The sequence below is a fragment of the Anomalospiza imberbis genome, chromosome 12 (assembly GCF_031753505.1).
Source record: "Anomalospiza imberbis isolate Cuckoo-Finch-1a 21T00152 chromosome 12, ASM3175350v1, whole genome shotgun sequence".
Taxonomy (NCBI): Eukaryota; Metazoa; Chordata; class Aves; order Passeriformes; family Viduidae; genus Anomalospiza; species Anomalospiza imberbis.
This window is the reverse complement of record NC_089692.1, coordinates 18304583-18376442: the sequence shown is the minus strand read 5'-3', so window position 1 is coordinate 18376442 and position 71860 is coordinate 18304583. Positions and strand designations below refer to the sequence as shown.

Genomic DNA, 71860 nt, shown 5'->3' with positions numbered 1-71860 from the left:
GTAAATTGTCACTCTCATATTCCTTGTCAGCTCCCTTAAGGTACCAGCCATCCCTGCAGTTCGAGGTTAGGCTTCAGATTTGGGGGAAAAAATATATAAAACCAACCAAAACCAGCACTGAGGAACCATTCCCCACCCCAAGGAACAGGTCTTTACACCTCCCAAATTCCTCTCCCACTTTTCAGCACATACAAACAAACTTTGCCATCCTGACCACAGTATCCCGTGTCATCCATGCCAGGATTATGGACTTGTGACAAATCACTGGGGGATCAAACTGTGAAAATCCCCCTCAGGAGGCAGCAGCCCAGTACAAAATTACTCTGGCTGCAGCTGGGGAGGAATTTTGAGCAACACATGGCAGTTCCCCTGGATCTGTTGGCCATCTCCAGCATGCTGCTCTTTCCTTACCTATAATCATTTTTATTAAAACTCAAACAGCACTTCCTAAAGCACTTCTGTCATCTGAAGGCTTTGACCTGGTTGAAAAGTTTATTGTGAATATTATTTTCAGACCATTAACAGAGGGATCATCATCTGTTTGGGGAAAGCAAGGTGCAATAAAGCAAAAAATTTAACTGGGGTTACTGAGAGACTCATTGTCAACACTGAGATTAAATTTCCAACATCAAAGACCACCTCTTTTGTCATAAGGCCACATAAAAATAAAGAGATTGTAGCTGAAAGTGGGTTTGTGAGAGAGGCTGCTCCTTTTCTTAGACAGGTTTTGTGTCCTTGGAACATCACAACTACAGCAAAAGGCCTCTGGAGGGCTCGACTCTGACAGTAGTGCTAGAAGGTTTGAGTGGTCTGGGAATAATCAACCTCAACTCCAAAAATAATACAGTTTAAAGGATTAGTCCCTAATTGTTTCACCCTCAGACAAAAGCCAAAAGAATGGTGCTGTCTCAAAGTCTCAGGCTAATGGCTTAATATTAGTGTGTTTAAATTGAAATTATTCATTTTGCCAAGAAATTGGCTTAAAATTTCTTGCTTAATAGCTGAGCCTGGTGTGTGCCTTTTCCAGCTACAACACTTCCTCAATAAGACCACATTCCTATTTCTGAATCCCTGTCTTGCTTTTGTCTTTCTCCCATCAGAGCACCCTCAGATTAGGTGCATCACAAATTAAGGTCATAATTAGCTCCTCTGGCATGTTTTTCTTGAGAAGGTGATTGAGCAGCTACAAGGGACAGATACACCCAGGAGATATGCAGCTCCCTGGGAAAAACAGCAGAAATTTACATTTTTTGCTTGAAAATTCCCAAGTGGAGAGGATTTGCCAGTTCATTTTTTCATGTCCCTGCCCTGTCACTCACCCACAGCCAGGCTGGGTTACACCATCTGCACCTGGCCCTGCAGCTTCACCTGCAGCTCCCTTTGGACACACACAGCTCCCTTGGAGAACAGCAGGGAAAGCCGTTCCATGGAGAAATCCAAAGGACTCCTTTGGGTTTCTCAGCACCAAAAACTTCACTGAGCTCCCACACTGTAACGAAGGAATTTTTAGCAACCCTGCATATAAAATTGGAGCAGGTGCTCTCAATAAAGAAAATTCTTAACCTTGCTCGTATTTATTTCAGTTCCTCTCTGTCTGGGCATCAAGCCACTATTTCAGGTTTCAAGCTTTCCTGGCTTGCTGGAAAGGGTGAAGGATAACCTTTTTTCCCCCCTCTTTTTTCTTGGTTTTTTTTTTCCCCCACAAGAAAATATGGAAACAGATTTTAACATCAGCCCTGGAAGCAGTTTGGGTGATTTGCCAGCAAATGAACTGCAAGGCCACCTAATTAAACAAACCTCCAGCATTTTTTAAACTCCTCTCTCCCAGAGTGCACAAAAGATGGATTTTGTCCTTTTGGAAGGTGGCATGAAGGAGGGAACTCAAACAGCCTGATCTTGGTTGTCTCCCAGATATGGATTTATTTCAGAGATGAATTCCACCTGCAGAAATTATCCCTGGATCCAGACCTCGACGGCGGTGTTGGAGCTGCTGGTGACGGAGAAAGACTTTAGATCTGGGTTATATTACAGTGTGTGTTTAAATTTGAGCAATTATTTTAAGCATGTCAGGTGCCCAGAGTCACATCTTAAAGAAAAAAAAAAGCAGTTCCTTGTCCTGCACCTTCTCAAAAAGAAGAAATTTTGTTGTGAAAAAACCCCAACCTGACAAAACTTTGGCAGACTGGGTACAAATCATTCACATTTCCATAATTCCTGAAGCTGCCATATCTGCTAATCTGCTTTGGGCCACTGGACAAGTGTGGGGTGAAAAAGGAAGGGGGAAATAAATAACTAATTTTAAAAAAATGGGCTGGCAGGGGAGAGGGAGACAAACAGTGCATTCATAAAGGCATCGGGGCTGCGCCTTCCAGCATTTCACACTCGCGGAAGGAATCACTGGGAATGCTGCAGGGAGGCTCCGTGTTACCCATGGCAGGGGCTGCAACTCTCCTGCTGCTTAAAAAGAAATGTTTGCCCCCAAAAATAAATGTTTTCCCCCCCAAAAAATGTTCGCCCCCACCCCACGCCACTCTCCTCATGCAGACCCCACTTAGCGATGCTCCGGGTGGGTGTTCAAGGGGAAAGTTTGGCTTTCCAGGCATCCAGGGCATGTTTGCAGCTAAATCCTGCTGCTGCTTTTTGTAATTTATAAATCCTAAGTGCAAAAAACAAAAGGGCAAAATGAAAATAACTTTTATTTATTTGAGGTGCTGTGTATGAACACTGAGTTTTCCTTACGGATTCCGCAGACACGGGATTGAAGGAAAATATTTCTTGCTTGAAATGATTATTTGAAAGATTTCACAGGAATCTTTTCTCCTCTGGAATGGATGGGCAAATTCCCAAAGCAATACTATCAGCTGGGAAAGAGATGAATATAATTTGAGTCAAATAATTTATGAAAAGACTGTAAAAATCTGCCAAAAGCATTGTCCTGTGAATTTGTTCAACAGACTCCAATCACTGGTGGACCAGACAATAATCAAAATACTGCAATGATTTTCTCTGCCAAGGAAGCAGAATTTTTAAACAATTGGTAAAATGCGATTGAAAAAAAAAATCAGAAATTTTTATCTGCATATATGAAGCCTTCCGCTGGTAGCAGAACTAACTTAATCCCCCACCCCCCAAAATAGAAATGTTTCTTTAAAAATTTAATAGGAGAAAGAATTGAGTACTGTCACCTGAAAAAGAGAGGACAACCTGACACAAGTTTAATTCAAAATTAAGAGTCCAGCCTGTGCCACTGCCATATTATTTTTTATATATGACATATATATTTCATCTTTATCTTATTGCAATATTCAGGCTTACAGATAACTTTTTTCAGTATGTGAATTAAATATAAAAAAGGGTGTCACTAATAAGGAAAGTACAGGGAATATTAGGTAAAGATATAATTTGGATAAGAAGTGACAGTCTATAATTGTGAGGAAAACAATACTCAGAGGAGCAGGGAAAAATTGAAATATCAGTGAATTCAGGAGATTTTAGTTACAAACATCCCATTAACAGCACTGAAATTCAACGGTGACTGTGAATCATTTTTAGCTTGTTTTCTTTTATCAGAGAGTGAACTGCAAGTTAGAGAATCTATTTTATCTTTTCCTTTCAGTTACAATTTCCCCCCAAACTTAGCCCCAGTAAAACTATAATAAAGTATTGTTTCATTTTGTTATTTCATGAAAATATTAACTTGAAGGTCTGCCCACAGTGTCTGACACTGAAACAACACTTTCAAGGTATCAAATATTTTGGTGTTGCTTTCTCTAGAGAAAAAGAATCCATCCCCTCAAATCCACCAATACAGAAATATCTCAACTACACCAATTTTGGGGGAAAAATAGTATCTCCTTAAATGTAGCTGTCAGTTTCTCAGTATTTGTACATCTCATTAGGCTTCTTCATCTTCATCATCAGCTAAAATTTGTATAATTGTAACTTCTTTTTTTTTTAACAGCAGCTACAATTCTGTGCTTGAGGAAAATACCTTGAAATCATCATTGAAAACTCAATGAGCCCTTTGAATCTCACAATTTAACTCTGAACAACCACTGCTGGGAAGCAGCACAAGACTTGTCTGACTTCATGGAGGGGGCAGCCTGGTCATCTATTTTTAGCTGGGAGACGAACATTTGCTGACATCCACATGGAAACAATTGGGAATGCAAAGTGCCTGACGCTGGGTCACGGGCTGACACACATTTGTTAATCCCCAGTTTGGCCTTCACCTGGAATTGGGAAGAAATGGTGCTCACACTTGGGGCTAAACGTCTCCAGCAAGATGAGAGCTGATAAGACACCCAGTTAAAGAGGGAATTGTAAAAAATCCTAATTAGGTTTAATTGTCGCGCCACAGTTTCATCAATGTGGTTGGTAATTAAGTGCAAATTATGCACATAATATATTACAGATGTGGAGCTCTGCTTTGGAAACATAGAGGCTATTATGGGATGGAGGAGAGGTTGGAGGGAGGGGAAGAAATTTGTTAAAGTTGTGGTGGAAACGTTGGTTCCCCCAGAGTGAGGTTGTAGATCTTGGTGTGTCAGAGTAGTTTTAATTTTAGAGCTCGTCCTATCAAGAACCTTCTTTGTTGTTGGGCTTTAAACCAGCAGAAAATGTAAGAAAACTCAAGCCCTAAAATATGGGGCATTGGGGAGATTTGTGATGGTTATTAGTTTTCACAGAACTTGAGTAATACTGTAAACACAATAAACTCGAGCTGAAAGAGTTGCTCCAGTCCAACCCGCTGGGTTTATATCTTCCCACATAACTTTAAAAAAAAATTAAAAATTTCCTTTCTGGTTACAATTTCTCATGTTTAATCTGAACTTAGAGGAGACTTTTGTTTCTTTCTGAGCTGCAGTACAATTAACTTGGCTACTGTAAGATTTAAGACATGAGGAAGATCATTACAGTGTACTATCTTGCCCTGTATATGCTGCTGGCATCACATAAATATCATATAAATATAAATAAATCATAAATTCCAACCCAAACCATACTATGAAGAAAATAAATAGCATTTTGGAAAAGGTTTTATCTAGTTTTCTTTTTCAGTTCATCCTGGAAGAGCAAAACATTTCCTGGCAGTAGGGTATGTTATAATGAAGAAAAGATTTTTAGAAGTGCTGAAGAAATTTCACTAAATTTAAAATGTTTCAGGAGTATTTCAGAAGAAACATGGTTCTGTTTTAAACATCACTCTGAAGAGGTGGATAGGACTGTGTGAGTACACAGAGCTCACCCTCTCTGCATCACTCATCTGTTTTCTTTTCAAGATTTGTGGATGCAGCATCATTCATCACATTGTTAATCTGAACAGCAGTTGGGTAATAGGATAAAAAAAAATACCTTTTACCAAAAAGTTCTGACTTTCAAATTATTTGAAGAAAAATTGAGTTCTCTCTCCTACTTTTGATCACCTGAAGTTTACCACTGACTACATGTTGAGAAAGTGAAGTTTGATAAATCCCAGTTTACAGTTTCTGTGGGGAAACTGAGGCACAGAGAGGGAAAAAAAAAAACAAAACCAAAAAAAAAAAAAAAAAACCAAAACGGGTTGATTATGGTTTCTCCCAGAAAGAAGTATGTGATAGTATAAACCTGACCAAACTTCAGCCATTTGTTTACCCATAACACTTGGTTTCTTCTATTATTTTCCCCACTTTTAAGTCAACCAAGCAGCACAAACACATAATACCAATTCCATCATTGGGCAGGCTCGTGATTTTAAGCCTTCTGTCAAGCTCCATAAGGCTTTTTAGCTGGAATATGAGGTGTGAACAAAAAGAACTGTTAAAACAATTGGGGTCAGCACCTGCCCACTGGATACGAGAACTCCTGTGGACTTTAATGGCATCGTTTGCGTGAATAAAAAGAGCAGGGATACCCCATGGCTTCCTCATTTACTTCCAGCAAATGGAAACCTGGTGTTATATGACCAGAAGAAAAGGAAAAAGAGGTGGTTGGAGTGTGGGAGTTCTCCAGTGATTTTTGCAAGCAGCTGAAAACCCCTGAATTCCCACAGAAACTTTCCTGTTTATTGACAAGCCCCCCAAACTGAACACTTTCCCAACTTTTAACAACTCCTCTTCAGCTACTCCTGGTTTCTGAAAGTTGAAGCATCTTCAGATATAGCCATATTTTTCTCCTCTTTGGTTTCCAACCACTCCTTTTTCACAGAACGCAGCAACTAAATCATCTTAGCAGAAATACAAATTTTAGCCAAAAAAAATTCAGTTAGGAATAAAAAGGCCTCTTTTTTTTTGTTCCAAAGAAGGCAGCTCCGCCGGCGACAATAATTGGAATATCAGACAGGTTTGAGGTTCAAGAAGAAGAGGTTCAAGAAGAAGAGGTTCAAGAAGAGGTTCAAGAAGAAGAGGTTCAAGAAGAAGCTGCTGCAGCCCAGCTCAGGTAGGGCTGTCATCGCTGTCACCGATGTCCCCCAGCCCTGGCAGGGAAAGGTCAGTGGGAATGGTGTCCCTGTGCCCTCCTCACTCCACAGGACAATCAGGTCCATATGTTCCGTGTGTGACGGCTGCAACTGGAGCAAGGTCAGCAATGCAGAATTGTGGGCGGGAAAATGGGAAAGGTAGAAAAGGTTTAAAAAGGCCAAAAAGCGAGGCTTTCATTTTATATTCAATTTGTCTTTTCGCCTCGGAAAAGGGCACAGGGGTTGGAAATTATGATGGGTTTTTTAAATTTTATTAATGACAGGCTTTGTGGTTGCTAAGGGAACTTGACCCAACCAGGGGGAAAGGAATGGCCCAACTCTGCATTATCAGGATTAATCTGCTGCCTTGAAATTGTTGGATCTTTCTTCGCTGGCCTCACGAGTCCTTCCTGCTCTGTCTCTATCTCCACGACCACCTTGTTGACATGAGCCTCCCGCTTAATCCTTGGGAGGAAACCTAACCCTTGGCCTCGGAGAGCTGTCCCTGGGAGAGGGTAAGCAGAGTGCAGCCGTGCAGGAGGTGAACCAAACCCTCCCGAGCCCCCGGGCTCGCTCCCGTCACACAATAAAGCAGCGAGAGCAGGGCGATGCTAATTTAACAGGGGGCTTGATTCCACCCTGATAGGCCCTGCTGCTGCCTTCCAACGGCCCCCTTTATAGAATCAGCATTTATCACACCCCGTATTGTAAGGCACGGGGATTTGCTTCTGTAGGGCACTTTGGCTGAGCCATGAAATGTAATGTTTTTTTTATTGCTCAATAAACGCCGTTCACTCTCTCACTGCCGCTCCAGCCCCGCTTTTGGAGGCCCGTTAAGCCTCTAACACAATAATCTCACAGCCCAGCAATGAGAGATCACAGCTTGTACCCCGTTCTGGCTACTTCTGAGGCCTCCTAGAGGCCAGATTCCAGGATAATTCGGTCTCTGAGACTTTTGCAATCCCAGTTTTTTAATTTCTAATTTTATTTTTTTTTTTTTAGGGAAAGGGTTTAGCCTTCAGGATAGTGAGGTTCACTGAGTTCTTCTCATTGAACGGAGGGTTTCTTCTCTCTTTCTGGAGAGTGTTGGCCTGAAGGACAGGGCAGTAGAGCCTCTGGTATTTTGTTTCCCTATCCATGTATGTCCACAGGTGGCTTTGCATCCCATGATTTAATTTAGGTGCTGACAAGAACCGTGTGGGCATCTCCCACACTTCCCTGCCAACAAACCCAAATGTCTCCCTGTGACATGCCCACCTCCAAGCTGGCCTTCCCCTCCGAGGAGCCCAGTGTCTGTAGCACATTAATTAACAGAGCTATGAAGGGTTCAGCTGTCCCACCACAGTCTAGAACAAGATTTTCCAGTGTTGACTTCCCTTTGGCATTAATTAATGCTTGGAAAATCTGTACAGCAACAAGCCAGACTCCTGCACTGTTCTTTCATCACCTTGGAGGGCTCCTGATGTGCCAGACCATTATCCTTCCTGCTGTGAGGGGATGCAGTGCTCACAAATGCACCTCTTTGCAATAATATTGTGGGTGGGGAGTGTTTGCAGCAGTGAAATGTAACTATTTTAGGCATTGGTTGTGTGGGGAAACTGATTAAGGGCTTAAAAACCCCACTGTGCAAGCTTTGAGGGCAGGACTAAACATTGCAAACTAGGCTAATAGTGAATACTAGGGCCTTTTAGCATGAAATGATGTTTTAAAATTCAATTTCACATTTTGCACTCAAGGCTCAAAGTATCATTCAATTTATTTTTTCCTTTTTTTTTTTTTTAATCATCAAAGAATCGTGGATCTTTGGGTTAAATTGTGTCAAAACCTCCAATGGGATTTCTGTTTACAATGATTTATTTATCATGAGTGGTGTGAGCTCTGTGTACCACTGGAAACTCTTGTAAGCAAGTGGGTCTCTCTCTGAATTTCTCCTTGAAACATAATCTGTGTTTTTCCCCTCAGACCGGGCCATTACAATTCTCTTTCTTCCTCTTTATTTTGGTCATTTTAAATAACCACTCTTGATCACCCATTCCCACATATCTGTAGATCATTTTAACGTCCCCATCGGTCAATGCCAAACATGACCACAGTGAGTAGTTTTCATCTTTTCTCTTTTTTCAGTCCATGCAGTTATCCCAGCAGGAAACTCATCCATATCATCATGCTTTAGGATGCTGTCCCCTCCTCTGCTGAGTGATCATGGTTTTGTTTTAATTAAACACTGCAAGTATAATGATAGAATTACTGTGCCATCTAAAGTGAAGGCCATGGCCATTTTCATACCTGCCATGATTCTGGCAGTTCTTTCCCAGAGATTATCAGGATATTGGATCTCTTTATCTGCCAATACACATGTATTTACATAAAATTCTACTGCCATGTTTAGCTATTTTAACTTATTTTTATGCTTTTCTATAAAGAAGCTATACTGGGGGAAATGTAAATCAACATTAGTGAAATTCAGGAAAAAGAGAGAAGAGTTAAGTTCCCATAACATGTTTTTGGCAGATGTAAATGGATTTAATTTTTTTAAAAAAATATAAAAAATTGGTGAACTATAGTTATAGCAACAGCTTCTCTGCTTGCTTCTAAGATGGTTTAGCTCTGTATAGAAAATTTTATCTTCCAACCAGGTGGCCCTGGTTCTCTGATTTCTAAATATCTCAAAGCCTCTTTAGGGGATGTTTGCTCTCATTTATTCCTCTAGAAATGGATCTGATTAAACCCACAGAGGTCAGCTTTTACTTCCCTGGGTTTGAGTGAGCCCAAATTAATGCTGAGTTCTTCTTTTAGTGTCCAGACAAGTGAACCAGGTTTAGTCCAAGCCCCCATCCATAAATGTGACCTCCAGGACCCCAGAACAGCAGCACCACAAACCCCTGCTGGTCAGAGCTCTTCCCCTTCCCAGAAACACACACCTCTATTAAACACTTTGTCCTGCCAGCAAAGGGTTAATAAATACCCCTTTGGAAAAGAATCCCTTTGAATATGGCCTGGGAGGGAGCTCAAATATTTTCTCAATGGAGAGTTAGCTGAGTTTTCTGCAGATCTGGGGTGAAAGAAAAGTCTTCAGAAAGTTTCAGAAGAAAGCTCCTTTGAAATGGCCCGACTGGTGTTATGATAAGCACTTCGATAAGCCCACCCATGGAAAAGTTATTAGGAATTTATTTCATATGGATCCCATTAACCTAAACGTTTGCTTTCAAAGTAAACTTCTCGGTACATGACTACCACTAAGTCCAAGCACTTCAGGTTGGAGGACTGTGTTTTTACAAAGGAATCGAGGGTTATCCAATCAATTAGCTGAATTCCCTGTGTAATTGTGCTTTAAATGAATCACCTGGTACTAATGAGGCTGCTTACCCATTAAAGGGGGGAAAAAAAAGAGTGTTGCCTTTAAGGGAAACACTTTTAAATCTGTGGAAAAAAATATCCCGCAGTTTATGGTTAATCTTTGGCACTCAGTGCCTTGGGATATACCCAAGGCAGGTAGATTGGGAAGATTAGGCAAAAGGATTTAGGTTGGATGTCAGTCAAAATATCGCTCAAGCCATTTTTAATTAATTATTACAAGACCATCTGAGATCATTATATCAAAGCCGTGTTATTTGGGTGACAATAAAAATATAGGCTAAGAATAAAGCTGTAGGTTATTCTTCAGTGGCAGGAAGCAGAGCAGGAGCATGGACCTGACAGAAAGAAGAGGAGGAAGGAACTGGGATTGACTGGGGCCAAACGCCCAGTGCTGGTTGTGCAGAAATTCAGCTTTAGAGCTTGGAAGAGAACCCAGTCATTTTCATCATCTCTCCTGCCACACTCTGCTGCACTTTTGAAGGGTTTAATACATTGGCTTTTGCCATGGAATCACTTATCTCTGCGCTGTATTATTGCACAATTTAAACACATTAGAGCCCTTGCAGAACCATAAAGGATTCCAGGCTAAACGGGTTATTTGTCTATCCCAGCCAGACAGCACGTAGCCATCAGTGGTTTAGTGAAGGATTTTATCATTAACTAATATCGTGTTTCTAAGTCAATTCACTTGAGCAAGAAGAGAAAGAGAAAAAAAAAGCAATTAAGGCCCTGCTCCACACAGCAGAGTCCACAGGCAGGAGGCTGCAGCAAATTATCCAGAGCATATTTCTCCCAACCACAACTGCATTGGAACAATTTACTGGATGTGAGCACTGAACGACAGCAGATCTGGATGACTGATGGGGGAGCACCCTCAGCCCTCCTTCCTCCTGCCCAGCAAACTCTTGATTTTCCTGCTGGGAAATGCTCCACACCTTGTCCTGCTCCGCTTGGTCACGGTGGGATGGCTTGTAATGCCTTGGATCCAGAAGGGCCTTCAAAGCAGATACTGAGCAGCTTGTTGGAATTATTGCTGGGCTATTTTTGGTTCGTTCAGAGGTCAGTGCCTTTCCGTGAGCAGGGAGTTATGAGATATTCCCCTGGACAAACAAAGAGATAATTGCTCAGCAAAATAAAAGAATTTGCTCGGGAGTTGGCAAACTAGAGAGGGTTCTTGCTCTAATTCAGAGAAATTTCTGCTGCGTGTAGCTGGGATTTCTGGCGTGTGAAAAGAGTCTGACTGAATGTATCCCCAACTGTTTTCAGTGAAGTGGAAAAAAATGAGAAACACGCAAGAAGTGCCCATTTTGATCACCAAGGTGTTTTGAACTCATAAATTATTTCTGAAATTAGGCGTGAACTGGAAAGTGTGAGAGTGTTTTCCCTCGGTCTGGGAGCTTCTTGTTTGGAAAGAAGGAGCAGTGTGCCTCCACCTTCATCAAATACCTTTTCTTTTTCCACCTCTGCTTTCTAAGAAGGAGGTTTCTGCTGCCATTTATCAGAGGGGTCATGAGTGTAGGATGGAGAAGCACCACATTCCTCCCTTTCTTTCTCCTCTGGGATTTCCTCTGTCTGAACCTCACGCTTAGCTCCAAAGAGACCTGAAAATGTTCCAGGCTGTGGAGCAGGTTGACCTGCAACCTAATCTCATCCCAACTGTCATAACACTGTGCTAGCCATGCACAGCTCATAAATCCCAATAACGCAGAGGTAATGGGGAGGGCTTTGACAGTGCCAGGATTAGAAGGGCACACAATAAACAAAGAGTGCCTGAGTGCAGAGGTACAGTTGAGCAGTGAAAAATCACCAGGTGATGCTACAAATCTTGTTGCTGGTATTTCCACGGGCCTCTGGGGGAGCTCAGCTCCCTCCCGTGATCCCTCTTTGGACACACCTTAAGACAAGGCATGGGAAGAGGGTTGGTGTAGGGGCTCAGCCTGGTGTTACGTGCAGCTGAAGGGACAGGTCAGGCTGTCTGGGAGGATATGAGAGGAATTATCTTCCCTCAAGCAGTGATTCCCTTCTTTAGAGCTAGGATTTCTCACCAGCAAGGCTGGGAATTCATGGCTTCGTAAGGAAGAGCACAATCTGTGCATCCAAGACAAAGCACTGCCCTAAGCAAGCCACCAGGTTCAGCTTAAATAGAACAAGGGGAAAAATCACCCCAGAAAAAGATGTTCATTTGTTAAAGGTTTCAGAATATCTGACTGAAAGCATTTTCCTTGTAACTTCTACAACTTCCACACCAAAAGCATGGATAAGTAGAAAAGCTGCAGAGAAACTTATTATCTTTTTTCAAGAAAGCCTGTGGTGCTGAATTGTGCGACTCTTAGATCCAGAAATAGATTTTAACATGGTTTTCTTCACCCTGGCATGGGTGGATTTTCCAACCTTTGTTAATGATGGACAAGCCTGAAGACTTCTGATAATTTACTTCACAATGGGTAAATAGCCAAAGTAACCTTATCTGAACCAGCCAGCATCATTTGGTCTGAATAAAGAAGCTGAAAGGCTCATGAGAATGGGACTTCTTACAAGATTTCCTTTATTTCCCTTTTCCAGTAGGAAAAGTGACACACAGAGGATATCCTATCTTTCTGTATTTCAGCACCTCTGCTTCTCCTCAGAGCTGGACTAAAAGCTGCAAAGTCATGTGAAAGTAGAGACTGGGAATCATTTCACTGACTTTTCTGGAAAGATTAAATGTGACCGTAGGTTTATCTGCATAACCACAAAGTGGTAGAGAAAAACATTTCTTTGATGCATTTTTCTTTTAAGTCTATTAATTTCATTGGTGTTATTTATTCAGTTAACATATTTTGTTAGGCAATGGATCAGATCCACCTTTATCCCCTGTTCTTCAGAACATTTTTTGCTGGTAAAATTGGGGCTTTCTTAGCTGAGGAGAAAGTTTAAATCCTCTTGCACTCACCCAGAGAGGTGAGAGAAGGATCTTAGGTTACAAGTTGAAAGAGTAAATCATCAACTCAGAGGAACTAATCTTAAGTCCAAGTGAGCAAAGTGTGGTTTAGCTTTCAAACGTGAACTTTTAGAATTGATGGGAACACCCCTTTGCTGCAAACCCTCTGTTTTCCAAAAGAAAAATAAAAGCAGTGCAGGACCTGAGTAATGGTAACACACTATTGCAGAGTCCTGAGCTAAAAGAGTAGAGAAGCTGGTGTCAGTAAAAGTGTGCACCTCCAGGAAAAAAAAAAAAAAAAAAGCTTTAAATACTGTGTATTCAGAAAAAAAAAAAAAAAAAAAAAAGGACAAGTAGGAAGAAAAAAAAGGAAAAGTAGGAAGAAAAAACCCAAAGGAAAAGAAGGGCCATGATCCATGCTGATGCCTGCATTTCTGTTATTAGTAGTGGCCCTGTCCCAGCCAGGCATGAATCACATGCAGAAATCAAAACTAAAAGTTGAGCAATCCTTTGGGGGGCTGGGGGTGGAAATCTCCACGTTTGGGTTTCCTCCAAGAGGAGCAGAATGGTGGGATGTGGATCCTCCCATGCTCCAGGGCCTCCAGCACAACCTGCTCGCTGGCATTCTGCTTATGGTGCCTGTCGATGTGGCCCAAAGATCTTTGAAATGAGCAGCTTTCAGAGTCTTCCTTATTTTTGGGATTTTGCCCTTGTGAGTATCTGTGTCCATAAACATGGATATATCCCCACATTCCTGCAAGGAGTCATCAGCAGTGCAGTGGCTGCAAAGATTTATAAATTCTGCTTCCGGCAAATTGGTAAATGTCTATTTTCAATTGGTGGCTTTTTTGGGTTGTTTTTTGTTGTTGTTTGTTTGGGGTTTTTCTGCTTGCTTGTTTTTGGGGGGTTTTTGTGTGGGTTTTTTGTTTGGTTTTTTGGTTTGTTTGTTTGGGGTTTTTCTGTGTGTGGAACTGTTGGAGGCTAAACCCTTGGATTTCCCTGGGATGTTTCCATGCTCATGTGACATCTACCTTTTCCACAGTCTAAATAACTCCTAACATTTGAGGATGCTCTGTTTTCCAGACATTCCCCTGCTGGGTTTTTTAGTCCAAAACAGCTCTGCCTCTTCCCAGAGACAATCAAGGCTCAGGCTGAACCTCAGGTAGTAAATCCCAAATGTTTCAGCCCCTGGAGGATGCCATGCCCTGATACCTTCTCTCATCCATCCAGTGCTTGAGCACCTGGTGAGTTCATTGCCCATTTTATGAGCTATTGAGTGGGGTGACCACGTGACTGGACTGTAATTGAGTTTTAACTGCTGGAAAAATATCTCATTTCTATTTGGGTACTGTGTTTATTGGTTTCTCAAATTTTTATCAGGTTTTTTTTTTTTTTTTTTGGTGGCTCTGCTGACTCAGAAATGGGAGAGGACACAGTGAATTAGGAACCGTAAAAGGGGGGAAAAGTAAATTACTTACGTTCTCTCCCTTCATAAATAAATATTTATGACTCCACCAATGGGTTCTCCTGCTTCAGCCCTGTGCAAACACTGTCTGCAGCAGAGGTAATGTTGATTTTAAGCAATGTGGTCTCAGATGCAGAGTCCTGTTCCTCAGTGCCTGGAGTGGGACTTAGCTCAACTGAGTTCCTCACAGACTCTTTGATGCTTGGGATGCATGTCCAGCTGCTTTTTAGGCAGCGGGGAAACTAATTTATGCATTGTCATTTCCATGGAATCTCCTGAACTTTTGTGGCATCAGATTTTGCAATCTTATCTGCAAATTTATCTGAGCTATTCAATAAATCGCCAAAATTCGCTCAAATTCCTTGACTTCTGTTCGCAGCACAGATGTTTGTTTAGGAGATCCCATCCCTTCAGGCTGTCCCTCCTCTTCCCTGATGTTTCAAACCCAAGTGGAACGCGGACTCTCCTCGTGGTTGGCACTCTGATTTGGGCTGGGAAGAGGGATGTTTTTCCTGCGAGCGCTGGAGTTTCCGAAGGCGGCCGGTCGAGTTTGTTTATTTCCCCAGCATTTCAAAGCCTGCCCTGTCCCGTGGCTCCTCGGCTTTCAGGCAGCTTTAGTGTCTGACACAAGTGTGGAGGAAAACCCTCCTGAGCACAGGGTGTTGCAAACTCCTGCAGAGGAGTGGCCAACCCCCCTCAGCCTCCCCACGCCAGACCGCGAGCACTGAGATGCTGAAATTTGTTCCTTCCTGGCACTGCTCAGGAAGAGCCAATTTCGTGGGAGAAGCTCTGTCTGTAAGGACTTCAGAGTAGTCTGATTTTTATCAGAAATGACAACAAAATGAGAGCAAGCCAAGGGGTGCTCCAAAAGCTTCATTTGTCTGCTGCATCTCTTCACTCTCACCAACATCAGGGAGAGATTTTCCTTAGGATTTCTCCAGGAGATTCCCTATAGAAAAGTTTGTTCCTGCTGCTGCAAGTCCTTATGTTTCAAAGGGGAAATGAGTGTTTTGGGGTAAATTATTGATAGAGCAAAAGTGTGACTGCTCTGAGGTCGTTTCAGTGCATGAGGCTACATTCTTCCTCGCAGAGCTGGTGAAAGTAAACAACATTATTGCAGATTTTGGTCATGCCCTGGCATCAGGCAGTGCAGTTTCTGTGTTTGCCATATGCTCGCACTGAGCTGGAACAGCTCTGCGTACACAGGGAAATTGTTTCAAGAGCCAGCTCAGCCTCAGAACTCGCTGTCAAAATTACAGCGTACACGATGCATTCTGCCAGCCACAAAAGGGGTTTTTGTTTGTCAAGTGGAATAATGTGCAATTGGGGATATCGTTTAGGATAGCTTTTTTTTTTTTTTAATTTCCTTATTTTAAATTTTTTTTTTTACTATTTTTTAATTTTTTTTTTTTTGTTTCAGATCCCACCACAGGCCTGGAGACTGCAGCATGGGATTAGTGGAGAGCATCCTGCAGCTTCCATGTGAGATGGGAGACGGAGGAGGCACAAGCCAAAACTTTAAACTGGGATTGCAGAAGGCGACTTGCTGAGCCAATTAAAGAGAAGAGGGAAAATTGACACCGCACAAGACATGGACAATTGCTGCCACTGGCTGGGAGGCCTTAAATTACAACCCCACTTTGTATATCCAAAAGCTTACACTTTCTATTTATATACCCCACTTCTTCTGTGCACCAAAAGTTGGATTTGGCAAATGCAGCTATTCCCTGCAGGCACATGGGTGGGGTTTGCTGCAGAGAAAATAAACTTGATTGTTGAAAACCTGTGTTTGCAATTACTCGGGGTTTCAATATTCTGAGGTCAAAATAGATCCTTTCAAATTCATAATGCTTTGAAACAGATTCATGTTCGTTCTGAAACGGTTATTGGATTAAAATGAAATATTGGGATATTTTTGGTAAGCGAGTTAAAGCAAAACCCTTCAATAGAAATAATGAAAATATGGAAAGAAAGCATTGGAAGCTTTGGGGGGTTAAAGAAGACCTTTTCTGTTAAAAATAATTAGTTCTAAAAATGACAACCACCTACATTAATCAGTTCAGCTACACTGAACTGGCCAAACCAGGTTTCCAATACATCTTTTGGGAGATTATTCTGTAGTCTGAAAGATCTTTGCTTGGCAAAGTAGCAGGTATAAATAGAAAGAGACATTTTCTTTGGGGACTTTGGGGGACTGGATGAGAGTCTTAGTTCATAAATATTGTCACAGAAAACTCTGTGACTGTCTTTGGACAAAAAGCCAGATTTTGCAGTGTGTTTAGTGTGCCTTAATTTCCTTAGGAGTGAGGAACATGGACTGGCATTTAAAAATAAATTAAATGTCCCACCAGGACTGAGCCAAGGAGGTCTCCTAAGTCAGGAATAATCCTTAAATTCTAAAGCAACCATTCAAGGGGACAAACTATTTTTAATCATTTATTGGCTATTTATATTTCAATGACATCTCCAGAGCATTTCAGCACAGCTTCCACCTTGGACAACCAAATTCAAGATGACTTTGAATGGAGAAAGTGTAAGAAATGGGGCCTTCAGGAACAGGAATAAAAAGCAAATTCAGGGATAAAAAAACCAAAAAAACAAACCTCCTGAGTAATTATTTAGGTCCTGGAGCTGTGGCAGTGCACTGCAAAAGAGCTCCAATAGGGCTGAGAGCCGGAGCCTTTCTCCTCCACCTCAGACTGGAGCTACATCTGGCATTTCCCCCTCGTAGGAAAACAGTGAGGGGCTTGTTCCAAGGAAGGTGCAAGGAGGGGAGCCAGACCCCGCTCTGCATGCTCCTTGCCTTGAAATATTCCCTCACTGCATGCCCACTTGAAGGCCCCTTTATGCTGAGGAAACTCCGTGTAAATAGGAGTCAGGCTCAAAGAGCCTGGAGAGCCGGAGCACGAGAGTTCAAACCTTTTCAATTCCAACGCTTTCAGAGCAGAGCAGCCCTGCACCTCCAGCCAGGTTTCACCCCACTGTACAAAGTGTGCTCGTTAGGGCTGGCTGATGAGCTCTGCTAATTACCCCGTGCATGGGGCTGCCATGTTATGGATGGCAAGAACACCAGGGGCATGTTTTCGGAGAAGAGGAGGGGGTTTCTCTTAGTTCTCCTCAATTTCTTGAGAAGAAAAAGCTTTTTTTTTTTTATTATTTTTTTTTATTAACCTTAAAGTGTTACTTGTAAATGGAGGCCAGAATTTAATTTCAGATAGTGTTACTCCACCTTGTGCAAGTGATTTCTCCTGACACTGCACTGACTGCCTGTGCACAAAAAGCCCTTTATGACTTACGCCAAAGAGCCTGAAGTATTTTTTGCCTCTCCAAAAATGACATTTCATTCCCCCTCCTTTTTTTTTTTTTTTTTTTTTTTTTTTATCACCTGAACACTGGCCTTAAAACCACAGCACGCAAAGGCCCCATGTGAAGTAGGGAAAGGCATTCAGCATCTGCTTATATCCCCAAACTGAAGCACCAGTGTGCCTAAAAAAGCTTGTATTTAAAGGCATTGCAGCTGCATCAGCTCATATTTCATCCAGCCACCAATTTCCTTTTCCCCCTGACAAACAGGCCTCAGAAAGAACCCAGGCCAGAAATTCTCCACGTTAGCGAAACATTTCCTCTTTCCCGTTCTCCCTTCCATTAATGTTATTACGCTGCTCCTGGGAAAAGATGACTTTTCCAATCCAGGCAGCAAATTTCTCTCTTTTCTTTTCTTTCTGTCTGTTTTCTCCTTCTCCTGGTTAAGGGAAAGGGAAGAGCAGGGGAAAAAAGGAATATTGGGATGAAAGGAAATAGAGATTCTTCAGGACGGACGCCCTAAAATCTGCCTCTCTTTCTGCATATGGATGCAGAAGGATAGCAATTCCTGGTTTTCCTTCCTCTGGATGGGAGACACAAAGAGGGAGAAAGCCACAAGGTGACAACATTCGAGTTCTCAAACACCACCTTGGTGACAGCATCCACCAAGGGTCAGGTGCTCCCTATGAAATCAAAAACTGCTTCAAGCCCATTTGACTGATCCAGGGGTTAAACTCATCCCAGACCTGGCTGTGGCTACTTACAGCTTGTAAACAAGTCCAAATTTGCAGTTGTCAGGTTATTTTTTTTTTCTAGGTGTCCAGCAGATTTCATGATCTGTGCAGTACCACTTCTGCACGTCCACCAAAGATCTCCATCCTCCCACCTTTCAGGACCAACCTTTTAACTCCTGGGTCTTCCCTGCCTGGCTTATATCAGGACCAAAGTTCAACTTACACCAGACCAAAACCAGATCTGATACAAGAATGAGGATTTATCCTGGCTATCACGAGAGCTGCACTCGCATCAAATCTGATTTTACCATGTGCATGTTCACTTCAGCCTGCTTTTATTTTCCTTCTCTCCCAGGACAGGAAGGCAGAGCCCCAGAGGACAGAAAGCATCTCACTGAAATGAGTGGCAAGGGACAGCCAGGTCATAATTCCTGGCCTCAGAGTGAGCATGGCGTGACTGAACCATAAACTTTCTGTAATGCCCATAAGAAAGGTGAAACAGCAGCATCTGCTCACTGAAAACCCTCTCCAGCACTATTTTAAAGTAATTTTGCCTTATTCTAAGGTAACTCATTCAGGAAATCCATTATTGAGGCAGCTTTTATAAGTTCTGGTAGAGAATTGTTTCTTCTTTCTTATTGTGCCTAAAAGCCATGAATCTGGGTTTGTCATATTTGGGTTTTTGAGAAGTGAACCCAAAAATCAGGTAGATTTTATGAAAAAGTGGCTTACAAAAAAACCAATAATTTTCCAGTAAAGAATAGGTTTGACAGAAGATTTCCTGCAGGTACTGGCTGTTTAATCATGTCCTCGTGGCTGGATCTGGTATTTTCAGTCAGTCCCATTTTATGTAGTGTTTTAGCACTTCTTGGCAATAAGAACTAAACGTGGCTTCGGAAATGGGTCAAAAACCATCATCTAAAAGAGCACAGGAATGGTTTATTTCTGGAGATCAGACTGAGCAAATGTCCTTTCTGCCGTTCTATTCCACTTGGACTTTTGTAATTTCATTCAAAAAACCTTCTGCAGAAATTGCAGTGAGAAAAGTAAGATTCACGTCCAGCCAGACCCCTGAAATTTTCCTCCAGGATTATTGGGAAGGGGCAGTTTCTCTAACCACTCTTTGTTTCCCTTTTAAAATTATTTTTTGTGTTCTTACTCACTTTTCTGCTTTTTTTCCCCCCCTGAGCTGGGAGCTTTGTTCAGACAGACCTTCCCTTGTGAATGGTTTCAGTTTCAACAAATTGCCATTCTGTGACACCCCGCCAAAAAAGTGCCTTGGAAAATACCCAACCACCTCCAGCCTGTGCTCTGGAGCACTTTTCATTCCCAAATCCTGGGCTAACCATGGACCAAACCATCCAAGGGTGTAGCTCCCTCCACTCCAGGGCATCCCCTCTGCCAGGGAGTTGGCCCCACAGAGCAGGGAAGGAATTTGTGTCCAAGGAGTGCAATCCTTCTGGAGGTGACAGCCTCGGTCTAAGGCTGGGGAGGGTGTTATTCAGCATTTCTGACAAGAACAGAATAATGATGCTGTGTCTGGTTTTGATTTAGAGCGAGTTGCAGTGCCACACTTTGGGAAAAAAAAAGATTATTCCTGTTTTTTAGGGCTTGAAATGATCAATTTTCTCTTTCGGAAGGTTAAGTGCGGGCAATCCTCTCCATTTTTTGGCTTTTTCATCAGCAAATAGAGAATCCTGTTGTATTCAATGGTTCACAGAGACAAGAACTTAGCAAGTTTTGAAAGAAATATAAAAGTATTGATAATCCCACCTTTTTAAAATAAAAATTAGTTTTCCAGAAGTGTCTAGCAGTAATAACATGAAAAAGATGAGATGAACTCAAATTATTTTTTTTCACTAGTGGTAAAAATAACTCTATAAAGTGCAGAAGATGCATAATGAGATGCAAATCATTAAATGAAAATGGACTCATTTAGACAACCCAGGTTAATTCTTTGCTGGTATGCAAAGATTTGTTCTTTTTATGCACCTCTCAGTGATTGAACCTCCTCAGACCCCCTGAATGTGATCCTCGACTTCATTTTTTTCTCTTTCAACCTACACTGCAGCAACTCACACAAAAATTTTGATCCGTGTTTTGACTGAATTTTCCTTCGTTTCACTCTTCCCCACCGTGGTTTCTCGGAGCTATAGGAATAACAAAAATAATAAAGCCAATATTCCAGTTATGCCTGGAGAAGTTTTATTTCGGTTTTACTTCCATCAATGTCAAAATACCAGTTGGAGCAGCCTTCCTTCCCCGTCACGTGCTCACAGATTTTTCCTTCATGCCTTTCTGGTTAGAGATGTCTTGTTGGAGGATTTTATTTTGTGCATGTCAGAGAACAAGTATGTTTTTTATGACATTTATGAATGTGACCAGTCTGGGAACATGCTGTCTGTCTGGGCGGGTTGCAGCCAAACTTGAAGTCATTGTGACCAGAATTTCCAATTTTGGGGATGGCTGATCCATCAGCTGGGGTCAATAAATTGGCAGAGTCATCTTTTATAGTATGGGAAGGGGACTTGGAGGGATTGTCAGGGCGAGGTTTTAATTATCTGAGATATTAAGCAGGACTATTCCTTGCACTTTTCTCTGCCTTTCCTTTTGGCTGTAAAATTTATATTAACTGCAGTAGTGAATAAAAAAACCCCATCGATTCTGAATGCCTGTTACAGAAACCAGTTTTGTCCTGAAGTGCAAGGATCAAGCCTGCAGCATCAAAATATCAAAGAATTTTAGGGTTTTTTCTGCTGCATGAAGCCTACCTGCCTTGTTTCAGCTGCTCCAGCCCTCTGAAATCTCTGACTGAGATCTGCTAACTCCCAACGATACCCTCCTGGCAAGCAGGCTTGAGGGTTGTTTTTTTTTTTAATATTTTATTTTAATTATTTTTAGTTTATAGCTCAGCGACTCGCCTGACCCAGGGGAACACTTAAACTAAATTTGATAGATGTCAAGTCAGGAAAAAAAGAAAGACAGCAGTGTTCTTTCTCCCTGCAATTACAAATGTTTGCTGGAGACTTTTCTGACAGGATTAAGCGGAGCAGAGACCTGGGGGGAGCAGAGAGGGATTGGAGCCCAGGGCTCAGCTCAGCCTGGCTGATGTTCTCCAGAACATGCAAGGGGAGCAGGACACCTCCAGTAGCAGTTTCCAACCCCAAAAAAAGCAGGTTTGCCTTTTTTCCCTCCTTTTCCCCTCAATCCTGAGGTGTCTTGCACCAACTGGAGGAGTCAAAAGGAGTGTCCGTGGTTTTTTAGATGATTTTGAGATGTGGAGATGCCCCCAGGCAAAATAAAAACCGGAGCTTAACGAGCTGCAGCGAAGTGGGGAAATGCTCCGGGAAACGAAGCAAAATCCCAATTTCAACATCGCCCCCCAAAAACAAATATCAGAAACATCCAAAACAATGAAAACAAAAAGAGGAAAAAAGTGAATCTGCTGTTGTCCAACCCATTTTTTTCCTTACAGACTAAATTTTTGCAGATAGTGTAAAACAGACTGATGTAATCAGTGACAAAGAGAGAAAAATTAGGCTCCTTGAAATTCTGTAGGAATTATTCAGATGGGAAAAATGTTGCATTTCTCCAGTATAATGTGCTGGCTGCACCAGGGAAAAGGAATGGCCTCTCCAGTTTTGTATCATTACATCACTGGCTCAAATCTTGCCCAGGAATTCAATCCAAAACTCAGAGAAATCAGTGGGAACCTCATTACTGGGAATCAATAGTCAGGTATACACAAAAACAAAACAAAACAAAACAAAACAAAACAAAACAAAAAAAAAGAACAAATAGAAATTGTGAGCAAAAATATTGAATTTCTATTTTGAAATTGTTCAGAGTTTTCTTTCCAATGGAATAAGGGAAGAAATTATTAAAAATTCTGATTTTTCCATGTTTCTTTTCAATAATATTTTTTTGGGAGATCCCTACTCCTTGGAGATTTACTGCTTACATTTTATCACTGGAAAAGAAGGGGAATTACAGGCTGGGAAGGAAATACTTAAATAGACCAAAATTAGGTTATGTTTAAAGGCTGGAAACACTCCTTTTTGCTTCTTTTCTTTCTATAATGAAGAAATCAAAATGCTGTCTATGGGACAGGATCATTTTTTCCCACTGGAACAAAAGGCTGACAAAGAAATTCTGCACAAATATGAAAGTGCTCCACGGTTCATGTGAAATCAGTTGAGTTTTGGGAATATTCTGAGCGAAATAATATTGCCAAAGTTGTGCCCATGGCACTCAAAATAAAAATGCTCTGAGTATAACATTTTTCGAAACCTGAGATGCATTTTCCTGGTGAAGATGCCCTTTCCATTGTGGGAACCAAGGGTGGTACTGCAATTGCTCATGATTTAAAGTGTTTTCACTGTCTATTTTCCAGTCTTAATTATTAATTCGAAGGAAAACTTAATGAATGGACAGGTGCTCTTATAACTTATTCAAGAACATGTACTTAGAGCAAAATCCAAGCTGATTTCTTTCTGCAACTGTGGAATGCAAGAGTAATCCCTCCGTATTTTTCTTCGCAGCTTTCAGACAAATAAATCAACACTCGTATATATATTTACAATATTTGATAACAAAAAGAAAAAAAGTGGAGGTTATCTGAATGTGTTCGTAATCAGGTAAAGTGCTTTAGCAGATGATGAAACCCCAAATTGTTCAGTGCTGATAATTATTTGCTCCTGTTCTTTAACTCTGGGTGGGCAGCGCTGCTTTTCCTCTGTCTGCTGGAAGAAAAAGCAGGATGGCTCTCCCTCTGCTTCTTGGCTTAACTGCACACATCTGGGTTTCCTATCAAAAGAAATAAATATCAGCCCTAATTAATCCTTTGAGGCTGCTGGGTACAAACTCCTGAGCAGCCCAGGCTTTAATTCCAGGCCCAGGGATGGGGTGGGCTGTGGAGGGCTGGCTGTTGATTTAATGCACGATATCATGTCCAAGAGGATCTGGAACAACACTGATTTACATCAGCTGAATATTTGGCTCATTTGAGACTCCCCGGGGAAGGAGAGGGGGGATACCTCCACACATCCATCCCCCCTGCTCTGCTCAGATGTGGTGTGTAGCAAACTGCTTTGCAAAATCCTTAGGAAACCCAGGGCATTTTTTATAAATGCAATTTGCTGAGGTTGTTTAATTGGGAAAAAAATATATATTCCTTCAAGAAATGCGAACTTATTGATTTACTAGTCCTTTAGAAAAAGTTAGTTATAATGATTTGACCAGAAGATAAAGCTCCTGTGTTTCAGACAAAGGAGTATCAGGATGGCAACACTCTGATTAGTTTTACATCTTTCCTAATTCAGCTAATTCAAAGATAGACCTCAGGGATTTCCTTGAACAGCAATAAAACTTGTTGAGAATGGGCTCTGTTACATGTTTTACAATTCAAAACCTGTCTGTCTTTTTTACTCCCTCCTTTTTATTTTTTTTTTATTTAAGAGAAAACTCTAAAATTATTTTTGATCCAAATATCTGAGTGAATTCTGAGCCAATGGATGTAAAGGGAATGTTAACACTGGCCGGGGCACAGCCAGGCTTTGTGCAAACTTCTCCCCCTTTCAGTGCTCCTCAAACCTAACCTGCAATAAACCTTGTTATTCCAGCCTTGGATTTACCCAGCAAAAAGCTGCCAACGGCTCCAAATCGTGTGGCTGATTTCTGTAACGAGTGCTAATGAGACCACCACACTGATTTTTCCCTGATTTATTATTTTCCTTCCCAACCAGAGCCCAAACTGAAACCCTCATCCCCAGAGGCTCAAACCTGGTGTATCAATTATTTGCAAAATTCCTGCTGCCTCCCCATGATGCCATGTGAAGTCATTCCCATGGATCCAGGCTGGTTTTGTTGTGCTAGGCAGCAGTGTGTTTGCATGACTATCCATCTATTAAAAGATATTATTTTTCCAGTGGAGAATATTTCAAATATTTCCAAAGAAGTCTTTTCCTTTTTTCTCTCTTTCCCCCATTGGGCTTATTGAAAGAAAAAAATGAAAAGCATAAAATCATACCATTAAAAAAACCTATAGTATAGTCAGAAAAGCAGGGAAATTTGAGAATTTAGAATTATGGAATCATTTAGCTTGGGAAAGACCTCTTAGATCATTGGGTCCATCCATTATCCCAGCACCAACCCACGTCCCCAGGTGACACATCCACATGTCATAATTCCCTCCAGGAATGGTGACTCAACCACTGCCCTGGGCAGCCTTTTCCAGTGCTTAACAAACCTTTCAGTGAAGAAATTTTCCCTAATATCCAACCTAAACCTTCTCTGGCACAACCTGAGGCTGTTTCCACTTGTTACTTGGGAGAAGAAACCAAATTCCACCTCGCTCCAACCTCCTTTAAAGACGAAGCTGATGCTGACACGTGATGGCCCTGGATGAAGCACAGATTTTAGTCAGAAACCTTTACTCCATGCAAAATTTTATGAAGTTTTTTCCATGTTCCTGAATTTTGCACAATTTCACATAGACCTGTCATATAATGGTAAAACAAGAGAATCCTCTAAACAAAGAAAATTAATATTCTAATTAAAAATGTGTGTCCAGTCTTGATTTCTGAAAGTATTTAATGAGTACAAAGGGCCAGATTAATAAAATAAGGTTCATAAAGTAAGGGCCAGATTTTTTGCTGTAATGGCAGGAAATCAATGCCATAAAAATCAGATTCCATTGCAGAAATCTCACAGAATTTTTGCCTTTTGTGCCATTTTTATGGACAATCCAAGAAGTGCCACCAGCTCTGATTTTCTTCAAATCCTTTGATAAAAGGAAGAAGTAAAATCACAACAAAATAAATTATAGTCCCTGTTATTGTTGGGCAAAAAAAGCCCTTGTGAAGGAAAATGAATGGCTGCAGGAAGGTTATTGCCAGGAAGTATTTGAGCACCATTAATCCTCCTCTATCAGTCCCTCCTGGGTGATAAGAGTCTCTTTAAACCTCAAAGTCAAGTTCCTCTCCAAGTGGTCACTGATATGTTCCTGTTTTCCACGTCTGGCTGTAGGTTTGAGTTTCTCTCCCAGTTTTTCCTTTAGCTCTGGAGCCAGGGCAATGTGGCCTCATTGTCTGGTCTTTTCTCCATTAAAAGTGAATCTATCAGCAAAAAACACATCTGAGTTTTAAATATGTGTGCAACCTCCATATTTGCATTTAAATGCTCATTCTGTATTTACCAGTGATCTGTGAGTGCCTGGCTGGGCGCGTACAGAGAATACAAAGCCTCCTTCCTCCGTGAATGGCATAATTAATTTGGATTTAATTTTATTCTTACCCAGAAAGTCATAGGTAGAAATGTGTGTTTGGGCCCCAGGGCAAAAGGTACCTAAGACTCCAACAATTAATTTGAGGATTAATTACTCAATTAACAAATTGAGTAATTGAGTAAACAATTAACAAATTGAGTAAACAATTAATTAATTTGAGGATTTTTCTTTTTATTTATTTCTCCAGCTGTTTATGGGGTCACACAACCAGTGCTATCCCACCCATGGGCAGGGACAACTTCCACTATCCCAGGGTGCTCCAGGCTCCATCCAGCCTGGCCTTGGGCACTTCCAGGGATCCAGGGGCAGCCCCAGCTGCTCTGGGCACCTTGTGCCAGGGTCTCACCACCCTCATGAGGCAGACTTCCTTTTTTTTCCTGAATTTTATATCTAATAATGCAACTGCATAATAAAGTTTTGCACAAACAGAGTCATTCAGATTTTGGTTGTGTTATCCACATAAAAATTCATCCCAACTAGATGTAATTTAGAAAGTGGAGGAGGGATTCATGATTATTGGTTACATCATCCAAACCTACTTGAGAAACTGTTCATGAACGTCAGAGTTTGGCACAGATTTGGAAAATTTCATTTTCCTTTGGCAGGGGAAGCTGACTAGAAATACCCAGTGATCAGATTTTCGAAGATGTTGAACCTTTGCAGCTCTTCCCATTTCCATAGCAGCATTCCAGTGCTCAGCTCAGCCTCTGTTTGTTGTCATGTATAGGTTACTTTTATTACTCTCTTTTTAAAAATGAATCTCTGTAAATGCATCTTCCAGAGAAGAAAATACAGCTTTGCCTGTGCCCGTTTGGGGTGCACACAAATCCCTGCTCATGCCAGTTTATATGCCCTGTAACCCCACAGCCTGGGCCAGCCTGAGCACTGCAGGTGTTTCACTCCCTTTATTATACAGCATATTTGAAACCCATAGTTTTATGAGCAAAATCAAGGATTTGCGCTGTGAGTCTCATTTGATGCCCTGTGGATTTGTGTACGATTTTTACAGCACAGACAGGCAATCCAGCTTTCCCTTTACGGAGGACATTAAGCCAAATTTCTGCCTCTGACTATTTTATGAAACGTGTAGGAAGTTAATATTTAGGGAGAGTTTGGCTCATTGATCCCGTTTGACAGATGGATACACAGATACAACCCAGACACAGGGACTGCATAAGCCTGAAATCCCTAAGGAGGGCAGCTAAAATGCATTTTGTGAGGAGCAGACTCACTTCTTCACAGGCAGTTGCAGAATTCCAGGTGGGATTTCACATGGACCATGGAGCTTTGGCTTCAGCCAGGGGTGGGTTGTCTGTATAAATGGAAAACGAAATGACATTAAAAATGGGTGAAATGGGAAAATCAAAGCATTCAGTAATTTATAATTAGGCTAAAAGAGGTGATTGCACACATCTAATATTCCTGCTCACTGTGCTGTGGGCTCCTCTTTGTCTAGGATGGATGTTTGGAAAAAAACCCACCAGAACATATTTACAAATGTCCACTGATAAATTTGCTTTTTTAGATTTCCATTACTTTTTCCCCTCTTCATCATAATCAATTCTTTCTTTTCTATGATGACTTGATTATAAATATGCCATTTTGGCCATAGGTGACAGGAGCACTCTGGGCCAGATGTGCTGGCTGCCTGTGAAGGGCTTGGCCATAGGATGCTGGTGGTTTAAAGTAACAGGAAACCTGAGGAATATCATAAATCAGCCTTTTCTGACTGGGTTTCTTGTACAGAGTATAACAAAATGTATTGAATAACTTAAGTATGTGTGAGCCTCCTGCCTACCAAATTACCAGGGGCTGCCAGTGGAAAACACACTAATTTAATGTTGGCCTCCAAGAGAAAATTGTTAAACGAAAATTAGGTTTCAGCATTTTAACACAAAAATCAACTTGGAGTTCAGTGTTAACAGGAGCCTAAGGATTTAACTAACTGCAAGGAAAACAAGGAGGGACAAAATTCCTGACTTACTAAACCCCAGTCCTGAGAAAAAAAACTTTTGCTTCTGGATCCCAACACAGCAGGAGGGACAAAGCGTGGACCAAAGGGTGGTTTTCTTTCCTTGCTCTCTCCTGCCATGGATTTCACAAGGTCACAGGTTGACATTTTGTACTTTTCCACACTTCTATTGACTTTCATTAACAATAAACAGAAGGTGCTGGGCCAAAGTCATCGAATCCGTGACAGAGTGTTCGAAAATATTAAGCTTCCCACATTCAAGGACATCAGAAGGGGCTGAGCTCAGAGATCCTCTCCCCTGGTGTCCTGGCAGGGCTCTTCAGGAGAGATATGACAACCACATCTGAGCTGTTCCCCTTCAAGGAGCTGTTTCCAACCCTCACTGGGGTTGAAGCAATCACATTCCAGGGATATTCCTGTGGATAAACCTGCCCATGGCAGTGCAGCTCCTTCCCTAACCAGCTCAAATAAGTTATTGCAAATTGATTCATCCCAGGCCTTAATTAAAAGATGCTCTGTTCGTATCATCCCATTAAAGAACATTTTAAAACCATTCATTAAGAGCAAAAATGCTGCCTGTTCCTCTCCCAGCTCTTCTCTGCTCTACTTAAATAAAATAATACTGAGAAACCAAATGTATTTTTTTTCCATCTCATAACCATTTTTTGGGTTTATTTTGAAGCAATAATTCTAAAGGTCTTTCAATCTCCTCTTTCTGACCATTTTGCGGGGACAGGCATGGCCTGGCACTCTTGTTCCCTGAAGGATGGCTCCCACATCAATGCTTTAGCATCCACACCTTCTCAGATGCCTGTGTTTTCCCTTGCAGAAACCACTCTGAAACAACTTTTAAATTTATAAATTAATGGCCTTGCAGTGGATTGGCCCAAGTTTCACTATTTCCTCCACACTGGAGATGTTTTTTTGGTCAGCCTGGGACATTTTCTTTCCTGCAGAGTCTCTCCCTTTCTCCACGGCGTTGCTACGTGATCTACTTGAACATGGACCTCCTCTTATATGGAATTCTTATGGCTGAGAGAGCAGTTCATACATTAAATATTAGAGAGAGCTCCTGCTTGAAATGCATCCACAAACCAGAGTCCTGAGCCATACTTCTTGTTCTCTTTTGAATCTATATTTTGGGTTCTGGCAGAGGCACAGGAGCGAGTGTGGCGTGCAGCGTTTCCCAGACTGTGTAGCTTGGCACCAGAAAATCATTTCTTAGGAGTTCCAAACCTGTCAGGATGCTCTCTCAAAACTGCTCCACATTTCAGACGTGTAACACTGAAATGTCACTTTTGGAGCCCAAACCGGAGTGCCTTCAGCTCTCTGATTGGCAGAAAACTGACGGATAAGCTCCAGGGAATTTCTCCTACAGCTGTAAACTTTCAAAAATACTTTACTGCTGCAAAAACTATAGAGTGTGGTTTAAATGAACAATATGCCCTCTTCATACCTTAGCAGCAGCAAGAACACACTTCCCACTTCAGCATGAACAACCCAGGGGTTGATTTCTGAATTTTTTTTCACCCACACGGAACAGGTTAAGTAGTTTTTAGCTTGTTTCTACCCTTCACACAAAACAGACGATATTCCAGACATCTCTGGGAAGAGGAAGAGATGATACAGCTGGTTGTGCAGATGTTTGGATCCTGTTCTCTTCATGCTCTAGTCAGGACAAGTTTAACCTCCTTGTATGCCTCACAGAAGACCAGATCATGTCCCTGTTCCATCCCTGGGATCCTGCAGAAAGCCCAGTTAAAATGTTTATGTGACATTCGGAGCTTGGCTCTGCTCTGCCCTTGTGGGCCAAATCCTAACATGACCCAGTGCTCTCTCACATCAGCTGGAGGTTTGCCTGAATAAAGTAAAAGTTAAAAGTAAGCCATGCCTCCAGGTTTCAGGCCAGAGATTTCATTTCACAAAAGCTCCATGTGCTAGAAAAAGATACATCAGCTTCAGCCCACTGCAGGGTTGGTTTTATCTGGAACTTTTTGTGTTTTGTCTTTTAAAAATCTGAAATGTGAGGAGGAAGGTCTTCTCCTCCCACTCCTGGGGCTACACCCTTCCCTGAACAAACCTGGTCTCAGCAGGACCTGAATCCTTCCTGAAGCATTTACGTCTCCAGGGGCCAGAGCTGTTGGCACCCTGCCCTAATGTCATCAAGGGAGAGTTGTCTCCTGAGATTACCATGGTCATGTCCTGCTTTATTATCCAAAGAAACTGTGGCTGCTCCAGCCCTGGAAGTGTCCAAGGCCAGGCTGGATGGGGCTTGGAGCAACCAGGGTCAGTGAAAGGTGTCCCTGCCCATGGCAGGGGGTTGGAACAAGATGAGCTTTAAAGTCCCTTCCAACTCTAACCATTCTATTTTCCTATAATTTTATTATTCAATTTGCTTATGAAGAACCCCCTTTTACTCTGGTTTTATATTAACATTTACTCCTATGTTCTCTCCCTGCCCTTCATTCAAACCAAAGAAATGACTGATGGTCTTACAGGAACAATTCTGACAAGAAAATGGAAGGGCTAAACAGTCTTGGAAAAGGACATGACAGCTTTCCGTTTGAAAAAAAAAAAGGCTGCTGGAAAACACAGGGGCTTGGGGAAGAGCCTTGAGCACCAGTTCCTGGGGAGGGTTGCATGCCTTGGGTTTACTTGTTGCTTCCATGGTATTCACTCTTTCCCAGTCAATTCTGGACATATATCCCATGGTTCCCAATGGCAGTGGACAGCTGGGACTGCTGTGGGACATCTGGGATGTCCTTTACAGGGAACAGTGAGGAAATCATCTGGAGGACTCCCTGCCCTTTGCACGATTCATCAACCCCAGCCCAAACCAGCAGAGAGGCCAAGCTTGACCCCGCTGCCTTTTTGAGCTGCTTTTGCTTGTAAGAAGTAAAAACTTGAGGTGGTATCATAGAATCACAGGCTAATCAAGGCTGGAAAAGACCTCCCAAACCATCCAGCCCAACCTTTGACCTATGACCACCGCGCCCACTGCACCATATCCCAAAGTGTCGTGTTCTTTGAATGCATCCAGGGACGGTGACTCCACCATTTCTCTGGGGAACATCACCTCTTTGGAGGAACCATGGGTGTGCAGGGATGATTGTGGGCATGGAGATGCCCCTGAGGAGTTGGGTGTAGCCTGGCTGTGTGGCCTCTCGTGGGGAGATGTGTCCCCTTCCATAGGGGCTGGTTACCCTGAGGCCAGGTGTTTTCTGATCTCCCTCTCCCCAGCGATACTTGAAATAATTACGAGCCCACTGAAGACCAAAAATCAGCCAAATTCATCTGTGCTGTCATCTTCTCCACAGATGCTCTGGAGGTAGTGTTTAGTCTCTAACCACAGCATCTCAGTGCTTTAATTGTGCCTTCTGCTTTGGAAACACCGGCAAAGAAGTGAGTAATCACCACGAGCCCATGAATGAAGAGCGAGATTATGCATGGAGAAACTGAGAAAAAGAGAGAGAGAGAGACCACACAGCGAGGAGTGGGAGCCGTGGGATTAGGAGCTGGGATTTCTTTTTCTCTGTGCACAATCCACGAGGCCGTGCTGCCCTGTATGATCTCATGGAAGAAGTATATTTTCCATCCGTGAGGAACTCCTCGCAGTATCAGCAAAGTGCAAATTAGTAGGATCATTAACCATTCTTTGAGGGAGACAGCTGCCAGGAAGCCTGGCTGTATGTTTGAGGAAGAATTCCTAATGTCTGTGTGTCTGGAGGAGTATAAATTCTTCTATTCCCCTCCAGTAGCCTAATTAGATTTTACTCTGTTTATTAGAAGAGTTCAGTTGCTAGCTTAACATGAAATAAAATCTGCATGATTAAGAAGTCATGAGCAGTAAAGCTTACAGTGTGCTGGTAGAAATTTTCCTTTTGGATCAGCAGTGATGAAATCCACCAGGGTTAAATAAAGTGAAAGCAGGAGTGTGTTTAGATCCAGCAGCCAGGATCAAAACAGGGTGTCAGGGATGGAGGGAGGGTTGGGAAGGGGGTGTCATACCATTCAAATCATACTTGAAATGAGACAGCTTCTGGGGAAATTGCATTTTTAACCACACAGCAGACTGGATCTTCACTGGAAAACAAGGATAGGAAAGATGCTCTTCCATTTGAAAATATATTCTTCAGCTCTCCTCACTTCCTTCACCATGTATCAAGAGTCAAGGGCTCTTAAAAGGTGCAGTAATTTCTAGATCTAATTCTATTTAAATATCTTCAAGCCTTTCAGAAGCTGATGGCCTTAGTGATGTCAAACAGCCCCCAGTAGAAGCTGTATCCATTAATTTTTCTAAAGTGAAGCTTGGCCTTGGAATAAAAATCCATTGAAGACAATGAGATGCTTGAGGCTCGGATTAGATCCTTACATGGAAAATTCTGAACAGTCAAAAACCCCTGAGATTTCTGAAGTTCAGGATTTTCCCCTAAGTTTCCAGATCTCTGGTGTCACTGATTTCCAGGCATGCATCCCTTAAAATTTCCATGTAACATTTTAGGAACTGAAGGCTAGGGGAACCAGAAAAGAAAACAGATATTCTATTTCCACTGACTTTGTTGGGAGCAGCTCTGTCACACACAAAGCCATCAGCAATCTGCAACAGGGAGTTTTCCAAATGGTCTTTGAGCTGATGACCTCAAAATCCTACTGAAAAAATGCCTCTGTATTTACTTACCTGTAGAATGAAAAATACAGTGTTTTTTCTTTCTCCCAATAATCTGAGAAAATAAATTCTAATTGCAAATGAGTTTATTCTTTTGGAGGACCTCCAAGAGCTGTGTCTAATGTAGTTTTTTTTTGGTGCTGGGCTGTACCTAAAACCTCTGAGTCCAGCTCACCCTGCTGGTAGGGGCAACCTGATCACAGGTTGAAATCCTGCTCCTCATGGACCATTTAAGAATCCATCAGGGTGCAAATCTGAGGATGAAAGTTGGAAGCCTGGTGTAGAAAGTAAATTCTGGAGCCTAAAAAAAGAAAAGAGCAAGCTCAGAGGAGGTTGAGTCAAGGGAAGGAGACTCGAAACCTAAAACCTTCCCAAAAAAGCAAAGGGATTTGTGCAACCCAAGGGACTAAAAGTACATTTTGGCCCATGCTCTGGTTTTCCTCAGCACGTGCCCAGCCACAACAGCCCATGTGGTTCTTCTGTTTTCCCAAGTCTTTTGAAATATAGATGCAAGAGTCTCGAATCCCTGCGCTTCCCTGCATTCCTGAAGAAATTGGCCCACCAAGTCGTTGTAATTCAGGATACCACCATACACCCACATGTAAGATTCCTTAACAACTATGCACATTTTTAGGCTCAAATATTTTAGAATTGTTTTCACTGTGCCTGAGCTGTAATTGGCTCAGCTTCCCAAGTGTTGGATCATCTAACTGGAGTGATTTTTGACTCCGAGCCCAGGCACCATATCAAAACATTTATCAATTAATCATAAAAAGTAACTAACATTGTTGTCCACCCAAGAAAAACTGTCACTTACAGACTCATGTATGTTATTCCTTATGAAAGAGCTGCTATATAGAAGTTGATTTCCTGCACAGACCAGGTGGAAAATCTGCTAAAGGCAGAGGTCAAATTTAGTTTAATTTTATACCCTTTGTTAAGAATGTTCTCCCTCTCTCTTGCTCTCTCAAAAAAAAAAAAAAAAAGAAGAAAAAAAAAGAAGAAAAAACCCACCCTTGTGCTCCTTTCCAAGTATTCAAAAGTTAATTCATGTGGAAGAAAAAAAAAAAGATTAGGATAAAATTTCAAATATTAAATTCAAATGCAGGATTAATGAGTTTTATTTCAAAGCCCCAGAGGTTGTCTGGAATTTAGGACATTTTTTTAGTGGCAGACACAAGACACAGCCAGATGCAGTCGTGTTTTGGACCAGCTCAGCACATATTTAGCACCTTGAAGGAGAAATTTTATGTCTGTTTTGTAAAGCAAACATTTCAGCTTTTCCAAAATCCCTTGTCCAAAAGATATTACTGTTGCACTGGATGAAGGAAGGGATTTAAACTAAGGCTGACTGGTTGCTCCAGCACAGAGAAATTGCCACCCCATCACCATCCCTGTAGGTGATGTAGATCTCCTGCCCCATGCAACAGATCCATAGAAATCATATCTTTGTTTTTTAATAACGTGGAGCAAGCTAGATTTAAAAAACCTAATAAATGAAAGAATTGAACCATTTCCTGAAGCCAAATTCAAGACAGTCCTTGCGGCACTCTGCAGGAAAGAGCTTTTTGCAGCTTGGTTTCTCCAAGAGCAGCAGGGAAGGGCTTGGCAGAGGTACAAACACCATTCTTCTCACGCCCTCCCAGCCAGCATGGCAAACCCGGGGCTCAGGGGCTGCTCCCCTTCACACCCTCTCCCTGAGGCAAAGCCCTTGGAGGCCAAACCCCTCCCTTTCATTAAAAGATTTTGTTATCATCCCAAAAATGAACAGCCTTCAGCTTCCTCCCTGACAGGACTGCTCCCAAGAAGCCCCAAGTATCAGTCGTGTTTCGGGTCACAATAATTTTTTCAACCCAGAGAGAAATTCCTGTTTCCAGGCAAGTGATGGCTTGGGAAGGGTTGGTAACACCTGTGGAGCTCAGCCTGCAGATCCAGAGCAGGTGGTTGGACCACGGCGTGTTTTGGGTGGCCAAAAGTGCTAAACATTGTCCTGACTGAAATCAAAGAATTAAATCCCTGTTGAGTTCAATGGAAGAGGAAGGCGGCCAACGTTGAGTTTAATATTTTATGTATTAGCATTGAAATCTTGATGGGAAAGAACCAAAAGCTTGCAGCGAACACCTTCAAACGCTGGAATCTTGTCTTAAAAGATTCCAATTATAGCAAGAAGAAAACACTGGCATTTCAGTTTCACATTCTGGCACTTGATCAAATGGACATACCACAGTCTGTAAATAGACCCAAAAACTGAAAAATCATTCCAATTAAATTCCTTCATTGCCTTAGGACTCTGACTCACCTATGGACAATCAATGGAATTAACATCAACAGATAATTAGGACTTGGTGATAGGCAAGCTTCTGGTTAATTATTGCATTTAGACAAATACAATTTATTTTTTTCTTATTTCTTTCTGGGATGAAAATCCTACAAGAACAGGTTTTCTTCCCTCCAGTACAGAACAAAAATAGTCCATGGAAACAGCCTCATCTCACAGTATTTCTGGTTTTGAGGCTCCATCAAAATCAATAAGTGTGAAAATACAACGAAATATTATTCAAAGGAGCAAATATCCTTAAAAATTCCTAAAGTTTTCTCTGAGTTGCAGCTAAATTTTCTGGGTAACCCCAATTTTATCCCATCTGATTGCTCATAATCTCATCCCATTTCTAACCCTTTTAAACAGCAATGGAAGTTTGGATTTAAATCTTCATTTCCAAATGGATTTCTTGGCCAGGATGGGAGAAGGTGGATGCAGTTGTCAGGAATTTCAGGTTATAACTGCCTGGAGCTGTTCTGAGTGCAACTCCGAGCCACCACCAGAAGAAGAGAAAAGCTGTGCAAGGCAGTGGCAGCTGCTCTGACTGCGACCACATTTCACTTACATGAGGCCAATGCCTCTTTTGGTCTTTTTCATCTCTGAACTCAACCCCTGACATGGCTCTAAACTGAAAAATATCTTAAAAATAAAAATTTTCACCAAAATTTGCTGGAGACTCGGTGTTTAACAGAGAAATCCTTGCTATATATTATCAGTGGCACAAGTTTATGCTTCATTTTGGATATAGTAAGAAATGTTTTATCCCTAGACACTGCTTTGCACATGTTCAATCTTTATCAAAACCTCACAGTTTGACACTTGTGTCCAAAAGTCACCCCCAAATCAGTTGCATCACTCTGACCCATTGTCCAAGGCCAGCTAAACTGGAGGCTGAGCCAAGGGACACGTTATCCAAAGGAAAACAGCAATAGCTGAAATGTATCTGAGGCACCAACAGGATGTGAACCCTTCACAACATCTTCCTTTGCTGAAAACCAGTCAGCCCAGCACAATGAAAATATTGGGCTGTGCTGCCACCTGCACCACGAGCACCTCCCAAGGCTGCTTGGCTGGAGAGATTGGATGGTTTTCCACTCTTGGCCTGGCCTCTGGTGTGAAATATTCCCACAGCTGGATGTGAACAAAGAGTGAGGCATCCCAGTGACTGGACAAGAGGCTCGAGCCAAGCCCTGGCCTGGGTGGAAGCCTGTTCCATGACCAGTTGCTCCACACCTGGCTCGCTGCTTGGGGATGTCCTCCATGGAGCTGTGAGGTTTTTATGGGCACTCCATCTATCATTGCATCCCGGGGAAAAAAAAATTAAAAATAAAAAAAAGAAGAGCAAAAAGAATAAAATGAAGATTTTTATGGGCCTAGGAGGAGCTAACCTGGAAATATCACTGGCACAAATAGAGCTGTTGAGCAGACAATAGCACTGGGGTATTGCCATGAGTTTGTTTACCCAAACGTGGCCATCCTCGCTGTGAGGTCCCCACCCTCCTGGTCCCCAGCCTGGGGAGCTGGTGGAACACAAGCTGTGATTGCCATGCTGACAGCTTTATTGCCTCCCTGACCTTGCTATTTTTAAGGGAACAGGTTATCTCCGTGATGTAATCAGGTCTTCCTCGTGCTGTGAGGTCATTCCCACTGCAGGGAGCTGGAGCCTTCGGTCCTCACTCGCTTGGAATGCCAAGTCAGCTGTTGCAGGTGTCCAGGAGCTTATGGCACTGGTTGGACTGAAAGCTACTGAGACTGATTCTCTTTTCCCAAATCACCCAAAAAATACAGCTTTGGTTCTCTTCTTCAAACCTAGCTTATCCAAATTGCTAAAGAGAATTTACATATCCAAATTGTGAGACTTCAAGCTTAAAAGAGCATCAGTGAGATTAATTAAATGTGTTTGTGTTAGGAGTGGGAAAGTGCAAGTGCAAATTATAGTTCACAAGTGATTCTCTGGAATAAGTACAATAAGTAAATAAATGATAAAAATATGTTGTTGCACTTCCATTTTGGAGGTTCTTATTGCAAAACAAGTGGACAGAAAGGCCAGACATTCACTTAGGGAAAATAAAATTTCCCAGTAGGCAGAGTTCTACACAGTTCTTAAAGGCTTTATGTCAAGATTATTTCTCTGGAGAAGGCACAGCCATTATTTCAGTAAATGCTAAAAACTTGGGTCAAATTAGAAAAGCACTTACTGATTTAGCAACTACTTATCCAATATTATCTGTATGTAAGGTATTTACTCAGAATGACATGACTTAAAAGCTCTCTCATATTTTAAAATTCCTGTCTCCTGTCCTAATTCCATGAGACACTCACAGCAAAGGTTAGATGAGCTCTGTTAGGAAGCATTTTTCCAGCTCCCATGGGAATAGAACACCTTTTCCAGTCTCAGCTGGAATGAGGAAATGAAAAAAAAAATTAGAAATCAAATCCTATTGGAGCTAATGCAGTCCAAACACAGCCAAAGGTATCCAAGGTGCTCCAAAGAATTTCCTCAGTCCCTATTCTTGTTTATTCCAGTGTCAAGTTGGTTGTGGAACCCAACCACAAAACTGCCTGGGAGGTTTCCTTGGCTTCTCTCAGCCTGCAGGCATACCTTGAGGGATGCATTAAAGGAAATAGTGGCCTTGTCCTCCAGGGTTCCTAGGGAATGGGAAATGGGCTTATGGGCTATTAAATCCCTCCGTTCCTTCAGAGGTGGTGGAATGGGGACATATGAGACCTCCAGGAGTGGCCAGTGGGTGTAACCTGCACAGGGACGTAGTTCCCATAACGTCACAGCAAGAAGAGGTGAGCTGGAGCAAAAATAAATTCACTTTCTCACTAAACACCCTCCTATTTTTCCGAGTCCAGATAAGCAAATTAAAAATGATGTCATGGCTCCCCCAGGACACTGCAACACGCTGCCATTTGTCCAGCCAGAGTACAACTCCTATTAGTGTGATATAACCCAGTAGTTGGGAACTCAATAGGAAAAACAGAGCTGGAATTTAATAAAAAAACCTTTACAGCTTTTAACTCATTGCCCTCAACACAGAGAGCTACTGTAAGTGAGTGCCTCAACATGAACACTCTGAAGACCAAAGAATTAAAGTAAATGCAATCAGCAGATTACTAAATACCAATGGGAAATTTAGAGCTCTAGAGCAAAATCCCAGGGCATTAAAGGATTTACTGCTTGGCATTGATGAGAAGCAAATCTTTGGATTTCCATTTCTATCCTTAATTAGCAACTGAGGTTTATTTTAGTCTGAACTAAGTCACAAAAGATAACACACCCTAAAAGAAAATAGATAGTAGTGCAATAAACTTCATAAAATGTCTTATTAAAAATTAGAAGAAAAAAATAACAGATTCAAATGGAAAATCAATTTCCAGGACTTCCATTTCCTTTTGTTTTCTTGTCTTCCCACCCATGCTCAGCTGTTTTTTAATAACATTCAGCTCTTTGCTAGTGAGGTTACCAAGGGTGGTAACAAAGATAGCATTTGAAACCCAAAAGGGAGGCTCCCTTTTAGAAGGGACATTTTAGGAGTGTTCTTACTCCTTCACAGCTTGGGGTTTGAAAGTTTGCTGTCTTCCTGCCCAGCTCCCACTGGAAGTAGGATCTAAGATGGACGAGCCATGTTCCGCGTGGCCTCAGCTCTGAGCAAAGCAGCTGTGTGAAATTGAGTGGGTTTTATGGATTCTCTGGGACTGGGGAAAGACAAGGCTCTTCTGGTCAATGAGGAAGTCCCTGGCTGGTTCTCCTCTGATCCCACCTACCATTTGCACCACTGGTGATGTGCTCCCAGCAGCTGCTTTGGCAGGGTTTGCTGGAGCATTCCTGGTTTGCTGGAGCGTTCCCAGCTGCCAAGATGCACCAGGGATTTGATGTCTGGTCTCCTGACCTGGGATACAGACTCCCACGGCACCATTTCCAGCACAGCACCTGCCATGGCTTCAAGAAAAACTGTAAAATATAAGCAGCTGCTTCAGAACAGGAGAAAAGTGAAAGTCTGGGAGTTAAATCTGAAGAAATTCGTAATAACGAGGCCAGTCCCAAACAAACCTCGTGCTTCAGTGAGAAGGAGGCTGAGGTCCTGCTCTTAACCACTCCCAACTTTTCTCCCTTCACCACAGAGACCAAGAATTCATTTGGTCCACATAAAAATTAACTATGGAGTGATCTGAGTGTGATCCAGATCCATAGATCCATCCCTCCATGGCTTCACAGTCCAGGATTCAAATCAAATCCAGCTCCAGCATCAAACAGGTCATCTAGGCCTGTGAATCATCTAAGGAGAAAAATTCCATTAAGTTAAATCAACCGTAGAAGTTGCCAAGTTGGTATCTAGCACTCAAAAATTATTGGATGGCTTAAGAGTTATTTATTTTTAAAAATTTCGACTTTGAATTATTTGTATTTGTCTTGTAGTTTGCAGTCCTTTGGGTTGAAAACTGGACACTTGTTGGACATTGACAAAATTTTCAATGTGTGCTAAAATAATTAGTTATGCATCTGAAAATGCATTGATTATAGTCACAAAATTGCAGGAGCTTAAAATAAATAAAAATAAAATAAATAAAAATAAATTATCAAACACCATGCAAAGTAAAGTTTTCATTCATTAAAAAAAATGAAAATGAAAAAAATTCAAAACCCCAGCCACAACCAAAGAAAGCAAAACCCCAGAACCCTTTTAATGAATTACTTAACAAGTGGTGATACTTCAATTTATGGTCATTCATTACACCCTGATTCCCAAGGTGAATCCCGAATGAATGCAATCTGGAGGCACTGATGGATATCTGCCCATCCCAGCCAGCAGCTCCCTTTATCTCAGAGCCTGAGCAGAGGCTTTAATGTATTTTGGGTGTGTGACACCTCTGCTATCGCCGGGAGGGACAGCGACAGCGGGAATGTGATGGATGAGCATCGTAACAGAGCCAGGAACTGGGACTGCGAGGGTGCCCTGCACTAGCTCGGGGAGAAGAGACAAAGCAACTCCCTCCCTTGTTTTTTTAATTTGTTAAAATAACAGCTCCATATTCCCAGGGGCAAATGTCAGGAATAATTGCATGCAAATTGCACTGGAGTCACGCTGAGGCACCCAGTGCCACCCAAGGGTTCCTGAAGGGTTAAAATCGAGGGGTTCAGTTAATTTACAACTGGAGACCTTTATCGTCTCCTGGTGACTTTGAGGGCTCACATTTCGCACTTAATTACTTGTTCAGCAATCAGGCCGGGCGAGAGATAGATGTGTTCTGTGTTTAGCCCTCGCAGCTGTGAATTGTTTATTTACTTATCGTCAGGCCGGGAATGGCTGCAATTTAAAGGTTCAGATCTCTGCTACCCTGAGCGGGGAAGGTCTTCCTTTAAACACTTCCATATTCCGCGGTGGAATTCTGCTGGAGATGCCCATCTTCTCCTCCCGTTCCGGGTAACGGGGCCAGCAGGTGTTCCTGGTTAGTGGCCACTGGGGTTGTTCACGCCAAACAGTCGCTGCCAAGTTCACAATCGGGACGAGGGATCTGCGGAGATAAATTCGGGAAGGTGAAAAGCGGGCCAAGGAGATGAGGACAGATGAATTCCAGCGAGCCGGCTTCCGTGGAATGGCTCGATCCCTATCTGGGATAGCTTCAAACGGTGGCTGCCAGCAATTCCTAGGCCAAATGGTGTAATTACAATTTCAGCTGTCAAATGGTGACCAGATGGCTTTATCTTTCACACCAGAGGCCTAAGAAGCTGGTTAGGTGTGACCTCTCCACATACCAATCCACCTGCAGAGCACACGAGGCCTTCGAGTGCCGGAATTCCCGGCGTTCCCAACGTGTCCATCCTCGTCTTTGATAACTTTGGAGCCAAGCTGTGTAAAACCAACAGCATCAGTTTTCACAGGGTCGCACCCCCCTTAAATGCAGCACCACCAGCAATGCTGTGGGACCACTTGAGGGGCTGGACTTGTCGGAGATTGGGACTAAATGATCCTCAAGGTCCTTCCCAACCCGAACTCGGTATTTCTGCACATGTGGGGCACTGGGTTACAAAGAAAGGGGGGTGATCCCTCTTATTCTCTTAGGGCACACACAGACTTCCCATCTACCCAGGAAAGAAAGAGTTGTGCAGAGGAAGAGAATCTCAGCTCCATAGTTGGCCAGAAAAGGACGTTTCAGAAGGAAAATTGGTGAAATTCCCTGCCAAGAGGCAAAAGCCAAAGTGGTCTGACCATCCAGGCGTCGCTGCTGTCCTTGTGATGTGCCTGATGGAGGAGAGGATGGTGGTGGAAGCAGGCTGGACACACCCCCTAAAAAACCCCAGTGTAGATCCAGGAAAGGGGCTCTGGGCAAAGCCCAGCCCAAATTCCCAGCAGCAGCAGCTCGGAGGTCAGGGGCTGGCTGGGGAATATCCCATGACCCGTTCCACTGCCACAGGCAGCTCTCTGCAGCCTCCAGGAAAGCGCAGGCTGTTCCCACACAGAAAGCACAGAGCTTTGCAGCAGGTCTCAGATTAGAGCAGTATTAAAAGTAAGGACTTTGGGGTCGATATTAACCCCAGAGAATTCTGCCTGTGGGCAGGTGGAGGGGCTGACAGGCATCAACAGCAGCAGCAGAGTTTCTGCCTCCAGGCTCTTGCAGCAGCCAACTGCTTTTGATTTAAAGAAAAGGCTTTCCTGTCCTGTGCTCTTATGAGAAACACACTTTTCTCCCAGTCCCAAGGTTATTTCTATCCCACAGATGAGGAGAAGGGGATGCAAGCTGACAGGGAACATGGCAAGGAAGTCTAAAGCACAGAGGTGCTGCTTCCTAATATTTTTTTGTATTATCATCACCACTGCTGTGGGAACAAATTACCAATCTCTGCAAGTGATCATTAAAGTGGTTTAATAATAATATGTAAACAAAGAAAAAAATAGATCAGAACTTTCTAGTCTTGAAGAATTATAAGAGATATTATTGGACATACACAAAGAAACAAAAATGCAGATAATTCCAGGGTGATTTGGATTTTCTCAGAAACAGATCTACAATCATATGTGTCACTTCAGTAAAGCCAAAGAAAGAATAAAAGAGCCTCCATAGGCATAATTGAATTAGAGAAAATCCTGGAATTTGATGAGAGATAAAGTTACCACTAATTCTCTTAGGAAAAAAAAAAAAAGAAAAGAAAAAAAGGGGATGAAATTAAAATGTCAAAAGAGCAGTGAGCTGCTAAATTGAACCCTCAGTTTTGGGTGCATTCACGGCTGTGTTGGCAGCGCATCCGCGGAGGCGCTGAAGTAAAAACACTGCGAGTGAGAAAGAAAACACCCAAAATGCAACTTTGAAAAGGACTGAAATGAACAGCACAGAAATGGTTCAGGATTTTCGAAAGATAATTGCAAGGCAGAAACAAATACAAGCAAAACCTGGACCAGTAACAGCCCCTCATGTACAAATGTGCTGGGGTTGGGATGGATTCCGTGGGCTGGATCGATGAGAGGGGTACCAAAGACATGGACCCAGACAGATCCCAGCCTGGCCTTCACCCAGTGACACAGAAAACAGGAGAAATATTTGTTTCTTCCAGTATTTTGCAATTTTTCTCGTTCGTTTTAATTTTTGCTTCTGCTGACGTTGAGTTGACAGCAGCAGCGCGGGGGTTCAGGGCTGCAGCCTCAGCTCAGGGAAGTGGGGATTTTCAGAGAACTATGAAAATTTAACTCAGATGAACCTTGCCCTGATTTAACAGGCATAAAATGTCAGAAAGGAACTTCTCAGATTCTCAGGCCAGCAGAGGAATTATTGCAAAAAGCCTGTGACAGAGAGATTAAAGGCAATGGGCACGAGGAGCTGTTTCGAAGGTGAGCGCAGAGGCAGAAGGGAGAGGATCCCTTGTGCTGGCTCCCCAGCCCTGCTGCTTCACTCAGCCTTCTCCCACACTTAAGGGGAAGCAAAACAGTTCTCTGAGAGCCTGAGGGAACCCAAAGAACAAGATGGGCTGGGAAGGATGTGCCAGGATTCTGCTTGGTACCAGAATGCTGCCTCAGATATAGAGTGCAGAGAGGGAGGGAGACCCCCACAGTGATGTGAGTCCTGTATTATTTTTGTCCCAAATACACAAAACATTGGCTATTGCAATCAGCTAGGAATAATATCAGTCCGAAATGCCTTTTTTAACCCAGGAGTTTGCAGCAGAGCACTGGAGAGATGCACTTCTGCCAGTGATGGCGATGCTTTTGCAGCACTGGAACCTGGGAGCAAAGAAAATCCCATTTTCTGACTGTTGCTCATCACCCCCCGACATTTCAAAAAGATTTTATCTGTCTGGCATGGAAGATTTCCCAAACTGTTTTTATTAAGAGGACTTTTGTATGCCAGCAATGAATATTACTCTATTACTGAAAGGAATCAAAAGCTAAAGTGCCTGCGTGTACAGTTAATCTATCCAAACAGAAAATGTTTCTTAAAAAATTACGGCACTATTTTTATAACAAACCTCAGCCAAACTCACAACTGAATAAATGGAATGTGTTCTTTTAAAACCAATTTATTTTTTTAATCATGGGCAAGAAATCCTCTCATTGCTTTCGTTCATCAGGTAATGCTTCACCCCCCCCACCTTATTTGTGTGAAGAGATTTGTCTGTGACAGGATTTTTGCTTTGGAGGCATCGGATTGAAACACTTCCAAGGCTGGAAGGTGGATGTGAGCCTGGGATGGCATCACAGCCAGCCTGTGGTTTCTATCTCTTTTTAACAAAACCATGAACAAGGCAAGGAAATGCCTCAAAGGGACCAGGGGTGATGGGGAAGAGCCACCCTAAAGCCCTGATCCACCTAAATAAAGCATCAGGTCAGAGCCATAGGAATTTCTATAGGATTCTACAAGGCATCTATTCCTGCTGACATGCTGTGAAGGCAAAACCACAGAGCCACTGTCTTTATGTTATTTAAAACTGGCCTGCACACTCATTACCACAACGTAATTATCATTAGGGTTGCTTAAAGCAGAGTTTGGCCCTTCCTGGTTTTTACTCCCTAATTATTATTACGGCTTTACTTTAGCTAGGAGCCCGTGCAGAACTCTTCCTGCAGTTTTTCAGTATTTATTTAGACTCGCACCACTGCCCAAGACCACAATTTGAATGTCCCAAGCCTCATCCCACGATCTCTTACTCCCCAAAATGCTGCGCATTTTTGATGCCGTCACGAAGAGGAGTCGGACCAAACAATTCGAAGCCTGCGAGGACCCTAAAATGTGGTTAAACATTCCCAGTGGAGGCGGTGATGAATAGGCAAGCAGGGCAACCTGACCCCCAGGGCTTAAACATCCCCTTTTTGTTTGTTTGTTTGTTTTTTCTCCTGGGCTTTCCAGGAGTTTCAGCCGCCAGCAAACCCGGGGGGCCTTAAAAACAAAACAAAACAAAACAAAACAAAACAAAAAGCCACGAAAACGCTTTAATTCCTACAATTCGCTCATTTGTGTACGTGGTTTTTAAGAGGGGGTGATTCCCGCTGCAAGCTAGGAAAAAAAAAAATAATTTGAATTTCTCCCCTCTGGTTTTCGTGGGTGGAAGAGAAACCCTGAGTGGGTGCTGTGCCATTCCCGAGTGTTTGAGCGCTGCTTTTTCTGCTGCCCTGCTAAAGGTCAAAAGCAGGTAATGAATGTCGAAATTTCCACACACTGGGGTAAGCTCGGAGCTTGTTGACTTTAATATCAGTTTTCTTCCACCGCGGGGAAAAAAAAAAAAATAAAGGAAAAAAAATCATTCCAGCTCCTCATTGATTTTTCATGGAAATTCACCAATTTCTCCTTGTTTAAGATCTGGTCTCTGATTTCTCCTTGATTATCATATCGCTCTGCCCCCCAGATGAAGCCCGGCTTTGTTTCAGCTCAGGATGGTGATATCGTTATTACTGCACAAGGAAAAATCCCGGTGTGCTGGAGGTTGGTGCTGAATCACAGGGGTTACCTCAGAAAAAAACAAAGCCCTCGGGAAAACCCACCTTGAGAAAAAGGAGAAAGAGCAGAAGAAAAAGTCGGAGGGAAAATGGGAATGTGCCAGTGCCTGTGTGCAGAGGAGAATAACGAGCTCAGCGTGGCAGAATTCAGCAGAGTGAGATTGGAAATGGGATTTTTGGGAATCCCAGCTCGCCCTGGAGGGGTTGGGTTGGGTTCAGCTCCGTGGCCTCAGCCCTTCTGCTCTCAGCTGCAAACAAGAGGCAAGGCTGGGAAAATGGTTTGGATTTCTCCAACTTTCCGTCCAAAATGGATGGAATGAGCCATGGAATTTCATGGCTCTGTGTGTGTGTGTGTCGCGGTTGGGCAAGGGGCAAAAATGACCTTTAAACCCCCAAAATTTTAGTTGTCGTTGTTGTTAATTGCTGCAGAACTGGACTGGGATGTTCCCAACGGGCTCCCGAGAGTTGAACCATTTTTTTCAGATAAATCAACATAAATGTTGGTATTCATTGACCCTCTTGAGCTCTTGTGGATATTACAGGGACAATATTTAAAACTTACATTTGAAAGTATATCTGGGGCATGAACACTCATTTTGCTATTGGTGGAGTCTAGAGAACTAAGCTATTAAAATGATACATTTTTACTAATTATCATTGAGTCACACTTTGAGATAAAACTGTGTGCCTGCTGCATTTAAAAAAAAAATTGAAAAAATATTTGAACACATCAGTTATCAAAATAAGCAGAATATTCCTTCCCATGGGAGTGGAGGAAGGGTCATTAAAAGAAGTTCAACACATCAGGCTTTGAGCATTTGCTCTGAAAATAAATGCAGGTAAAGAAAGGCACAGTAAGGAATTCAAAAATTAGCAAAAATTGTACTATGAGAAAATTTTGTAGCCTAAATTTTTTTTTTTTTACTAGATAAAGTAAAATAAATGCTTTAACATATATTTTGCCATTAGTACATGTATATATTTAATTATATATAAATCTTCAGGTAACATTTCTGATACATCTTGTCAGTCATCATTCTGACAAATAATACTGGTTTTATTATTAAATAATAATAATGAGGTTTTAAATAATCAGGAGGTTTTAAAGCCACTCAAACACAGTGCCTTGAAATCAAAATCCAGATTTAATTCTTTAGAACATTTTCCCCAAATGAGGATAAATGTGGAGTCTGCCCTTTAAATTAAATGACAGCAAGAAGTCAGGGGGGAAAAAAAACCAAAACAAACCAAACAATAGCAAACAGTTTGAGACTGATTCTGCTCATTGTAAATAAGGGGCTGGCTCTAATTTAGTTAATGAGATTTCACCAGTGTAAATTGAATTAGGTTCATTATCCTATGATTAAAACAATATCATTGAAAAAGAAAAAAAAAGAAAGAAAATTAAGAGTTAAAGGACTTTTTTTTCTAATTTAACAAAAACTGCTGGAATGAGATGTAAAAGCAGAACTCCCACAAAATAACTGTGAGCAGAAAATTATTTTTAAAAATTGCTTAATATCGACTTTTATTTAAAAAAAAAAAATTACTATTTAAAACTGCATTCATGACCCATCAGAACAAGAGCACTTCGTGCTATACACATTAAAAAACGTGTTTTTTCCTTCTTATTTTCATCTTTTCTTTGCTCTGCAGACAAGACCCCCACAAGATGTGTGTAAAATTCCTTTGCCGATGAGTGCAGCAAGGCATGGCTGAGTTCTCAGGTGTTTGAAACTCTAGAAAACAGGAAAGGGCTGTGTATAATCTGCTCTACATTATCCATGATTATATATACATTATGTATATCTGCTCTGCATTATACTATAATATATATACATTACATTGTTACGGGTTTTAAGTGTTGTACAACAACCAATTATCTTGATAACGCCTTTAATTGACTAAAAAGCAGCGACAACGCTCCGCGAGGGGACAGGGGAGGGTCGCTTTTCCCCGATAAAACGATTAAACCGCCTGTTGATAAAGCAAATTCTGCCGCGAGTATCTAACAAGTGCTGAAAAGATAAATACGCTCCCAAAGGCGAGGCAGAGGCGGCTCTGCCTGTCCCAGCACCAAACTTCCAATGCCACCTAATGGAGAGCCCGCACCTCGCAGCGATCCCGCCTGCGCTTTTCCAGCCTCCCCAAAGCTCAGCAAGCCCGGTGGGCTGCCGTGGTGGGATAACAAAATCCCGCGGCAAAGGCTGCGCAAATGTTTGGATTGCCTCGCTGGATGTCGGCGCTGCCAAGGAGCGGCTCACGGTCCCTAAAGTGGGACTTTGGGGGTTGTTTGGGGTGCACGGCTCGGATTTGTGATCTCCACGGAAATCCCGCGTTCCTGACAGGAGGAAAACGCTGGCCTGGGCGCAGAGGGATGTGAAAATAGCCCGGGATGCGAAAATAGCCCGGGATGCGCAAATCCCCCTCCCTGAGGTGTGGTCGGGGCACTTGTGCATCTTCCCCGTGGCTCGGCTCACACGTGGGGACAGACTGAGGATAAAGCTGTCCTTGCCTCGAGCTGCCCTTTCCGTGACATATCTGATTTCTGCAGCACATCCAAACATCTCTCCGTGCGTGCACATCCCCGGGAATGCTTCCGCACCCACTGGGCAGCACTGCAGACACGCAGGTTACCTATGCACACAGATAAATACAGGGCCTAACCACTTTTAGGACCAGCTTTTAGGACCGACTCCCAAAGCAGGCCCTAATTTGGTTTGAGATTTCCCATTGAAGGTGGTTGGAGGTTTCCCAGTGAAACACCCCTGGAATCAAGCAAGCGGTTGGGATTTTGCTCTGCCCTTTCCCCCTTGCAGCTGAACAATGCCCCATTCTCTCTGACCCGAATATATTTTCTTTACACCATACCTAGGATTTCCCTCTGATTTATTTCTCTAGGGCTGGATCCAAAGCTCCCGCTGATTTCGGGAGGTTTGGGGTAGGGCCCTGCACTTCTGCAGCTCCAGACCTGCTGCAGCCAGGGCTGAATCTGTGCTGATTTGAATGAGAAATATCGGCCAACACAAAAAATGTTTAGAAAAGGGGCTTGAAGAGGGAGAAAGACATTAATTTTCCATAAAGCTTGCTCTGCTCGTGCCAAGCTTTGCACCCCGTCACCACCAATTTTAAGCACACTGTATTATGGCAAGATTAGGGACAAAAATTGACTATAAGAAAGATACAGATTTAAGATTTACTGGTTTTTAACTGCACAGTTCTTGTACAGTTTTTACACTTTAAGCGGCGGGATTAATCACAGTAGAGCTGGGAATAAAATGCAAAGGGAGCTTTGCTGCTTTCAAAAAAAAAAAAAAATGAAATAATAGTAAACCAAGCTCAGACAAACCCCACAACAGAAAAGCCGAAGCAAATAAAGGCGAGTGGAACAGATTTCCGTGTTTGCTTTTCTTTCTGCAGCTGGATCCCTTGTCGTAGCCACAAGAACTGCAAGCGTAGGGTACGGAATGGGAAATAAAAGACAGGAAAAAGAAACAAAGAATAAAAAAAAATAAAAATAAAGCAATTTAAGGAGAAGGAAGCAAACCCAAGTGCTCCGCTGAGCCGCTTCCCCTGCTCGGGCTCCGTCCCTGGAGCGGCGGAGCTCTGCGAGGCAGGAGCTGCGAGCGGGGAGGGGGACGCTGCAAACCCCGGGCTCGCAGGGGAGGAAGAGGAAGAGGAAGAGGAGGAGGGTTTCGGGACGGGGAGAGGGAAGAGAAAAAGTGCAGTACATACAGCTCGATGCGTCCACCAGTCCCCAGCCTCCGCTTCTCTCTCTCTCTCCCTCCTAAGTCAAAAAGGAAATGCGGTTCCTTTTTTTTCTTTCTTTTTTTTTTTTTTTTTTTTTTTTTTTTTAGAATCAGAAAACGAACCATCAGGAAGTTGGCAAAACCTCTGACTAAACAATCAATGGAGGAAATGCAACAAATTCTCTTTGGCGGCGGGGGAGCGAGGGCGGGCGGGCGGCGCGCAGGCAGCGCAGGGAGCTGCGCACCGCTCCCAGGGCTCCGACCCGCAATTCCCTCACAGTCCTGAATTTTTTTACCTCACGGACACCCATTCTCTGCGGCAAGGTACGCGGGGCAGGGATGGGCTCCTGTGTCCCCCACCCCATGTGGCAGAAATCCCCACATCTGTCCGCAAAAGGAGCCCCCTGTGCGCCCGTGCGGGATGCACATCTATTTCCCAGGAATTATCTTCCCTTCCCACGGGCTGGGATAAGCAGGATGGAGAAATGAGCGAGTTCCGTGTTGGTGTTTCTGCTACAAGTGCCGTCTGTGCAAGGACGAGGGTAGCGGGGAGAGGTTGCAGAGGAGTTTGTTTTTTATATTTTTTTTTCCTATTTTTTCTACAATTCACTCGTTCCCCCCTCATCCCGGAATTTCGGTCTCTGCCTGCCGGTACGGAGCGAGACGCTCACATCCCCCTCCGTGTCTCCCTCAGATAAAACAAACAAATAGGAGGATCCTTGGAAGATCCGCGGTGCTGTGCAGAGCGGAGCTGCCCAGTCCTGCCCTGCGCTCCGCCGGGCAGGGAGGGCTGAGTGGCTCCTTTAGGCTCCCGTTCGGGTGGAAATCACCCCCTAAACCCCCGCAAGGGATTTTCTCCCAGGCGGGGACTCCCCCAGGTGCCGCTGAAAGCGGTCCGGGACCTCCCATCTCCCGCGGGTGCGGGGCTGGGAGCGGAGGGGCCGCGGGCGAGGGGAGCCGCCCTCCCCCAAAAATGCGGGACGCGCTCCGGGGTCACTGCTAAAAGCAACACAAGTCCGTATTTTTTAATAAAGAGCGTTCTCGGGCGAGCTGGCCGCCTTCCACCCGCCCCACGGATGAGCTGGCTCTGTAAACACTGCAGAGAAGATTAACACTGCTGTTCTAACCTCATAGCGAGAGCCCTGCCTGGCGAGAGCTCTCGCTGCTGCTGATCTGTGCGCTCCATGAGTCCTTCAGTTTTAGGGGTGACAACAGCCCCCAGAGTGGTCCCTTTCCGTCACCAGCTCTGCCCTGCCCGGCGCTCTGAGTCTTCCACCGATTCCTCTCCGTCATCATCTCTCCCCTCTCTGGGAGTCACCGATCCTTTGGATGTTCCTTCACTCCCCCTCCATCACCATCTCTCCCTGTCCGGAGTTCTGGTGTCCCCCCACTCCCTCTCCATCCCATCTCTCCCTGTCCGGGGCTCTGGCTGTCCTCCCAGTCCCCCTCCATCTCCATCTCTCCCCTGTCCGGGGTTCTGGTGTCCCCCCAGTCCCCCTCCATCCCTATTTCTCCCTGTCCGGGGCTCTGGTGTCCCCCCACTCCTCCATCCCCATCTCTCCCATGCCTGGGTTCTACAGAGACCTCTTGGTGTCCTCCCAGCAGAAGTAGCGGCTTCAAAAATTCCCCTAATTTTAAATTATATATTTTATTATTACTATCATGATGAAATCTACAATTTGGCGGCCGAGAAGAGCTGGGAACCGATGTCAGAGCGAGCTGCCAGCGTGGTTCCCCAGCAGCCAGCGGCCCCTTGGCAGGAGCGCCTTTCCCACCTCCCGCACCCCGGGTCAGGGAGAGCCGGCGCTACCTGCGAGCGGGAGCGCGGCTCGGCTTTTAGGGAAACTCTGGAAATCGAAAAGGAGGAGGAAAACTGGCAACGGCAAGGTCATTTGCCCAGGAATTCCACAAACGCAGCAATCCCGGGGGAAGAGGAGCCCCGGGATGGGCCGGGATTGGGATTGGGAGGGGGAAGATGTTTGGTTTTGTTCTCTTGCCAAAATAGCACCAGGCTGGGGAGGGGGAATGAGGAGCAAATCAGGGATAAAAGAGTGGAGGAAGAACTGAGTGGCCCGGGGAGAGCCCAGAGGAGCCCGCGGAGCCACCGCTCCGCCCTCCATCCCTCAGTGTCACCCGCCTGCGATCCCAGCTCAGCCCCAGAGAGGGTATGGACCTGGAGAAAAGGAGATGAAATACGAACAGTCGTGGGGAAAAAAGCCCCAAGAACAACAAAGAATCAAAAAAAAAAAAAAAAAAAAAAAAAAAAAAGGAGGGGTGCGGAAGAAAGGGAAAAGAGGTAAATAAACAACAAAAAATAAAGGAAATATATTTTGTAAAGAAAAGGCAAGGAAAATAATGGGGAGAGGAGAGGAGAGGAGAGGAGAGGAGAGGAGAGGAGAGGAGAGGAGAGGAGAGGAGAGGAGAGGAGAGGAGAGGAGAGGAGAGGAGAGAAGAGAAGAGAAGAGAAGAGAAGAGAAGAGAAGAGAGGAGAGGAGAGGAGAGAAGAGAAGAGAAGAGAAGAGAAGAGAAGAGAAGAGAAGAGAAGAGAAGAGAAGAGAAGAGAAGAGAAGAGAAGAGAAGAGAAGAGAAGAGAAGAGAAGAGAAGAGAAGAGAAGAGAAGAGAAGAGAAGAGGTTTTTTCATTAAAAAATGAAAAGAAAATAAGAATAAATAAAAAAAAATCCGCTTTCCCCGCCCCACTCCCAACAAGACCTTTACACAGTAAAGTATTTCCTTGGATAAGGATTTTGCCCTGCATCGTTTTCGCCTCTGGATCCCTTTTGGTAAATCCCTGTAAAGCACAATAGGTTTGGGATTTTCCCCCCGTTTGCCCTTGCCCAGTACCACTGGCATGATCTCGCCTGCGGATGCTGGTTTGACTCGCTTTGCCCACAATCCCTGTGACAGCGACACCGGGGCGTTTGAAAACGGCATAAAATCGGAATAAACCAGCAAATCGCAGTTAGAGCGCCCGGAAAAGTGTCAGACAAAACACGCTGGAGCCAGAATGGCTTCACCTTTATGAAAGACTACAAATTGCTGCTATGGACACTTTGGAGACCTCTGAAATCCCTTCATTAGCTGCTTGATGCATTTGACATCCGAGCTCATTGTACCCCCGAGGCGTCCAAAAGCTTGGAAATCGAGTTTTATTAACCTAATAAAACGCACGCACGCAAAATTCGGGGGAAAACTCAAGAATCGAGAAAGCCTAAATAAATCCTCTGACTTGGTGCTGGAGATTTTTCAAGGCTGTTTGAAACGGGGAGGAAACAAACTATTTACTTGTCAAAATTGGATTTTTTTCAGACGATAACTCCTGTAGCGGGATTTCTTTATAAAAGAACCCGAGCATTCATTTGCGCTTAAAACTGACAGGCTGCCTTCGTTTCCATCCTCGTGCTGTATTTTCCCTCTTCCTTGGTCCCTGCATTATGCAAGAACTCAGTCATTTTTTTGGGAACAAAGGGGAAATATAATGAGAAACATTACAGCGGCAGCGCGCGTTTGCTGCCCGCTAGCAGAGCGCTTTGCGTGTAATATATATTTTATTTCCAGCCAAAACTAACGATCCCAACGTCCTACATGATGCGAAGGGACGCGTTTACAATGTGGCCATTGTGCGCCGGCATGAGGAGATTTTTCTGTGCCTTAAACATCACCTGGGAGGAGGTCCCGGCGCCGCTGCCCACCCTGTGCAGCAGCATCCCTCCTCCGGCAGCAGCACGGACACGGCTGCAGAGGCTTTCCCCTCCTTTTCTTCTCTGTAAAAGAATAAAAATAATCATAATAATTAAAAAAAAAAAATCACCTTCGTGATCGCTTTGACCCAGAAATCCAAACAAACTCCCAAAGGCGGCTGAAGTTCAGCTGGAGCCGCACGGTGCTTTTAACGCCCGGGGCAAACTTTGTTCGCTTAAAGCAGCCTTTGGCGTGAGCAAAACACCTTTTTTTTTTCTTTTTTTTTTTTTTTTTTTTTTTTTTTTTTCCTAGCAGGTCCCTGTAAATAGGTTTTTTTTTAAACCAAAAACTCCTGTTCGGGGCCGTTTGGGACATGACTGTAAAATCGGGCTACCTGGCCCAGATAAGCGAGGCTGTTGGCACCGAGGCACGAGTGCCACCAAGGCGGTGGCATTAGCAGTTGGTAAATAAGTGTGCAGGCTGTAAAGTGAAGTTGTATCCTTTAGATAAGGGCTTATCTACACAGCCATTAAACCCACACTCACCTCCTTAGCATGTGGAGAGGCTGGGGTGTCAGCTCCCAGAGGGAAATATTTATTTAGTCCCTTTTGGAGCAGCCAGGAGAAACCCTTTCCTTGTTTTTGTTTGGTGGGTTGTAATTCTGTGGATTAAAATCCTTAAAATCTTGCTGTTTGCCTACAAAACAAATAAAAGATAATCTGGGTGGAGTGATTGAGGTCTTAACACACATTTTTAATACACCTGGGTGTCTTTTCTGTCATTTCTTCTTAATGAAGTTTATCTTTTGATCACATACACAGGCTGTTCATAAAAGCAAGTTTATGTACATTTAAAACCAATATGGAAAATAGGAGCCAATCCTGCCAACTGTCACTGAGGCTGGAACAAGCTGAGTCAGGGCTGTGTGGTCCAGCTAAATTCAAGTTAAAGTCAGCAGCAAGTCCCCCTTGGAGCCGAGCGTCACCGGGATCAGGCCCTGGAGATGGTCACAGCAAGGAAGGAGCTGGGAGAGCCCCTCAGAACTGGCACTGCTTGTCTAATCCACGGTGTGAGGCTGGATAATTGCATGGATTAAGTAGGATTGACAAGATTTAAACCCTCATCCTGGATCCTCATTTTTCTCCTTAGTTGAGTTTTTTCAACCTAAGGATGCTCGAGTGGACTGCAGGGGAGTAGAGACCAAAAATAGCAGATTTTAACAAAAGTAATGACAGCAGAAAAGAAACAAATCCAGGAGGTAAATAGAAATATATTCTGCTATTTTATCGAATTATTTTCTAGTTTTGAAGTCTAATATGAAAACCAGCAACATTTGTTTCCATTTTTATAGGTGAGGAAAGTGAGGCAACTAGGGAAGAAACAAAAAAAAGGAGGATTATTCAAGGTGCAACTTCAGGAGCAGAGTGCAGGATTAAACCACAGCTTTATTTACATCCCAGCCTGCTGTGTTTAGACCAAAGCCATGCTGACTTGCAGGTAAATCTCTGGTTCTTGCTGAAGTCGATGGAAATTTTAGCACTGCTTTGAAAGGGAAGGCTGAGCAGCCTGGTAAAGGATCACTTGTTATTGATCCTTTCTGAACAGCTCTCTGTGTTTTGTTTTATTTAACATAAGCAAAGCTCCCAGCCCCGTCTGGGGCCTGGCCTTTGGAGTTGGGGGGGCTGGAGAAAAATGGGAGCTTTGGTATGCTTTGGTGCAGGAGGAAGGAAAATAATCAGTCTTCCAAGCTGCATTTTCAAACGGGGACTGCTGCCATCCGAGCCTGTTCTCTCCACTGAAGCTGTGCATTTATAGAAGGACCTGTCCATAAAACAGGACAATGCTGCTGGCAGCAGAATGCAGGGCAGTGGCAGAGTGAATTATTCCTGTGAAAGCCAAGTCATAACTTCCCATGGCTCAGCACACACAGCATTCAGGGCTCAGGCAGGAGCAGGAATCTTACACCCCTAAACTTAATCCCAGTGCAGTGGAGCCACATTACAAGTAGGTTTTTCTCAGTAGCTGTCAGCTCCGAGGATAAAGCTGTGGATATCATCTCCCTGTCCTCAGGATGGAACCAAAATCCAGAGCCCCAGAAAACAGGGGGGAAATATTGCCACGGAGTTAAGCAAGAGAGAGATGAAATCTCTCGACAAAACAACAATATTCCGTTGCAGTTGGCTGTGGCCAGTTGCTGTCGGGTGTTTGCAGCAACGCAAACAATCTGCTGCAATCTCACTCATTTAGGGGCAGGATTCTCCTCAGAGATTCCTGGCAGATCTCCTGGCAGAGCCGTGCCAGGCAGAATTGCAGCACCCGGCCATCCTCCTACCGCACGTGGCACTGAGATTTGGGGGCACCGTGACATTTTTTAGGTCAAACCTTCCAAGGTGTTCCCTGAGCGCTCTGGGAACTGAGGCACCAAAGGAGGTGGGCACCGTGTGGGGCTGCTCCCCCTCCCCGTGCCCACATTTGCCCCTCGTGGGGTCCCATCTGTTTTCTCCCCATGTTTAACACTCCCAGGGTTGTAAACTGGGAGACTGATCAGCAAAATTGAGCTACAATAGGGTTTTCTTGCCCAAAATGGCATTCCCGAGGGCCTCCGACAGCTCCCCTCTGTGCTCCCATAAAAACCACTCCCTTTCTGGTCCTCTCCTGCGTTTGGTCTTGGCAAAGTGCTAAATGGGCCAATAATTGGTTTATTGCCGCTCCAATTTGGGATCCACAGCGGCCCTGAGGACCCCTTGCTGTGTTAGATCGTGTTAGCCCCCAGCCTCCCACAGAAAGGTCCATTTCAGGCAATTCTGTGCTTTCCAAGAAAAAAAAAAAAAAAAAAAAAAAAAAAAAAAAAAAAAAAAAAAAAAAAAAAGAGGTAAGACATCAATTTTGCTGCCACTCTCTGTATTTCAGGCTGACTTGCTGAGTGCAGCTCAAGCCAGCTGGAATTCCAAAGGCTCCAGATGATTTTTTTCATACACATATATATATATATATTTACATATACACATATATATATATACATATATAAAAATATATATTAAAAATATATAAATACACACAAATATATATACATGTATAAAAATACATATACATATATAAAATATATTTATATATAAATATACATATTTTTACCCCTTGAATTGTAAGAAAAATGCTCAAAACTAAACAAAGCTGAATTTTAACAGTCCAGAGAGCTTCCCAAGGAATGAAAAGGGAGAAGAAATGAGCAAAGAGAACGAGCAGTGATTCTGCTTCCCATAAACGCCCATCTCCGAATTAACTGAACTAAGGAACAATTGACCCTTTTCTGACGATCATTAGGATAAATTTCCCGACTGATCTCCTCCTTTTCCCCACTCGCAGGTGTTTTCTGACCTGGGGAGGGCTTGGAGCAGCATGCACCGGGGGCAGGGGGCTCTGCTCCACCTGCCTCACCCAGAGGCTGCAGCCTGCTCCGAGCTGGACCCTCTAGTGGACTCCCAGAGCATTTTCCTCCGGAAAAAAGTCGGAAAAAGAGCTTTAAATGCAACTCCCATCTCCGCCAAGCACATTGCTGAACAGCTCCCCGACACCTCCCCACGTTTATTTAAAAGAAATTTAAAAAACACGACATAAAACAGAAGCCTTCCTGAGCAAACACCTTTTTCCCTCGTGGGGAGAAAGCTGAATATTTTATAACATATTTTTAATTTTCCAGGCATGAAAGGGCAGAGAGAATTCCAGCCTAAAGCAAAGGACTAAAGAAGAGTTAATATATTTTGATTATGTTTTATAACTGTATGGATCTTATTAAAAGTAATCTTCCTAAAATAATTCCCAGGCTGAGCACTCGTTTTGGGGGAGGAATATAACATGAGAAAATAGTCTTGTGAACAGGACCAACTCCATTATTCAGAGGTATGAAATTTAAACAATCAATTAAAAAAAGAGGAAAAAACATCTCCAATTTGCTTCCCACCATCCTCACTCTGAATTTTAAGCCAGTCACAGTTACAAAACAAGTATATAAAGTTACAAGAACTCTGCCCAGATTTAAAGCAATGATAGTGACAGCACTTGCTTAGAAAAAGGAAATCCAGCATTGAGGGAAATGTTTATATTATGCCTTAGAATTTCAAACAAATGTTTTTTTATCCTGAATAGCCATGAATTTTCCTCTCTTTCCAAAAGAGTAAATGACACATCTGAGAAGTGTGGGGAAGAGCAGTCCAGAGCAGAGTGTTTAATGATGTGCAGTGGGGAGAAGGAAAGAGGAAAATAGCAATAGCTTACATTCAAATGTTAAAAAATCCCATCAAACAACACCACAAACAAGTGTTATTACTTCTCTACTGATCCCAAAACAGAAAAAAAAAAAGAAAAAAAGCTGTAAATGCCTTATCTTGTGGATTTATCCATGTAGCTCTGCTCCACAGCTGTTCCAAAGTGGTGACAGCTCAAGAAAAGGTCACTGTTGAATTACTCTGGGTCAGGAAGACCCAAGAAGATTCAAATCAGATTCAGACACTGATATGATTTTCCAGGCCCTCTGCAAGTCCCAAGATCAGCAAGATCAGCCTGTGGCCATGTGTTGGGATGGGATATTCTTTAATTTTCTCGTCCTTTTTTTTTTTTTTTTTTTTTGTCTTTTAATGTCAGCTTTTCACTCATCAAAGAGCACCATGTGATGGGCACACTGTCCATGGTACCACCCACGGGGCTGCCACAACCCCCTGGCACCACAGGGCCTCAACTGCACCTCCCAGCCCACACCAGGCACCAAAGATCACTTTTGCTGGACACCCATGGGAGGTGTCCCACCAAGAGCCAGCAGGGAACAATGGCCAGGAGCTGAAACCTCACCTCTCCTCCTCCAAAGCTCTTCGACTTCGGAGTCAGGAAGGGAGGAGGCAAAGCATGGAATCGCAGAGGCATTTGGGTTGGAAAAGACCTCTCAGGTCATTGAGTCCAACCATTCCTCCAGCACTGCCATGGCCACCACTGACCCATGTCCCGACCTGTGATGCCTTTACAACCTTTAGATCCCTCCACCACTGCCCTGGGCAGTCTGTTCCAATGCTCAATAACCCTTTCTGTGAATAAATTTTCCTTATATCCACCCTGAGCCTGCCCTGGCCCAGCCTGAGGCCGTTCCCTCTCCTCCTGTCCCTGTGAGCACAGCCCGACACCCCTGGCTGTCCCCTCCTTTCAGGAGTTGTGCAGAGCCAGGAGGGCCCCCCTGAGCCTCCTTTTCTCCAGGCTGAGCCCCTTTCCAGCTCCCTCAGCCTCTCCTGATGCTCCAGACCCTTCTCAGCTGCATTCCCTTTCAGAGGCAGCTTCTCCTCTTTCCCAGCTCCTCACCACTCGAGGGAAGTTCTCAGAGCAGCTGGATGCACCAGGCTTGGAAGCTGCAGGACAGCAGCAGCCGAAACAATCATGTTATAACCCTGCTTTCACCTTCTGTTTGCAAAGGTCTCCAGGCCAGAGCAGCTCTCCTTCTGCAGGCTTTTGGCATTAAACATTCCCACTCATTCCATGCTTTGTTTGTTTAGTTGTAGGAGGAGAAAACCAGCGTTCTTCCCCATTATCAGAGGAGAAGGAACAGTGGCAGGAAATTAGGTCACAGAAACTACCCTGCTGTTTGGAGAAGGGGTTCTGTTCCCTTCTGTTCCATAAGAAATTTCCACTGGAGAACAGAAGTATCCCAAGCAGCAGAGCTGCCTCCTTTGTTTCATCCCAGGCCCCCTTTCCATCTCTCTGCCGTGGATCCAATTACCCTTCCCTGGGAACAAGCTGTGGCTCTAAATTAAATCAAATGGTTTATTTGTCTGGTGCAGCTCTGCTCAGAGACATCGAGGGCTTTCTGGAGAAGCTGCTGCTGTTTGGAAGGAAATCTTTTTCTGTCAGGAAAAAGTCAGGTATGACTGTGTCAGGCTGGCATCCCTGTTTTGGGGCCTTTTTCTATCCATGATCTCATCCAGGATGCATTTTCTTTTCTTTATTGGTGCCATTTTCCCATCTCAATTCCCAGTTTTGTGGAAATTCTATTTTTTTATGCCAGAGACATGCAAATCTCCAGGTACCCCAAAACATCTTCTTCCCAAGTTTCATTTCTTGCAGGCCTCTTCAACCCTGTAAATTCACCTGCATTTTTTTTCCGGGCTGAAAGGAAGGAGAGAGCTTTCCATCCATTTGAGATTGAAATAAACCCCTCAGTGCCTGTGCAGCCTTTCTCCAGCGAGGCCACTTCACTGGGGACATGCCCCAAAACCACATCAGAGCTTTATTTTGGGACTTTAAAACTTCCACCTTTTTCTAAGTGTGCTCCATTTTTGATGGGAATTCACCCACAACGGTCTTTGGGATTCCAGTATTGGGGTTGTCACCCTGTTTATAGTTTAGAATGGGGTTTATTAACTGTGTTTATATATATAAAGTATATTTTAAAATATAAGAATATATATTTGGCCCTGAGGACACTGGAAGGTGCTCATCAAACCTTCCTAACAAGAAATCATTAAGGAATGAGATGCAAGGAAGTAATGGAGGTTTCTGAGGATGTTATTGGAAATAAGGCACCAAAAAAGCATTGAGACCTACAGAATCCCCATTCTTGAGGATTGCAGTGATTCCCATAACCTGTTGCTGAATAAAGCAAGTGCCACCAGAGCAGGCGGAGAGAGAGGATCCAGATGGAAATTTTCCAGTAAATTTGAACCATCCTTATGGCAAATGTAAATTTGAAATAGAGAGTTACAGCCCCAAAGAAGGTGCTTGAGGAGGTGATTATATACAGGGAAAATTAGAGTACACAACATCCAGGTTTGCATTTCTTTCAGAGATTTTCCCCATCCTAATCCAGATTTCTGGAACTTGCAGCAGTGGCACCCCCTTCCCGTGGCAGGTCTCCCTGCTCCACACACGATCCATTGTGCTGCTGGAAGCGCGGAGAGATGGAGAATTAGAGACACATTTTGGGCACGGGCTCCTGCTTCTGTGTTGGGTTAATTAGTGGTTTGTTAGTATGTTAAGTGCTCTGCACATTGACCTCGGGCTGGTTGTCTCTCATAAACAAAAGCAGCTCTCCAGCACCAGGTAACCGCTGATTTCCCAGGGACTGTAACTTGACTAACGAGCGCTGAGGTACCCAGGCTCCCATCTGGCCAAAAAGTGAGAAAATCCTTTTCTAGGAAATAAGAAAAAAGATTATTAGAGGGATCTCAAGTCTAATTTAAAACCTGAAGTCTGGGATAGTTTAAAATTTTCCTTGTTTCTTTTCAATAAACTCGACCAAGATGAAGTGATTTTTTGGACCTTGGTCTGATGACAGCAAATTTTGTTTCTGTGGTAAAGTTCATCAAGAAAGAATTCACCTCTTGTAGGAAACCCCATTTTGATCAGGAAATGCATTTTTGCCAATGTTAAGACCAACTAGACAGGCTCTTGTCAGGAAGTAGGATAGGGCCAGGCTGAAAATCCAAGATATTTTCCCTTTCCTGTTAGGATGTCCTTGCATTGACAGGTTATAAAGCTGAAACACGCTCTGAAAAAAACCCTCAAAAACCAACAGCAACGCACAGAGATGGCTCTTGGGTGACCCAATAGCCTGGCTCAGATTTTTTTCCATGGGGTTTAGGAAGAATTGCAAAGGCTGCAAGCTTTTGCAAAAGAACTGCTGTAAGTTGCAAGCAAGGCTGGCTCTGTTGGCTGCCAGGAGTTTCGAGAGGATCCCTGGAAACACATTTGGTTTTAATCAGGCCCCTGCACTGTGGAACATCCTGTTTGTCTACACTTATTATTACTGACAAATTATCCTCCTCCAAATCTCAGGGAGCATTCACTTTATCCTCACATTAAACCTGATTGGAAACAGTAGGTTTAATTGGACTCAGCATGAGGCCCAGTCGTAAACTGCACCAGTTCCTTGTTTTATTGTGGCATTCCCTGGATGTGTGAAAATACCATATTTCATATACAGCGCCCAACTTGCTACTGCCAGGGCTGTCACAGACAATGCACAGACGCCCTGGGCTACAGGAGCACCCTCTGCCCACTCCCAGCTGGGAAAAGTTGGTCATTCCCAGCAATCTGTGTATAAAATACGTCATTCCAGATCTGGCCCAAAATTCGGAGAGTTCTCTTCATCATTAACAGAGCCCTTTGGTCTGCAGAACTCAGAGTCTGCTGTGCTTCAGCTGAGCTTTGAGTTTGAGAGGGATGGAGGAGCCAGTGCAGGGTGTGGATCAACCTTTCACTGGTCCTGCTGGGAAATGGGACCATCTTCTTCTTCCCCTCATCAGCTGGAGACTTTTTCCTTGTAAAAACCCGGGAAACCTGAGGGGTTAAAGGTGAATTCATTTTGATATATTTGGAGCTTGTGCCAAAGGTTGATTATATGGGAAAAAGCTGAAATCTTTGAGCCATGAAGGAGGCCACCATGGTCGGGCTGATGGTGCTTGTAGGGTTAGGCATTTGGCTGGTGCTCTGAGATCTTCCCAACATCTCTGAATTTCCCTTGCTGGGAGTGATGCTCCAGCAGCTGTGCCTCATCCACATGTGCACTGCAGGGAAGTGCAGAAGTTTCCAGATGAGGGAGGAAGTCCAGTGAGGTGTCAGGTAGTGGCAATCTTGGGCGGAAGCCCTGGAAAGGAGCTCGTGCCTGAGAGATTCTGGCAGGAGCTGAACTATTGAATGACTTCTTTCCAACGTCCTGGGTGTGGAAAAGCATGAGACAGCACGATGTGCCTGGGGTGAAGGGGAAAAAACAAACCACCAGATGACAAACAGACAACCCAACCCCTTTGCTATTCAGGTTTACACAATTTGGGATTGTTCATTAGGACCATAAAGTGTGTGACCTGCTGAAATTCATCTTTTCATGAGAGTATGGTCTCTCCCAAGTGGGTAAAATAGCATTCAAGGGATTATCTTGGCATAAATATTAGTTTAAACTCAAATTAAATGGCATTTATATTTGCCATGGCTGTAAATACCTTTTTTCTGGAAGAAAAAAATCAAAATTTCTGCATTTTGCCAGTTTTGGAAGCTGTGTTTTGCAAAAACAGGCTTTTGGAAATGATAAAAACCTTACACGGGTTGATAAAAGCTCCTTACCAGAAAAACAAAGAAATAAACAAAAAGCAAATTATAGATAGAAAAGGAATTGCAAAAGTAATAAATATCTGCAGGATGGAGATCTGTTCCAAACTGTGATAGGTCACAAATCTCAAATTTTCCTTCTAAACTGTCTTTGACAAAATCTGTGCCTCATGTTGTCTGGCAAACACCATCACTGTGATGCTCCTTCCAGTGACACAAAATCTTCCACTCATCACAAAATATTAATCACCTTTGCCATGCAGATTGCAGCTTAATCAGCTCCTCATTGCTTTTTTTTTTTTTTTGGAGACCTGGGTTGTTACTTTTTAAGGGAACTTTTAAAGAGGTCAGAGCAGAAGGGTTTCTTGTAGGTGTCTGTGAGGCTGGGCACGTTCAGCACATCCAAAACCAATGTCCATCTGCTCTGGTGTTAAATATCAGCCTGGTGAAGGTAGAAGCAGCTGTGTCTTCCTGCAGTAGTAACACCTCAGTGCTTTTCTGAGGCACCATGGAAGCAGCTCTGGAGCTCCCTGCTGTCCCTCAGATCTTCCTTTGGTGCAGGAAAATGCACAGCCAGGTTCACCCTGCACTCATCCCACCAAAGCAGGGTCAAAAAACCCAAAATTTAGCGCTTTTTTTACCCCTCTTCTTCTCATGACCTGGAGCATGAATTTTTCCTGTGCCATTTTTGGGTGCTGTCCTCTTGGTGCACCTAATTTTCTTCACCTTAATTGAGGCACTCACATGGCTTAAGCTACTTTGGGATAGTGTTTAAACAAAATTCTACAAATCTACAGGACAGTTACTACTAAATCTATTGAATCTCCACATCTGCAAGAGGCTGAGATACCAATGCCCATCATGGAGTCCTGGCTCCTGGCTTTCATTGAAAATTCCCTGTATCTTTCCCGAAGCAACGTGTTTCCTCCGCGATATTTTGAAAGCAAACACACTTCCCTGGTTGGGAGAGATGTGGAGCTTCTTTACCAGATGGAGGTGGCCTGACAGCTTGTAAAAAACCCTTTGCAAACAGTCAGCAGGAACGAGAACTGACCTCAATTACTGCAGCCTTTCATTTCTCCATCTGGGGAGGGCGCTGGGATTGTGCAGCACAGGGGTGAGAAACGGGCTGGAAAACGCACGGAAACAGCCTGGGTAAAACCAGAGTGCTGGGGAAAACATAGCCCACAAAACAAGTCCTTTCTCAGGCTGTGTTTTTCCCCCCCCTTTAGTTCAGCTTTGGTGCTGAACTTTCCATTTTCAACTGACCAACATAAATTAAAGGCAAACATTGGCATGGAGAGGAAAGATGGAGAAAGTTGACCATTTCCCTCAGGAGGTCAGCCACAAATTCCTGCTGTTGTCTGAGAAATGATGAGCTACTCTTTGGAGACATGACTTAGATCATTTGGTGTCACAGGGAAACTTTTCAGGCGTTTCAGCAAGACTTGAAATATGTCATCCTTTTTTTCCCCCCTTTTTTTTTTATAAATATAGTTTTAAACTATGTTGTTGGTCTTTTTTTTTTTTTTTTTCCTTTTAATATAGTCTTCCCTACAAAAAGCCAGTTGTTCACAGTGCTATTTCCTTTGGGCAATCTTACAAGAAATGTTCCCAGCTTGCTTCATGCCACCACAAATATCTCTTTACCTCAGAGAAAAGGGCACATCACTCACTTTTTGCAGGCCTAAACTAATTTGACTGCCCCGAGCTCGAACAGCTCTGGGTGACAAAGTACATCAAGGAAAATGTGTCACTCTCCTTTCATCATTCACTGTTCATAAATGTAGCATAAAAATCTATTTGCTCTAAAAGGACTGTCTGTCATGGAAGTTGGGGATCCCAGCCCACCCCGCTCAGTTTGGAGACAAATTTCCAATCAAAAGCAAACCCAAATTGTGAAGGATGGAGGATTTAGAAGATCTTGTAGGTGACATTTCCAGACAGAAGAAAAACAAGCTCTCAATTCCATCCAAAATGATAAATAAGGACTGGTTTCAAACCTTCAGCAGAGGCTTTTCTGCTTTTCACATTTACGGCAGCTCCTGGCTGACGGACTTAACAGATGCAACCCCAATTTAACAGGGATGAGTAAAATGGTTCAAGACACCTTAAATGTTCATCAAAAACTCACACGAAGCTTGAAATGAGGTTTCTGCTGAGGTTCCTAAAGCTGACTTTTAAAATTCCTCCTCATCATGTAACGGCTCTGGCCCCACTTTCTTCCCTGGATTTCATCCAGGGAAAGAAGTCAAAGAAATTTCTTCTGCTGAGATATTTATTGCATTTGCTGTTCAAGGAAGTATTTGTAACTTGTTCAAAGTTCAAAACATCACCTCAAATCTTGCAGACTGACCTATGAACCTGTTGCAGATCCACTTCTGAGGGCATAAAATCCAGGTTTGAAGCTTTTACAGTTATTTTGGGGAAGGGAAGAAAGGTATAAATAAGTCCCATTACCACAAATTCTAATTTTTTACAAATGTCTAAAACCAAATAATTCCCCCAGGATATCGATGCTGCGCTGGTCTTCTGCTAAATTAAATCAAATCTTTCTTTTCTCTGTCTCCTGTAATTGTTGGGATCACCTTATTTTTTATCTGTTGGAGAATTCTAGGAAATCCCACTGGCAGGATGCTGGTGGATTAGCCAATAACCTCAGCATAGTTTTTAATATCCTTGACTTAAGTAATAATCTCCAAAGCAGGTTCTGTAGAGGGATTTTTAACAGATTTATGCTTCACTCCTCACATTTTTCAATTACCCACACCCAGGGATATTTAATGGTATGTAAATCCACCAGCAGTTTCAGAGCCTACAGATTATTTAATTGAAAAAAGCATCTGGGGACCAGGGGAAAATCCTTCCATGAACTCCCAGGCCCTGCTTCCCACTCTATCACATCCTTTGAGACCCAAAAGAGAGGTGCTGAAATAGGGAAGAAAGTGTCAGGAGAAGGTCCCTGAGCACTGTGGTGGCTGTCAGACCACCCTGTGTGCATCCAGAGGTCAGGGATTCAGCCCAGCCACTCAGAGCAGACCTGAGCACATTCCCAAGCAGAGAAAACCAGCAAGGACTGCATTTTACCTGATTGAAACCAGTTTTTTCTCTTTTTTTTTTTTTCAGGGGGAGAGAAGTGTTTGGACAATGCTCTTGGGCACAGGGTGTGGCTCTTGGAGATGAGGCTGTGCAGGGCCAGGACTTGGATTTGATGATCTGTGTGGGTCCCTTCCATGCCAGAATATCCTGCCATTTTATTTAAATTATAGGAACAATATTAATGATGGAAACAACATCTGCAACATTAATTGTGGTCACAGATTACTCGTGGTTCCCCAAATCCCAGTTTGGAGCACAAGACTGGGACTCACCTCTGAGAGCAGGTTTGGGAACAGATACTGATCATCACCACTGCAAGGAGATGATGGTCCTGCATCCTACAACATGGGTGTTTCTTGGAAAGGCTTTCCCCCCACTCATTAGTGTTTCCAGTACATTTATTTTAGTGAGAAAAGCAGCATTTTCTGCCAATAGTACTTCTAGGAATATTTTCCAGTGGCTCAGCTGAGCATCACTGAACAGACAGAATAAGGAAGGTGGATTTTTTTGTACCATTTGTGAAAAAAAATTATGCTTTCTGTGTCAGGATGTAGGTGTGAAAGCTTAATCACAATAAAAAGGCTTTTTTATGGACACATTAATGAATGACAGAGTGAGAGCCTGTGGTGGTCAACAGCAAAGCCATCAGATGTGGAGCCCACTTGTTTTTTGGTACAAGAACAGACACAAACCCTTCTGCAAGAAACCTTTATTCATTCCCAACACGACTCCTTGGCTGTGGCAATCTGGCTTCAATTTGTTTTAAAGGTGCATTATGAAGCTGGAGCTTGAAATTACACATTTACAGTTTGAAAGCAAAGCCATCCTTGGGCGGGAAGGAACTTGTAATTTTGTCAAATTACACAGAAAATGAAATTGGAGGAGCAATAAAGTGCCTGAAATGAGGTAGTGAAAAGTTCCACAATGAAATATCCCTATTTGCTGCACATGCAAAAACCACGTTTCCGCTGCCTTTACTTAATTTTGCACATTTCTCCACAAGCAATAATGACAGAGTCTTGTTTTCACTTTTAAATACATGGCTCTTTGTTTAACTGCTTTTTATGTTGAAATGGGTGGATAACCTTTCTCAGTCGCATTTTCATCCTTAAATGTTCAAATTCAAACAACATAATTTGGTTCAGACAGGTAAATAGTTCTTATTCTTAAAAAAAAAATGTATAAAAATCAGCTGTCATGAATTAAAATCCATTTTTCCCTAACCCCAAATAAACATTAGTCAGTCTGCATTTGATTGTAATAACACACTTGTCATTTCAGATATAGTATGTTGGAAGGTTTTTTTTTTCCTAAAGGCTTTATTGGAATTCCTTGAGCTAAATTTGCTGTGGGTTTATGATGGCTTCATTAAAAATCAGAACCCAGAAGGATGTGGAGGACTCTGAAGAGTTTGTAGTTACACGAAATAGAAATATCTTGCAAGATTTTTCATTTTAAAGCTGCTCCTGTTTCACATGCCCTCAAATCTTGTCACACAGTAGTAATTTGAGGCCAAATGTGAAGTATTAAAGCACTTAGTAAATTTATTTTGAGTTGAGATTCATATGCAATGATGCTTCTCCTTTACTTACCATAAAGCCAGAGTAAATCTTCCCAAATGCCGAAGTTTTCACTGATTTTACACTGTTACAGAGGAGATCTCAAGGCAGATCAGAGCAGAGATCCCACTCCTTAAATATCAGTGACATATCTCCAGCAAAGGGGTTTATTCCAAGTCATCACAGCTTGTAATTCAAACTGGCCTGATGCAAAGTTATGGTCACTTTTATAAAGTGTGACTTTTCAGTTCTTCCTTATTTTAATTGCAGAGCAGAGCCCTGAGGGACAAACATGGGCAACAGAATCTGACATTCCTGTTTCTGGTTGCCTGTTCCTGGTAACTGTGGAGTAAGAGCAGGTTTCAGGTTTTGGCTTCATCCTGAATCTAGTTAAATTCATAGTAGGTGTTCATTAATTAAAATGGGACTATAATTAGGCTTTAGTTTTTCCATACTAGCAATGTGTTAGGTCTGAAAACCTAAAAACTGCATTCATGGAGAATGAAGTGGTGGAGACAAGAAAAAAGTGGGATTGCACTGCAGTAAGAAAGGCTCAAATTAAAAATTGTAAAAGTCTCCACATAGTAAGGGTGACACAGTGGCTGCAAAAATCTAAGGAAATGCTGGATAATTCTTCTGGAAAAGGGAAGGAAAGGAACTTTTGACAAGGGCCTGGAGTGATAGGAAACGGGGAAATGACTTCAAATTGATCAAAGATAGATTTAGATGGGATCTTGGGAAGGAATTCCTCCCTTTGGGGATGGGGAGGCCCTGGCACAGGGTGCCCAGAGCAGCTGGGATCCCTGGGATCCCTGGGAGTGTCCAAGGCCAGGCTGGACAGGGCTTGGAGCACCCTGGGATGGTGGAAGGTGTCCCTGCCATGGCAGGGGTGGCACTGGATGAGCTTTAAGGTCTCTTCCCACCCCAAACATTCCTTGATTTTACAATTATGACTGAACATTCTCATTTTGTCGTTTGGGTCACAACTTTTGGCTCTGATCATTTTTTAGGTCAGGTTTTTTACCTTGTCTTCCCATTTTGCAATGAAGTGGCAAAACAGTACCCAAATGCATTCACTGTCCAAAGAGCAATAATGTGAGTTGTAACTCACTGTAGGTATTTAGATGACAATTGGCCATGACACAAAGCTTTTAAGGCATAATCAGTAGAGGTGAATGGGAGCAAAAAGTGAACAGAATTAAACACGTAACCTTCTTCCTCAATCACCTCCCAAATCCATCTGTCAGGTATTCCCTAGCCCTCATTTACACTAGAATAAATCCATTTTGCTTTCCCTTTCATATTTTACCCTGCTGGAAGGTCGCCCACTCTCTTATGTCGGACCTGACAGGATGTGAATTATCTCCATCCAGCCTTGACACAACTTCATGCATGGTGATGTAATGCCCCAAAAAGCCTGGTTCAGGAAAAAAAGAGACGGGACTTATTAACAGGAAAGGAAACGAGCCTCTGTTTGACAACCAGTGGCTGGATATCAAGGGGAGCTTTCTTAGGGGGAAAAAAAAATCATTTATGACCACATGAATTACAATTATTCATTCAGAGGGAAGAAATGGCCATTGATTTTTAACTAGATTCAGCTGGTTGAGCAACCTACAAAGACCAGGTATTTGGGCATGGATTCCAGGTAGATTCAGACAGGAAAGGCTCAAGTCTGCTCCCTGAGGGATCAATAAAACCACCAGAACTTGAGCGTAAGCTGTTGCAAAGACAGCCAGCAATGTTTCCCTGCACACCCCTTCCCCTACATTGGGAGAATCCACCAGGATATCACCACCCCACTCCAGTAATCTCCTTTTTCTCTTCTTTTCCACCATCTCCTGAGGGTGCAAACAACTCGAGTGCAACCCTGGCTCTGTCACCCCCTCATCCCTTCTGCTCTGAGTCTTTGCAGCCAGGGCTGCATTCCAGCAGCGTGATCTGAAACCGTATCCCTCCAAGTTCATGAAATATTCGGCATCTGTGCGTGTGGACTTGTGAACTTTTACCTTTTACCTATCAGCAAGGCAGCTCCCTTCACCCTTTCCTCCCCTCAGACTCGCTGGAAGTGGTGGAGCCCTGATCTCCACTGAATCATGGAAAGGTCTCCAGTGTAGCTCCATGGCAAAATATTCCCTCTCTACCCCATTTCCTTGCTGTGTTTCTCATCCTGGGCACTGGAAATATTGGAGGGTACTGCAGGGAGCTCAGATGGATTTGCAGATTAAAGCACATTTTGCTCACTTTCAGGGGTGATTCTGGCAGCCCCAGCAGATGCCAAATGATGGAGCATCCCTGAGGGTGATGATGAAGTTTTTACAATGAGGGTGGTGAAACACTAGTGTAGGTTGCTCTGAGAAGGGATGGATGCTCCATCCCTAGAAAATTCCAGAATTGGATGGGGATTTGAGCAACCTCATGTAATGCAAGACGTTCCTGCTCATGGCAGAAGGTTGGACTCAGTGACCTATAAAAGTCTCTTCCAACCCAAACCATTTTGTGATTCCATGATGGTCCCAGGCATAAGAGCAGACAGAGTCCGAGAGTGGTTTGAAGGGTCAGTAGAGTTTGTGACAGGGTGTAGAAGTGGCCAGTGACAAACACACTCTGGAAATGAGACACATCTAGGACACACCAAAGTGTCACTGCACATTAAAAAACCCATCTTGAGCTACATTAAAGGCATCAGCTGCTGGAAAGTAATGCAATAATGTGTGTTTGTGCCCCTGTCTTTAACAAATATGCCAAAAGTGGTCTTCAGCTCAGTCCTTTCAGCTGAGTCTATTGCTTCTCCAGGATGTGAGCAATAAAACATGGACAGCTATCCCCACTCTTTGTAGTCACCCCATATAATTCCATTTTTTTCCAACCATTTATTCTGAGGTTGGATTTTTTCCAACCATTTATTGATGCTCGCCGATGAGTGGGTTTTACAGAAGGAGTGTTCCTACATATACTCACATTTGATTGCAGACCAGGCTGCTTCTGAGCTGCAGAACAGATGCCAGTTTCCTTTTACTTTTCCCTGCCTAATTACAAGCTGGATTTGGCTCCTGGGGAGGTCAGTGTGACTGCAGTGGCCGTGGCCAGACGTATCACGTCAGGCTTTCCCACGCACGGCTCCCCAGCCCCGACCTTGAAACATCCTCTGCCATTCCAAGCCCTCCCTGAAAAATGTGCTGACACTGAAATCCCCTGTCAACGCAGACATGCAAGATTTGGGGACGTTTCAGAACAATCCTGAGTGTGCTCCAAGGCTCCAGGTGCTGTGATAACCCTGTCCTGTCACTGTGTTGTCATTCGCACACTTAAATCCCATTGAGTTCTTTTTATCTCCACTATAATCTGGTTAAATCTCCGACCCTTAATTCTGGTTCTTTTTGATCCATGGAGAGGTAGAAGAGCTGCAAGTGTGCTCTGGCCCCAGGGTGACTGCAGTGATTTGGGAGCCTGGGTTGTTATGTCTTGTCAAATGCATCTGCAATCCCAGGGTCCAACTGGAAACATTTGTCAGTGCTCCTTACATAATACCAGGTTTTATGGAAAAATTGAACCCTCCAGTAACTGCAGAGGAAATTCCAGAGTGAGTCTACTGACAGACATGTCTTGGAAGTTAGCTAGTCATTTTGGAAGAGATCCAGGATTTTTTCCCCCCCTTTCTTCCCCACCACCCTTTAAAAATAATAATAAATAAAAAAATAATCTATTTGGAGCAGAGGGTCTTGAAACCCAGGAAACCCCACTGATGCTTCACTTTCAACTCTCTTGAGGATATTTGGGAGTCAAAATAGTGCATGCAGGAAAATTGCCATTTGTGAGACAGAAGACTCTTAATAAGAACAACCTCTAGGACAACAAGGTCTGGACCCTCTTTGGTCTTCAAAGTATGAAAATGATGTGGCTTCTTTCATTGAATTTGAGAGTCATTAAAACATTGCAATCTGGCTGATAAGCCCTCAGCAGAAGTGGGTTATAACAGTTCAGAGTGTGCCTTAAGGAGGGCAGAGACCTGGTTTGCTGTGAGAGAGAAGGAGCTGTAAAGCCTGGGAGCTGAAGGGTCTCAACTGGTGTTTAACCAGAAGATGAACTGCCACAGGAATGAAGAGACAAGAGCACTGGGAAACTGGGAACTGAGTCAGCACCAGCTACAGACAAGATGTGCATTAAATCCTTGTGTGTGGATGTCCAGGACACCTGTGAAAAAAAACAGGGAAAAAGGTGGTTTTCAGTTCCAACCCTGTAATGGGACAGCTTCCACTATACCAGGCTGCTCCAAGCCCTGTCCAACCTGGTCTTGGGCACTTCCAGGGATCCAGGGAGAGCCACATCTGCTCTGAGAAGCCTGTGCAAGGGCTTCCCCAGCCTCACAGGGAAGGATTTCTTCCCAAGATCCCATCTAGATCCACCCTCCCTCAGCTTAAAGCCATTCCCCTGGTCTGATGGGTCTAGGTCAGGGTCAGGGGAGTTGGTGCCTGGAAGTGGAATGTGCTGTAGGTACCAATGACTTCCAGCTGACAGGGACATTTCCTGTTCTCACCAGCTCCTCACCTTAACCAGGAAGGGTGAAAGCAGCTTTGTGTCCCCAGCCAGCCCCTGAGGTGACATGGCTGTGGCTGGCACCCCTCTGCTCCTGGCGCTGAGCATCCAACTCACCCTGGGGCCCAAAAATTGGCACAAGGCGTTTTTCCCAGATTCCTTGCTCCCCCACTCCCGCCCTGGTCTGTGGCTGCTCTGACTCATCTTGTAAACACCAATCTCTGCAGCAAGCAGGAGTGACAGAACAGAAAAAGGAAAGGGAAAAAAAAACCCAAAAACCCAGGGAGAAATGGAGAAAAATGACCCCCTCCTCCCGCTTCCCACCTCCGCCCCTCATTTGTTATTGCAGAGGATCTTCCTGGCCAGACTTGACCTGCAAACAGTGGTCACCAGTGAACCATCAAAGGCCTTTCACATCTCCAGCAGCTGCAGGGAGGGTTCCTGTAAGCTCTCCTATCACTTTGACACCTCCAAAGCCAGCAACGCCAATTGAACACTGTCATGGGCCGTGTTTTCAGGGACCACCTTCAATGCTTTGGCTCCAAAGAGCTGCTTTTTTCCAATTCATTGACACAGGGGGATATATATCTCAAAACTTGGCTGCAGCAGCCAGTGCATGCCTCGAGGATTACATAGCAAGTGAACTTTGTCAGTGTAAGCCCCAGTCAATAGGAGGAATTAAATAGAAAGACCTCTATTGTTCCAGCCAGCCTTCTGAAGGCACTGATTGGCAGTAAAATATCTTCAGTGACAGATGTAAAGTAAATATTGCCTATGCCAAGTCTCTATATTACTTTGATTACCCACCATCAATCAATTTGTTCCTTCCCTTGCAACAATAGTGGCTGCTGTTACACTTTGGACCCCTCTGATGAAGCCCAAAGTGTAATTGATTAACAAACTGAAAAGAAAGGTTACACAAATGACAGTAAAATGTATCTCAGCAGAAAAATGAGAGTGTTGTCTCTGTGCACTTGAATGTGCCTTAAGTATCTTGCTGTTCGGAGCAGAATGATATAAAAAATAAAATTTATATAAATTTTATATATATACACATAAATATATACATAAATATATAAATAAATAAATAAATAAATATATATATATATATAAAAAATATACACACATACACACTAATATAGCCCCTCAAACTCCCTTATTAAGCATTAGGTAATTTCAAATTAGTATTTGCAATATCCCCATGGCTTTAACAATGGCAAAATGTCAGGAATTACAAGGAAAACCAAAGTACTGATGTCACCTCATGAATGGAAGCAAAACTGGAGGTGAAGAGTCTGTTTGATCAGCAGATTCCTGAGGCATGGGATGCACAGCACAGCTACAAGCATTATTACAATTTCTTGATTCCAGGGATTGAGGCCAATGCAGCATCCCTTTCCCCCTTAATTCACTCTAAAATTAGCAGGTGCTCACAACAATAAAGGTCCTTTTGTTTCACTCACACCACTGGGGAGGGCAAAGATTTTTCAGCTCCCTCAAGGTGAAGGAAAACAATTTTTTTGGAAGGGAGGGTGAGTTCTTAAATGCCTCTAGCCCTAAATCCTCTTCCCACTAAGCAGGACAGCACATTTAGGGCTCAAAGCTTTTAGCCATGTGCAAAGAGGTGGGAATGGCCACACAGGATCACGTCTGCTTCCTCTGACAGACAGTAACAGGCACTGAGGGAAATGCCACAAAAAAAAAAAAAAAAAAAAAAAAAAAAAAAAAAAAAAGACAAACTAAGAGCAGCGTCTTGAATACTCTCCCAGCTT

General features: G+C 43.3%; 2 long non-coding RNA genes across 2 annotated transcripts; both read right to left on the bottom strand.

The window, feature by feature from the left end:
* Positions 1 to 22786: 22786 nt before the first annotated feature.
* LOC137481418 (uncharacterized) lies at positions 22787 to 29167 on the bottom strand. Its single transcript, XR_011003488.1, has 3 exons — positions 28929 to 29167; positions 26733 to 26812; positions 22787 to 23021 (listed from the first exon to the last, which is right to left on the bottom strand). It is a non-coding gene; the product is annotated as an uncharacterized lncRNA (long non-coding RNA).
* Positions 29168 to 32206: 3039 nt separating this feature from the next.
* LOC137481417 (uncharacterized) lies at positions 32207 to 48409 on the bottom strand. The gene is made up of 6 exons (XR_011003487.1): positions 48123 to 48409; positions 39159 to 39978; positions 38516 to 38741; positions 35847 to 38416; positions 32956 to 33030; positions 32207 to 32439 (listed from the first exon to the last, which is right to left on the bottom strand). It is a non-coding gene; the product is annotated as an uncharacterized lncRNA (long non-coding RNA).
* Positions 48410 to 71860: the final 23451 nt, after the last annotated feature.